The sequence below is a fragment of the Oncorhynchus masou genome, chromosome 5 (genome assembly GCF_036934945.1).
Source record: "Oncorhynchus masou masou isolate Uvic2021 chromosome 5, UVic_Omas_1.1, whole genome shotgun sequence".
Taxonomy (NCBI): Eukaryota; Metazoa; Chordata; class Actinopteri; order Salmoniformes; family Salmonidae; genus Oncorhynchus; species Oncorhynchus masou.
This window is the reverse complement of record NC_088216.1, coordinates 43,181,524-43,242,471: the sequence shown is the minus strand read 5'-3', so window position 1 is coordinate 43,242,471 and position 60,948 is coordinate 43,181,524. Positions and strand designations below refer to the sequence as shown.

The 60,948-nt window shown below is 41.1% G+C and overlaps 1 protein-coding gene across 1 annotated transcript; it reads right to left on the bottom strand.

The window, feature by feature from the left end:
- Positions 1-580: 580 nt before the first annotated feature.
- Positions 581-33,046, bottom strand: LOC135539620 (phosphatidate phosphatase LPIN2-like). Its single transcript, XM_064965611.1, is given in 20 exon segments — positions 581-2,974; positions 3,266-3,369; positions 4,759-5,026; positions 6,974-7,060; positions 11,627-11,775; positions 11,902-12,049; positions 12,241-12,332; positions 12,641-12,739; positions 14,311-14,380; positions 14,500-14,593; positions 16,685-16,872; positions 19,237-19,333; positions 19,557-20,562; positions 20,685-20,793; positions 24,896-25,006; positions 25,239-25,413; positions 25,416-25,494; positions 27,495-27,590; positions 29,609-29,809; positions 32,961-33,046. Coding segments are annotated over 20 exon segments (3,387 nt in total). The 5' UTR covers positions 33,027-33,046; the 3' UTR covers positions 581-2,826.
- Between the last annotated feature and the right edge of the window lie 27,902 nt (positions 33,047-60,948).

The window sequence follows — 60,948 nt, the reverse complement described above, 5'->3', positions numbered from 1 at the left end:
ATTATGACTTGTACAAAGGTATTCCTAATGTTTTGTACACCCGGTGTATGACATTTTATTTTGAATTGAATATATCTTACAGAGTTGTCGTCTATTTACTGCTCTGTAAATAGACAACTTGTCATGAAATAGACAACTTGTCAAATTTGTCATGTATTTGTAGGCTTTATTTGGACCCCAGGAAGAGTAGCTGCTGCATATGCAGTAGCTAATGGGGATCCTAATAAACGAAACAACTCGTCATTTACACGTTTGAGAATGTGCTTAGAACTACAGATTTATCTTTCACGTTCACAACTAATCAGTTACACACTTGCAAATGATGTTAACTACAAAACTATTCTGTACACTCAAATCATTGTCAATGATTTAACTTCATAAACAACTCAAACATACATTTCTTAGATTCTTCCCAGACATCAAAATAATAATAAAAAAAAATTTTTTTTGTGAGAAAAAATGTTGAGTGTACCCACTTCCAGGCACCACGACACCTCTGCTGCAGTAGGCCACTTTTTTAAAAACGGCAAAGCACAAGTTCCAACCCAACTCAGACAAAATAAGACAAAAAGAAACCTGGTGTGTTTTACAGTATTTACTTTATATTAAGATAATTTGATAAAAACTTACAGCAACGACAGGGCTTTTCGGGTCCAATGCAATTTCTCTAGTCTCCACACAGAGCCCATGGTATTACTTTGGATGACATTAAACAATATATTTAGAAATATCAATACATATAAAAAGCTTATGAATCATATAAACAAGAAGGCACCGTGTCAAACCAGACCATTTCAATTCCCCAACCGGTTCTATTTACTCAACCCTGGAATGTGTCCGATTCTGAGCCACCCGATTCACGTATGGCCTAGTATAAAACCGCATCGAAACCATATATAAATATCTATATGGCTCAGCTCGAAAACATGAAGTGTCGTAACCTTAAAGAGAGTGGTGTGATCCGAGCCTACTGTTAACTAGTAGCAACACATATTCTGCTAAGATCTCGCCCATAACGCACCTCTGCGTGACAAAAGCTAATGAGGGGCTATAGCTTTAACCCAGACTTTAGGATCAACCCCTAACCTACTATGCCATTGCACCTGTCCTGAAACAACCCCAAGCCCCTACTCCCTCGTCTCTTGTGTAAAGCTGAAACACTTTTTCCAGGGTGCAAGAAGCCTGATGCACCCCCCTGACCACTGCGGGGTCAGGGGCTAGGCATTGCTTCTGGTTGGGTCCCGTTTCTGGTTGGGGCCTGTGTGTATCCAACTGCTACCAAATCCTTGATGCAAGAGCTCCAAAATACATAGCGAAGTCAACTATAAACTAGATCAAAAAGCTAGCTTCCAGTCAAAAGCAGCAGTTCAAGTCATTTTGGTCTCAGACGGACGGGCTTACTCATCACGCTAGGCTACAACTCAGCACATTGTCTCCATTCCAATGACTGTATTTTCGAGCTACAATATACTCTTTGGGGTCAACATGCACGCACACTTCTATTGCTTTTTTAGAGTTTTTACACTAATCTCATTTTAGCACTGTAAAAATAAAATGGTTTTGTCCTTTACTCATCTAATATAAAATACAAAGTACGGTTACTTGGTCATGCTGACATTCAATGTTCCACCATCACATGGGAAGAGTGTACTGCAGTCTATCATAATAGTCTTTGGACTACTTTTAAAGTACAGAAAAAAGGAGGAATTTGGGTGAACTATCCCTTTAAAGCAGACTCCTGAGTCGTCACTGCAATGGACGACAGCGAGTACAGGCAAAGAGAAAGTTGAACAATTCCAGATCAGTCCCACTAGAACACAAAGCATAAATACTCACGTGGTGGGGCTTTGTTTTCAAATCAAGCTGAAGGCTTACTTACCTTTTCTACGCTAAAAAGCTGTTTTGCGCTCAATGGTACAATGAGCTAATAAATATGTTTTTCAAAACAATATATAGGATGGAATTGTATGCATACACCAAATGAAGTAGAAAGTTCAGGCAAAAAGTGATATAGCAAACTTAAAACTGAGAAGGGTATTTTTGTCCAGTTGCATCTGTACGTAGATGTTATAATTTGTATAGTATACTACTAGTATGCAGGTTTGCTAACTGTGTTTTAAAATGGCAAAGCTCTTTTTGGAACTCTTGAGACACACAAATGTACCTTGCTCCAGTATCGTTTGGATAATGGCAATATGGCACGGCCAGTGCAGTGACTTTTTGCAATCAATATTCCACAATATGAAGTATACAGTGTTGCGTAAAATGAACAGTCATCGATGCATATTTGGTCTCAATTTGGCTCTGTGCATGTCTGTGTGTGTGTGTCTCCCAGTAATTCTTTGAAATCCATACACTTTAGCTTTATCTTCTCTATTGCATTAGATTAATGACACAGGAGAATATAGAGCATATTAAATGAGAACATTTCACATCTAGAATATTCCAGGCAATGAACACTTAGTAAAGCCATTTATGAATTCAGAAACGGATCGACAGAGAGAGAGAGAAGGAAAAGGAGCAAAGGGGAGGAAAGAAAGTGTGTGCATGCGTGCTAGTGTCTTGTCCAGTTGTGTGTGTGTGTGTCTAGTCCAGAGAGGACTGGTCCAGTGGTGTGTGTGTGTGTCTAGTCCAGAGAGGACTGGTCCAGTGGTGTGTGTGTGTGTGTGTCTAGTCCAGAGAGGACTGGTCCAGTGGTGGGTGGGTGTGTGTGTGTGTGTGTGTGTGTGTGTGTGTGTCTAGTCCAGAGAGGACTGGTCCAGTGGTGGGTGTGTGTGTGTGTGTGTGTGTCTAGTCCAGAGAGGACTGGTCCAGTGGTGTGTGTTTCTAGTCCAGAGAGGACATGTCCAGTGGTGGTAGGGGCTCTCTCCAGTAGGAGAAGTGGCTGTACTCAGGGCAGTGGAAGGAGGATGAAGTCCCATCCTTGGAGATCTCAGGGAAGAAGTGCTCCACCAGCTCGCCGAGGTGTGTGTACCTGTGACACACACACACAGAGCATAATGTGCTGGAGCTATCGCAGCTCTATGGATTCAGTTTTACTTATGAGTCAACTGATACTTTATATTCAGCGAATTGGAACCGACATGACACAGCATGCTCTAAACCAAAACATGCAGTTATTATGAGCAATCATTTTTTTAAAGAATGTAATTAATTTGGGACTGGGAAAATTGTACTGCATGTGTCGAGTGTGCACTTATCCAAAGTGCACCTATGAGGAGTTGACTGACCACTGTCACTCTTCTCGGTTGGGTGGTACACTTACGATGACTTGTTCCCTTTGGTCTTCTCTTGAATGAGCTCTCCTTTGGGGTTCACAGTGAAGATCCTGGTGTCAGGGACTCCCACCTTCTTATAGGCAAAGGCATCCTGAAATAACAACACTCAAACTTTATTTAAAATATATTACAAACACCTCAATCCATCACTCAGAGAATGGATTTAGAAACACAGGTCAAACAAATAGAAAATGAGTCAGAGGTGTGTGTGTGTCCGACCTGACACACAGTAAGCAGCTAATATCAACCAGGGCTTGACATAAAAAAGTTAGTTTTTACTTGTCCAGAAAGATCAAGTCACTTTTCCAAAAATAGAAAATGGTCTGTAACACCATGGGCCAAAAAAAGTGACTGACAATTGTGTTGTATGTTGAAAGGAACCACTAAATAAAATTTAAAAAAATATTATTATTGCCATACAGAGAATCAGTCTCAAAATACAACACTGCCACTTTAAGACAAACCTTTCACAAATGCCTCTTAATTCGGGTTTTAGGGGAGATCATTGATAGCATGGGAGCCATTTGTCAATTAGGCTATTCTAAGAACATTCTATAACGTTGTCAAAATTACATGGCCAATATCGAATTGAGGGGAATCCATGTTTTCCAACGCTGTCAGATGTTTTTCTCAACTCCCGATATTGAGCACTTGAGAGACTGTTTTACAACCGAAGTAGGCTATGTTGCATTGGTTTTATGAACGCACCCGTTCAGCTGCATGTGCCATTTGCGGTTATTCACAGGTGCTTTTAGGGCATAGGACATAACAATGACATTAATACAAGCAAATAGCTGAACAGCCAACTACCCAAATACATTTGCCAGACAACACGATATGTTTTGAATTGGCCATCTAGTTCATCTGTTGTGTGTCATTATTTCATAGGCTAACTACTGCCGACATGTCCCCAGCTCTCCTCGAGCAACAGCCCCCTCGCACTGGCACACACGCAATACAATAATTATACTCCAATGCACTCTGCAGAGAATGGGAGAAGGGTGTTCAACTGATCGGAGTAATTGTTTGATATTGTATTTTATTTTTTATTTTTTTTACTTGTTGGACAAGCAGAATATAGATTTAAGTTGTCCGAATTTTTTATTTTCTTTTTAACTTGTCCTGGACAAGCGGTAATGTCGAGCCCTGTCAACATACTCGGCTCACCAATACTGACAACGCATGGTCTAACGTGCACGTTGTTTCCCGCCATTGGTTCATTTTGGTACAGCCCATCCCCTTATTTAACTATCAGCTGATTACCAGCTGTGGTCAAAGACACGTGGGTCTGGAAAGATGATTCTCTTCCTTAATAGTGAATTCGTACAAGACAAAAAGCCGAAATGAGTATGACATCCTGGCATTTAAAGCACACAGCATTTTCACAATTTGAAATACTATAAAACTCCCTAATTTCTCAGAGGACGCAAGTCGGGGAACGGGACTAGGCCTGTGTTAGTACTGTACGCGTGTGGCTTACATTGGTCCTGTTACCGAAGGCTGCGTAGAAGGGCTGCCTCTGGGGGTTGAACAGATCTCGGATGTCGGTAAGGCAGGCGACCTTAAACACCTCAGGCTTTTTCTCCACCACCTCTCTGTGCAGGGCAGAGAAGAAACTGCTGGGGGCCAGCAGCACGGGGCCCTTGGGGAGGACGGTGCCTTTGTCGTTCACCCACTGCAGGTAGCCCTTGGTGATATCGGCCATGCCGATGGCCCGCGCCGAACAGTACAGGAACTTGTAGCCGTTCCTAGGAGGGAGAGAGAAAGAGTAAGGGGAGAGAGTGTGCAGGAGAGAAATATAGAATAATCTTGTCAGTTACAGTGCCTTGCGAAAGTATTCGGCCCCCTTGAACTTTGCGACCTTTTGCCACATTTCAGGCTTCAAACATAAAGATATAGAACTGTATTTTTTTGTGAAGAATCAACAACAAGTGGGACGACATTTATTGGATATTTCAAACTTTTTTAACAAATCAAAAACTGAAAAATTGGGCGTGCAAAATTATTCAGCCCCCTTAAGTTAATACTTTGTAGCGCCACCTTTTGCTGCGATAACAGCTGTAAGTCGCTTGGGGTATGTCTCTATCAGTTTTGCACATCGAGAGACTGAAATTTTTTCCCATTCCTCCTTGCAAAACAGCTCGAGCTCAGTGAGGTTGGATGGAGAGCATTTGTGAACAGCAGTTTTCAGTTCTTTCCACAGATTCTCGATTGGATTCAGGTCTGGACTTTGACTTGGCCATTCTATCACCTAGATATGTTTATTTTTGAACCATTCCATTGTAGATTTTGCTTTATGTTTTGGATCATTGTCTTGTTGGAAGACAAATCTCCGTCCCAGTCTCAGGTCTTTTGCAGACTCCATCAGGTTTTCTTCCAGAATGGTCCTGTATTTGGCTCCATCCATCTTCCCATCAATTTTAACCATCTTCCCTGTCCCTGCTGAAGAAAAGCAGGCCCAAACCATGATGCTGCCACCACCATGTTTGACAGTGGGAATGGTGTGTTCAGGGTGATGAGCTGTGTTGCTTTTACGCCAAACATAACGTTTTGCATTGTTGCCAAAAAGTTCAATTTTGGTTTCATCTGACCAGAGCACCTCCTTCCACATGTTTGGTGTGTCTCCCAGGTGGCTTGTGGCAAACTTTAAACTACACTTTTTATGGATATCTTTAAGAAATGGCTTTCTTCTTGCCACTCTTCCATAAAGGCCAGATTTGTGCAATATACGACTGATTGTTGTCCTATGGACAGAGTCTCCCACCTCAGCTGTAGATCTCTGCAGTTCATCCAGAGTGATCATGGGCCTCTTGGCTGCATCTCTGATCAGTCTTCTCCTTGTATGAGCTGAAAGTTTAGAGGGACGACCAGGTCTTGGTAGATTTGCAGTGGTCTGATACTCCTTCCATTTCAATATTATCGCTTGCACAGTGCTCCTTGGGATGTTTAAAGCTTGGGAAATATTTTTGTATCCAAATCCGGCTTTAAACTTCTTCACAACAGTATCTCGGACCTGCCTGGAGTGTTCCTCGTTCTTCTTGATGCTCTCTGCGCTTTTAACGGACCTCTGAGACTATCACAGTGCAGGTGCATTTATACAGAGACTTGATAACACACAGGTGGATTGTATTGATCATCATTAGTCATTTAGGTCAACATTGGATCATTCAGAGATCCTCACTGAACTTCTGGAGAGAGTTTGCTGCACTGAAAGTAAAGGGGCTGAATAATTTTGCACGCCCAATTTTTCAGTTTTTGATTTGTTAAAAAAGTTTGAAATATCAAATAAATGTCATTCCACTTCATGATTGTGTCCCACTTGTTGTTGATTCCTCACAAAAAAATACAGTTTTATATCTTTATGTTTGAAGCCTGAAATGTGTCAAAAGGTCGCAAAGTTCAAGGGGGCCGAATACTTTCGCAAGGCACTGTATCAACAGGTTCTAATGAGAAGCTCAGCATTGCATATTCAGACCAGGATGTGTCACAATGTCACCCTTTTTGGGCACATACAAGTGTTTCGGCACCAATGCGTGCACAGTAAAAGTTAAATGGAGGGGATCATGAGGCTGCTTCATATTCATTATGTATCAAACAGAAGACATGTCCAATAAGAAATGCTCATTTTCATCTCAAAAGGTTTTGCTGCAGTGTGCCCTACTGAACATGACCCTGGTGTGAGCGTAGGCACTTACTGGTGGATTTTGTGGTACAGTCGGGCGATGCCCTGGTGCGTCCAGTCTTTCCCCAGCTGAGGTAGGATATGCCCAAGAGCATCAGACCTATGACGAGTAAGGAGAGAGTAAGTACATCACTGAACACACACATATACACGGGGGTTTGAAATTATTGACACCTTGATAAAGACGAGCAAAAATGACTATATAAAATAAATATATTGTATACTAAAAAAAAATAAAAAATTATAGTATTTTATACTAATCCAATTGCTCATGATTACGGATCATCCTGAATGAATTGTGAATAATTTACATGTTATATTTTTGTCATTTAGCAGACGCTCTTATCCAGAAGCAATTAGGGTTAAGTGCCTTGCTCAAGGGAATACAGATATTTCACCTCGTCGGCTTGGGGATTCAAACCAACAACCTTGCGATTACTGGCTTACTGGCCCAATGCTCTTAACCGCTAGGCCGATGCTAGTACGACCTTTAAACATGTTAACATTCACAAGGCTGCAGGACTAGTACGCTGAGCATGACCAGCTGTCAAGTGCCTTCACTTATATTTTCAACCTCTCTGACCCAGTCAGTAATACCTACAAGTTTCAAGCAGACCACCATAGTTGCTGTGCCCAAGAACGCCAAGGTAACCTGTCTAAATGACTATCGCCCAATAGCACTCACATCTGTAGCCATGAAATGCTTTGAAAGGCTGGTCATGTCTCACATCAACACCATCATCCCAGAAACCCTGGACCCACTCCAATTTGCAAATCGCCCAAACAGATCAATAGATGATGCAAACTCTATTGCATGCCACACTGCCCTTCCCCACCTGGAAAAAAGGAACACCTATGTGAGAATGCTGTTCATAGACTACAGCTCAGCGTTCACCACCATAGTGCACTCAAATCTCATGACTAAGCTAAGGACCCTGGGATAAAACACCTTCCTCTGCAACTGGATCCTGGACTTCCTGATGGGCCACCCCCAGGTGGTGTGGGAAGGGTAAACTTCCGCTACACTGACCTTCAATGCGGGTGCACCACAGGGGTGTGTGCTTAGTCGCCTCCTGTACTCCCTGTTCACCCACAACTGCGTGGCCGCACGTGACTCCAACACCATCATCAAGTTTACCAATGACACAATGGTGGTGGGCCTGATCACTAACGACGATGAGACGGCCTATAAGGAGGTGGTGGTCAGAGACCTGGCAGTGTGGTGCCAGGACAACAACCACTCAATGTGGGCAAGACAAAGAAGCTTAATGTGGACTACAGGATAGGGAGGGCCAAACACGCCCCTATTCACACTAATGGTGCTGTAGCGGAGCAGGTTGAGAGCTTCAAGTTCCTTGGTGTCCACAACGCTAAAGGACCCATCATGATCCAAACACACCAGCACAGTTGTGAATAGGGCACGACAACACCTCTTTCCCCTCAGGAGATATATATCTATCTATTTCATATATAGATATAGAAATACACACATACATATACACAAAAGTAAGTGGACACCCCTTAAAATGAGTGGATTTGGCTATTTCAGCCACACAGTTGCTGACGGGTGTATAAAAATCGAGCACACAGCCATGCAATCTCCATAGGCCATTCTACTACCAATGTCTGTTTGTCTAACTGAAGAGCTCAGTGACTTAACATGCCACCGTCATAATGATGCCACCTTTCCAACAAGTCAGTTTGTCAAATGTCTGCCCTGCTAGAGCTGCCTGTAAGTGCTGTTATTGTGAAGTGGAAACCACGGCTCAGCCACAAAGTGGTACGCCACACAAGCTCACAGAACGGGACCACCGAGTGCTGAAGTGCATAGCACATAAAACTCGCCTGTCCTCAGTTGTTACACTCACTATAAAGATCCAAACTGCCTTTGGAAGCAACATCAGCACAATAATTGTAATTTGGGAGCTTCATGAAATGGGTTTCCATGGCCGAGCAGCCGCACACAAGCCTAAGATTACCATGTGCAATGCCAAGCGTCGCCTGGAGTGGTGTAAAGCACAGTTCCCATCTGGCATCTACCTGTCCCAATGCATAGTGCCAACCATAAAGTTTGGTGGAGGAGGAATAATGGTCCGGGCTAGATTTCTTAGTTCCAATAAAAGGAAATCGTCACACTAGAGCATTTAATTCAATTTTAGACGATTCTGTGCTTCCAACTTTGTGGCAACAGTTTGGGAAAGGCCCTTTCCCTGTTTCAGCATGACAAAGCGAGGTCCATAAAGAAATGGTCTGTCAAGATCTGTGTGGAAGAACTTGACTGGCCTGCACAGAGCCCTGACCTCAACCCCACCGAACACCTTTGGGATGAATTGGAACACCGACTGTGAGCCAGGCATAATTGCCCAACATCAGTGCCCTCACTAACGCTTGTGGCTGAATGGAAGCAAGTCCCCACAACAATGTTCTACTTCTAACATCTAGTGGAAAGCCTTCCTAGAAGAGTGGAGGCTGTTATAGCAGCAAAGGGAGGGGGGGCAACTCCATATTAATGCCCATGATTTTGGAATGAGATGTTCGAGGAGCAGGTGTCCACATGCTTTTGGTCATGTGGTGTACTTATACTATAACACACAAACTCATCATCACATACGCTGCTGCTACAGTCTATTTATCCATCCTGTTGCCTAGTCACTTTACCCCTATGTCCACTACCGTTCAAAAGTTTGGGGTCACTTAGAAATGTCCTTGTTTTTGAAAGAAAAGCAAAAAAATTGTCCATTAAAATAACATGAAATTGATAATGTTGTAGCTGGAAATTTCTAAGTGAGCCCAAACCTTTGAACGGTTAGTGTACATACCTACCTCAACTTCGTCATACCCCTGCACATAGACTTGGTACCCCATGTATATATAGCAAATCTGTCCTTGTGTTACAATTGATTTCTTCCTATTATTACAATAAATTGTATTAGTTATTCTTTATTGTCGGGAAGGTAAGCATTTCACTGTTAGTCTAGACCTGTTGTTTACAAAGCATGTGACAAATACCATTTCATTTGATGAGTGAGAAAGTTTGAAGATCAAAGATCCTACCTCCAAGACATGCTAACTCCCACCATTACCAATAACAGGGGGGGATAGCATGTCTTGGGGGTAGGATCTTTAACTTTCTCACTCATCATTATTCACAATTTATTGAGGATTATCCGAAATCATGGCAGCATCCACAATGTATTAGTGTTTAGAAACATATTATATTCTTATTTACAATAACAGTGACTCCAAAATGACACAACTAATTAAATACCATTAATTTATATTGGGTACAAAATACTCCAAAACACAGCCAAAAGAAACTAGAAATGCATCCAACAAGTTTGTAGAGTCACAAGCTTGATGTGTTCATTGCGTGTTAGGAAAATGGACCAAATATTAAACTTTTGACTATTATTTTTTGAATTTTACTCCCTTTTTCTCCCCAATTGTCCCAATTTTGTGGTATCCAATTGTTAGTAGTTACTATCTTGTCTCATCACTACAACTCCCATACGGGCTCGGGAGAGACGAAGGTCGAAAGCCATGCGTCCTCCGAAACACAACCCAACCAAGCCGCACTGCTTCTTAACACAGCGCGCATCCAACCTGGAAGCCAGCTGCACCAATGTGTCGGAGGAAACACCAGACACCAAGCGACCTGGTCAGCGTGCACTGCACCCGGCCCGCCACAGGAGTCGCTAGTGCGGAATGAGACAAGGATATCCCAAATACTTTGGTTCCCTAAAATGGGGGCTATGTACAGAAAGTCCTGTAATTTCTAAACGGTTGACCTGATATGGATGAAAATACCCTCAAATTAAAGCTGACAGACAGCGCTTTGTATCATTTCAAATGTGCTGGAGTACAGAGGCAAAACAACAAGTTGTTTTTTTGGGGTATATGTACTTTTCCTCCACTACATTCCAAAAGAAAATATGTACTTTCTTACTCCCATACATTTTCCCTGACACCCAAAAGTACTTGTTACATTTCGAATGCTCAGGCAGGACAACAATATGGTCCAGTTCACACACCTATCAATATCACGTGTTGTTATCCCTACTGCCTCTGATCTGGCCAATCACTAAAACACAAATACTGCGTGTGTAAGTTATGTCAGTGCTGGAGTGTGCCCCTAGCTGTCCGCCGTAAAGAAAACATTTAAATGTGCTATCTGGTTTGCTTAATATAAAAATGGAATGTATAGCATTTACTTTTTAAGCATGACAATTCAATAATTTCCCCACCACTGTACTTGAGTGCATTTAAAACCAGATAATTTTAAACATTTACTCAAGTATTTTACTGGCTGACTTGAGTCATTTTACATTAAGTATAAATACTTTATCGGAATCTTTAAGAGTTTCAATATTTTTGACCGCTACCTTGCCTGAGAACAGTTTGTTTTAATTGTTAAAACAAAACCTCTTTCTCTAAGCAATTGATTAGAATAAAATACATTCCCCAATTCTTTTGGAGCATGCAATATAGCTCAGTATTAATTATTTATTTTATACAGTCATTACTGTTCATCTTTATCAAGGGTGTTAATAATTTCAGACCCCAATGTATTTGGGTACACACACACACACACATCATACTGTGCTCCGATCGTGATAAACCGCCCCTAAAGGCATTCAGTAGTACTTGGAGAAAGCATTCTGCTCACTTGGTGATGGTGCCGTCGATGTCTGAGATGACAACGCGGTCGTCCCAGTTCCACAGGTAGATGGCGGCCTCGCAGCGACAGGTGCCCTGGTACTGAGTGGTCACGCTGAACACAACCTTGTTGGCCCCTTCCCGCAGGTTCAACCGCTCCTGGCCACAACACAATTACGAGGTTAAGATGGCTTACTGAGGGGGCAGGGAAATTACCACATGGTCGGGATCATGAGGTAGTGGTCGTGTGTGTGTGTGTGTGTGTGTGTGTCAGTGGTGACGTACTATCTGATCGGAAGTGAGGCGTAGGGACTTCCGGTACATCTGGCTGAAACACTGGGCGGTGGTCATGGTCTCGGAGGTCTCTGATGATAGGCTGCCATCTCGGCCCAGGCCCGCCTCCTCGTCGCTTGTCAGGTCATCGAGAGTGGCCCTGGACAGTCACACACTATTTTAGCATGCGGTCTTATTTCTCACTATATGGTAGATAGCTAATGGAATAGACAAGCATTTCTGCTAAAAGAAACCACAAAAGGCCAAATTCTAATTTTTCATGGAACTCTTTTAGGCAAAACCTGCATTTGAGTTACGCATGGGGAACAATGTGCGCCCGTGATCACTCACAGTATCGTTGTTGAGTGACCGGAAACAGAGGTTGAGGCTTCTTCAGTCTCTGCTTGTGACTTCTCTTGATCCTGCTTGGAATTCTCTCCAGGCTGTAGTAAAAGAAAGACGGCGAAAAATATTGTCATAAATTAAAAGCGAAGCAGCGGTTTACCCATTATCCTTCAATAAGAAGGCATTCCAATCCAACTAAAAGGTCAAATTAATTGTGTGCTGGTGCTAGACTGGGACAAACTGTATGTGCGACGGCTGGGGGTCCCCAGAAGTCCTGGGTCGTGTTCATTAGGCCAAACCGGAGCATAACATTTTGCAACAGAAAACAATTTCAGATACTACCTCCCAGTTTTGTGTCTACTGAACACGGCCCAAGCCTGGATTGAAAAACACTGCGATAGGCTACCTGGTTTGGGTTAGTGTCCATGTCCTTCCTCCTCCAGGAGAACCACCAGCGGCCAGACTTTTTGGGCATCTTATCCTTCACCAGCTGGTCAATGGCACTCTACAGACAAACAGACAGCACAATGTTAAAGGTCATATATTACACCTGCCACCACCTTCCCTGCCTTCCAAATATCGTTCCTTATCCTTGGGTGCGTTCAGTATGACAGAACGGTGTGCAAAATTTAGTTCAATGGAAACGGTACTGTATTGAAGGACCAGTTGAAGAACCTTGTAATTATGGTGGTCTAGAGGACATTTGTGTACGGTGTGCCGCAGGAGTTTACTACATTTTACATTTGAATCATTTAGCAGACGCTCTTATCCAGAGCGACTTACAGTAGTGAGTGCATACATTTTCGTACTGGTCCCCCGTGGGAATCGAACCCTCAACCCTGGCATTGCAAGAGCCATGTACTACCAACTGAGTCACACGGGACTATTTCAAATGGTCACACACATATTGATCGTGCCACAACTTAGGGCCACCCCATGCCACACCCACCAAACGAGAGCAAATGTACCTCAGCTGTTGAAAACGCTGCACACCGTTTTGAGGAAACGTGTCATTCAGTACAAACCGTCACGCAAAAGTTGAATCAAACTGAACGCACCCTTGAAGTGTGCCCTGGCATACTACTCCCCATACTAGAGGTCGACTGATTCACTTATTTTAACTTAACATAATACATCAGAATCAACTTAGCCTCAAATAAATCAATGTTCAATTTGGTTTAAATAATGCAAAAACAAAAGTGTTGGAGAAGAAAGTAAAAGTGCAATATGTGCCATGTTTAAGTTCCTTGCTCAGAACATAAGAACATATGAAAGCTGGTGGTTCCTTTTAACATGAGTCTTCAATATTCCCAGTTAAGAAGTTTTAGGTTGTAGTTATTATAGGACTATTTCTCTCTATACCATTTGTATTTCATAGACCTTTGACGATTGGATGTTCTTATTGGCACTATAGTTTTGCCAGCCTAATCTCAGGAGTTGATAGGCTTGAAGTCATAAACAGCGCTGTGCTTCAAGCATTGCGAAAAGCTGCGGGCAAACGGAGGAAAGTGCGGTTTGAAAGAATGCTTACGAGCCTGCTGCTGCCTACCACCGCTCAGTCAGACTGCTCTATCAAATCATAGACTTTCTTACAATATAATAAAACACAGAACTACGAGCCTCAGGTCATTAATATGGTCAAATCCGTAAACTATCACTTCGAAAACAAAACGTTTATACTTTCAGTGAAATACGGAACCTTCCATGTTACGTCATAATTATGTACATTTCAGACAAATTAATTATAGTCTTTGTTAGGAAGAAATGGTCTTCACACAGTTTGCAACGAGTCAGGCGACCCAAACTGCTGCATATACTCTGACTCTGCTCACACTGAACGCAAGAAAAGTGACACAATTTCAGGCACTGCATTGATTATATGCAACACAGGACAAGCTAGTTAAACTAGTAATATCATCAACCATGTTAAGATTGATTGTTTTTTCATAAGATAAGCTACCGATTGTTATGAAAACTTGAAATCGGCCCTTCCGTTTAGTCGGTCGACCTCTACCTCATACATTCAAAAGTATAACAAAGGAGTAGGTATAGACTGGTGGGAGATCGGTAATATACCTTTGGTAGATTCTTTTGAAAGACTTGCATTGACAGGACCATAGGGGCAGCTACTGCCCAGTTATAGTACCTAAAAGAGCACCAAAAACACCTAATTAGTCAACTGACAGACCTATACAAATCATACAGTACCACAACAGAACCACAAGATCAGATGTATTGTATATCATTACCATATATGGAACTTACTTTGAGTTGATGCAGATAACCAGATTTGGATCTTCGATAAGTCCAGGGTTGCTCACCAAATCTTGGTAGTTCACAACTTGCTCCATAAACTTATCTGGAACAAAGGGAAATGGCAATAGAGAATGTCTCATCAATACAAATGATTAATAATAAGAAAATGACATAGGTTACTACATTATTCATGGGATGTACATTTCGTCACAACATTGTTTTGAGCGTTTGTTTTAGGACTGACGGCCAACTGAACATTCTATTCAATACATCTTTCAATAGGTGCTGGTAAAGATCTGGTCTAAAGTAAATTACTGTTGCTTGAAAACCTGACGCCATATCTAAAAGGTAAATTATTACTAGCAAAACCTTGTGGCATCACTGTCACCAGATAGAATTTAGTTGCAGTATAACATTTGGTTAGATGGAGACCAGACTTTAGCTAGCTAAAGTTAGTATATTTAGCTTTTTTTGACAAGCTTTGATGGCTAATGACAACATTGCCAACTGTCTAAAGTAAACTTGACGACATGATGGCAAAGCGGTTTCCTACAAAATATTTGCCTACTTTAGCAATGTCATTGTATTTCCAAACCATTAGTGTAATTTAGGCGAAACAGTCATAGCTCCCATTCAAAGTCATTAGCCCTCATTCTACTTTTTGATATCAAATGTGGCTGGAAGGTCTGTAGAACCTTGGTAACAATGACACGACTGAGTGACAGAGGTGAAACCCATGAGTACAATGGCATTGATGAATACTCGTTTTTTTTGTCTTGAAGGGCATTCTAGAGTATGCATTATTTCCCATTACAAACCAGATTGTTTAAATCCTGGATGCTGATTGGTTGATATGCAGGAGTCGTGGGACAACAACTTCCACAAAATACCATGACGTGTTAATGTCAGAATTCCACTGTCCCGCAGCCCAGGAAGGAAAATTCCCGAAACTTTATCGCCCTTGGGGAAAAAGCATCTACATATACATTTTCCCATGCTACTATTTGGTTTGAAACAGACCTACCTGCCTGGTTCTAAGTTAACTAGCTACAAGCATTTCGCGACACTCGCATTAACATCTGCTAACCATGTGTTTGTGACAAATAAAATTTGATATGCCAATGATTTGTTTAAAAATAGCAACGTCGAACCATGGACAGCTCTTCCACTCGTTTGCCATCAACGTAAACATCACTATTAACATCAACTAGCTTGGTTAGCTCGGACTCGCCAACTGTAATAGTTGATGCCTATGTAGGCCTATTCGATATTTATTAAAGCATTTATTGAAGTACTTGTAGCTCATCATCATTGAACCTCTGCTAGCTAGCTGCATGCCAATGATTTGTTTAGCATAGCAACGTCGAATGAATAGAATGAACAACTGGGTCAAAACAACAGAAAATAATTAACGGTCAGGCCGCTTGGGTAGCAACTTCAGAATGTAAAAATGAATCTACTCGTTAAAATGTTTGTAATTAAAATATTTTAGAATAATTTAAGCAATAAGGCCCTCAAACTCGGGGATTATCGTGTGATACCTCCCGACTAAGGGTTGTTCTTAGGCCCCGGGTTCTCAGGCCTTATTGCTTAAATAATGCATGGCAATATTCAATCGCTATGAAGCTCATTCTTTTGAAAGCAAAAGTCAAAATGAATATATTATTGGCATTGCTGAATTAGATTTTCATAGAAGCAAGCTAGCAGGACTGACGTTTTGGTGAGAGAAGCTAGCAAGTCTGTTTGGTTACAAAGGCAACTATTGTAGCTATCTAATAAACCTGCTCGCTACTTCAGTGGATGTTGAACACATTTCTACCGGCAAATTAACACATTTCTAGCAGCAAATGTGCCAAATTATAGCTGTGCAATAAGTGGGATAATCAATTCAGGGCCCTATGCCTTCTGTGGAAAATGCAATTCTGATAGTGCTTCGTGGCACACACTTTCATGTCATGCATTATTTTCCACGGGACACATAGCCCCTTATTGATTATCCCATACGTAGTATTTATTTAATCTAAAAAGGACTGTCTTCATTGTTTACTCACAAGCTTCAGAAAGACCATCATTAGGAGCAGCAAAGGGTGAAGGAAATGTGCCCTTCCATGAGACATGCACAGCTGTCTCATGGAAGGAAAATATACATACAGTACTTCCAATAACTCCCTCTCTCTCACACACACACACACACCTTTGTTGATTTGGCTGGTGTGGCCGGTGCGGCCGCAGAGGGACATGCTGACATCCATGTGGTCGGAGGTGGAGTCCGACAGGTACTCTGTTCCGCTGTCCATGGCCCCGCTGCCCACCGACTGGGGAGACTGGTTACCAGACCCAGACCCTTGCTCAGCACCCTGCCGTGAGCTCCCTTCTGTCTCACTAAATGGAGAGTAGAGGGAAAATCGTCTACCTCTATGCCTTTGAGTTTACTTTGCCTGAGTTAAAAATAGAAGTGACCCCAAAACCTGCTCCCAAATAATAATTCATAATCTAACGCTACCATTTCATAATTACAAATGGGTGAAAATACTTGTTCCAAGCTTTTGCATTTATCATGGGCCGTTTTCTTAAAGCTTCTCAGAGTAGGAGTGTTGATCAAGGATCGGGGTCCCCCTAGTTAATATATTTATTATGGATCCCCATTCTATCTGGGGTCCAGCTAAATGAAGGCAGTTTATACAATTTTTATAACATTACAATACATTCACAACACACTGTGTGCCCTCAGGCCCCTACCACATATCTACAGTACTAAATAAGTGTATGTATAGTGCTATGTTATCGTGTGTGTGTGCCAATGTTTCTTGCTTCACAGTCCCTGCTGTTCCATAAGGTCTTTTTAAAATCAAATTTTACTGATTGTGTCAGTTACTTAATGTGGAATAGAGTTCCATGTAGTACTGTGTGCCTCCCATAGTCTGTTCTGGACTTGGGGACTGTGAAGAGACCTCTTGTGGCATGTCTTGTGGGGTATGCATTGGTGTCCGAGCTGTGTGCCAGTAGTTTAGACAGAAAAACTCAGTGCATTCAACATGTCAATACCGCTCACAAATGCAAGCAGTGATGAAGTCAATCTCTCCTCCACTTTCAGCCTGGAGAGATTGACATGCATATTATTAATATTAGCTCTCTGTGTACATCCAAGGACCAGCCGTGCTGCCCTGCTCTGAGCCAAAATCCTTTTTTTGGTGGCACCTGACCACACGACTTAACAGTAGACAAGGTGCAACAAAACTAGGGCCTGTAGGACCTGCCTTGTTGAAGTGTTGTTAGCTACTACTGCATCTTAGCTATTACTGCATCAATATGTTTTGACCATGACAGTTTACAATCTAGGGTTACTCATCTCAACTTGCTCAATTTCCACATAATTTATTACAAGATTTAGTTGAGGTTTAGTGAGTGTTTTGTTCCAAATACAATGCTTTTAGTTTTAGACATATTTAGGGCTAACATTGCTTGCCACCAACTCTAAAACTAACTGCAGCTCTTTGTTAAGTGTTGCAGTCATTTCAGTCGCTGTAGTAGCTGTGTATAGTGTTGAGTCATGCGCATACATAGACACCCTGGCTTTACTCAAAGTCAGTGGCATGTCGTTAGTAACAATTTTTAAAAAGCAAGGGGCCTAAACACCTACCCTGGGGAATTCCTGGTTATCCACATAATAGCAGGGGATATAAAGCCATAACACAAGTTTTTCCATGTGATCTTGTTCATTATGATCAAAAAGTTCAAATGGCCCATAGATCAGCACTCCTACTTTATGAAAACAGTCCCAGGAATTGACTGTAAATAGAATGAGTGACAGATCCGATTGGTATTTAACAATGGGATCAATAAGACTTTGAGAGGTTCTGATTTCTTGACTTAAGAAATCATGAAATATACTTATTTATTTCATTAAGGGAGAAAGGGTAATGTATAACGTTTACATTATGTCAGGATATGTTATTGTTAGCCATCAGGGATCCTATGGGAGGAGAAGAGAAACAGTCGTACCAATCACAATGACCGCCTGAGTTGGGGAGGAGTGAGGAATTTGGGCAGCGGTCAGGTTAGATGAAGTGAGGAAGAATTTATATCACTAATCTTCTGGATAGCAACATTGGCTGTTCAGATGTGTAAGGAGGGTCTCAGCATAGGAGAAAGGGTTAAATATCAGGACTTTTATGAATATGTTCTTTGTCTGTTCAAACCTTTGGGGTGAATGAACTTGGTTGGAGCTTTTATAGAGTCAGTCAATTTCTTACTCTGATATTTAGAACTTTGAAAAACACTGATATCTTATGCAGAGTCCTTAGCAGTGTGACCTGCCTTGTGAGGACAAAGTCAAGCCTAAGATGAGATAAAATTTCTCATGATTAGTTTAGGGAATGCATCCTTCTACATTATCCACACAGAGTTCATCGATGTGTGTCGTCCTTGACACTGAGTAAGTGTGGATTGCGGAAGGCATGCCAACTAGGAACTTGGGTCAGAGTGGGGGAAAGGGGACATATTTTCGGCTGCATATTATGAAATCTATTGCCTGTTGACCTCCATTAATATTTAACCACGGGAGACACCAAAACTTAATGTAAAAATAAAATAAAAAGTGGTATGAAAAACTGTGGATTAAGAGCAATGTCCGTTCTAACTTTAGGTAGATCTATAGTGGAATCTGTGCTCTCACCTATCATGTATGAACACTGATTACATTGAGGGAGGGTGGAAAGAAAGAAATCAGAGCAGGGAGCCCTTTACCCTTTAGGCGGGAAGTAGAGAGCTGCCACCTCTGGGTCAAGGTTAGACAGGTCGTCCAGGTAGATGTCGGAGGGTCCTAGGTGCTGACTGCGTTTACCTGTGTTCACACAGCACAGCAGCACAGAGACTGAGCACAGAGAACCACCACACAATTCAAAGTCAGGTCAAAAACAACAAATCCTCTTGAATCTATTAACATAATGCTAATACCCGTCAAATCCCCGCAGATCTAAGGGATAAGTGCCTAGGGTTTAGGGAGTGAGACTAGGTGTTCTTTTGGAATTGAGTATGGGTAGATCTGTTTCTCCCAGAGTTCTTACCTTTCTTCTTGTCTCTGTGCTCTGCTTTGCCCATTGTGACTGCTGAGCCAGAATGCTCCTCCCCCAGAGCCTCAGTGGCTCCCATTTCTGTCACTTCAACACTCTCCGCAGCATGATTGGTCAGGGAGCCCTCTGTGGCTCTGTCCATCATAACAGATTTGATCTCCATCTCCTCCCCTCCCTCAGTGCAGGGCTTGATCCCACTGTTGCCCTCACTCACGATAACTCCTTCTGCAAACCCCTGTCCATTGGTTTCTGGTAAGGCACTGTGCTGGTCTGGGTGTTCGATCCTATCGAGAGACTCTGTGAAAATGTTGGGACCTGCTGCATTGGCTAAGCTAGCAGCGTCAGGTAAGCTAGCAGTGTTTGCTAAAGTATCTATCCTGTTGCTAGCTCGCCTGTCTGTGCTGGTTGTGCCAGCTTTGCTAGCCTTTTTGGGTGGGATGGGTGTGTCTATGCAGTCGTTTTCAATTTGGCTAACTGTGTTAGCTACACATTCAACATCGCCTATGCTTCCTGCGCTAGCTAGGCTATCAGCATTTCCTCCATTAGCAATGCTAACTATGTTAGCCAGGGAGGATCTTGCCTCTTTCAGCTCCAGGTTGGATGCAGACTCCTTGGCTCCCTCCTCCTCTGCCTGCAGGGTCTCTACTTGGGGCTGCTTTTTTGTATGCCCTGGAGCCTGGGAAGAGTCTATGCTAGCCATCGCTAATGATGCTAAAGTCAGTGGCTCTGCGGTGGGGTGATATGGGCTGCAGCTTCTCTTAGAGGTTCTCTCCAGGTCTATGGGGGAAGTCTCTGTGTGTGGGACCGCTGGTCCGGTCCTGGGCTTGGGCCTGACCACCACCGTTACGCTACTGTTCGCTCGGCCACAGCTGAACCCGGGCTCCTGGCCCATGTCGAAGGAGTCCTGCCACTGGATGGTGCGGAAGTGGGAGCTGTCCGAGCAGTGGATGCCAGGGGAGACGCGCTGCACCTCCACCGTCCCCCTCTCCGCCAAACACATCTAGAGGGAGCAGGGAAAACAAAGCAGTGTGGTTATGAATTTCTTCAGTACAAACTTTCTACATCAATTTATGACACCTGTACGCCCTGTTACGGCACCTGTACTACCCTGTTATATCCTACCTTTGGAAAGCCACCCCAGTTCCACTGCATCTGAGGCCCTGAGGACTCCGGAGGCTTCACCAGCAGCTCGGAGTCACTCTTGGGGGAGGAAGGACGACTGTAGAACACACTAGAGACACAGAGAGTCTTCATTAATAGAACGCAAGATTGAAACAGAAGAGACAAAAGAAAGTGTTCTTCAGAGAGAGAGCGAGAGAAAAACTAAAAGAGAGTGAGAGGGAGACAGAAGATAAAGAGCGAGAGAAAGAGAGCGAAGCTCTAAAAAGGCCATGCATACTAGAGGTCGACCGATTATGATTTTTCAACGTCGATACCGATAATCGGAGGACCAAAAAAGCCGATACCGATTCATAAAAATAATTTTTATTTATTTATTTGTAATAATGACAATTACAACAATACTGAATGAACACTTATTTTAACTTAATATAATACATCAATAAAATCAATTTAGCCTCAGATATATAATGAAACATTTTAAATTTGGTTTAAATAATGCAAAAACAAAGTGTTGGAGAAGAAAGTAAAAGTGCAATATGTGCCATGTAAAAAGCTAACGTTTAAGTTCCTTGCTCAGAACATGAGAACATATGAAAGCTGGTGGTTCCTTTTAACATGAGACTTCAACAGTCCGAGGTAAGAAGTTTTAGGTTGTAGTTATTATAGGAATTATAGGACTATTTCTCTCTATACCTTTGACAATTGGATGTTCTTATAGGCACTTTAGTATTGCCAGTGTAACAGTATAGCTTCCGTCCCTCTCCTCGCCCCTACCAGGGCTCGAACCAGGAACACATTGACAACAGCCACCCTCGAAGCATCGTTACCCATCGCTCCACAAAAGCCGCGGCCCTTGCAGAGCAAGTCTCAGAGCGAGTGACGTCACCGATTGACATGCTATTAGCGCGCACCCCGCTAACTAGCTAGCCATTTCACATCGGTTACACTAGCCTAATCTCGGGAGTTGATAGGTTTGATGTCATAAACAGCTCGATGCTTGAAGCATTGCGAAGAGCTGCTGGAAAAACACACGAAAGTGCTGTTTGAATGAATGCGTACGAGCCTGCTGCTGCCTACCATCGCTCAGTCAGACTGCTCTATCAAATATTTAGACTTTTTATACTACTTAGACTTTATAACATAATACACAGAAAAACGAGCCTTAGGTCATTAACATGATAGAACCTGGAAACTATAATTTTGAAAACCAAACATTTATTATTTCAGTGAAATACGGAACTGTTCCGTATTTTATCTAACGGGTGGCATCCATAAGTCTAAATATTTCTGTTACATTGCACAACCTTCAATGTGTCACAATTAAGTAAAACTCTGGCAAATTAGTTCGCAACGAGCCAGGCGGCCCAAACTGTTGCATATACCCTGACTGCGTGCAATGAACGCAAGAGAAGTGACAATTTCTCCTGGTTAATATTGCCTGCTAACTTGGATTTCTTTTAGCTAATTATGCAGGTTTAAAAATATGTACTTCTGTGTATTGATTTTAAGAAAGGCATTGATATTGCACAACTGAACCTAACCATAAACGATTGTGCTTTTTTCGCAAATGCGATTTTGTTAAATCATCCCGTTTGGCGAAGTTGGCCATCTTTGTTAGGAAGAAATATAGTCTTCAGTTCGCAACGAGCCAGGCAGCCCAAACTGCCGCATATACCCTAACTCTGTTGCAAGACAAGTGACAATTCTCCTTGTTAAAAGAAATTCATGTTAGCAGGCAATATTAACTAAATATGCAGGTTTAAAAATATATACTTGTGTATTGATTTTAAGAAAGGCATGGATGTTTATGGTTAGGTAGACGATGGAGCAACGACAATCCTTTTTCGCGAATGCGCACCGCATCGATTATATGCAACGCAGGACACTCTAGATAAACTACTAATATCATCCACCATGTGTAGTTAACTAGTGATTATGATTGATTGTTTTTTTATAAGTTATGTTTAATGCTAGCTAGCAACTTACCTTGGCTTCTACTGCATTCGCGTAACAGGCAGGCTCCTCGTGGAGTGCAATGAGAGGCAGGTGGTTAGAGTGTTGGAGTAGTTAACCGTAAGGTTGCAAGATTGAATCCCCGAGCTGACAAGGTAAAATCTGTTGTTCTGCCCCTGAACAGGCAGTTAACCCACCGTTCCTAGGCCGTCATTGAAAATAAGAATGTGTTCTTAACTGACTTGCCTAGTTAAATAAAGGTGTAAAAAAAAAAAAAAAAAAAAAAAAAAAAAAAAAAAAAAAAAAAAAAAAATCGGTGTCCAAAAATACAGATTTCCGATTGTTATGAAAACTTGAAAATCGGCCCGAATTAAAAAAAAATAAAAAAAGATTTGGCCATTCCGATTAAATCGGTCGACCTCTAATGCATACATAAGCTAAATAAACATAATTGACACTGGCAAGCGCAGTTCGCAGGTAAGTTTTTTCTATTGAATTATCATCATAGAATTCCCACGCACCTGCAACAAGTAACCTCGGATGTGTGCTTTTCCTATTTTAAGAGAGCAGAAGAAAGACAGTAGGGAAGAAAGTGACAAGAACAGAGAGAGTTCAACAACTTGAGAGAGAATGAGGGGGACAGACGCAGAGAGTGGGTGAAAGAGAAAGAAAATGTGCTTTCTTGGACACAGATGCCCAAATTAGAAATGTCAGAGAATACTGTATTTCTGACGTCTCAAACGCTAACTCCGGAGGTCGCACACAGCACTTGCCCGATAGTGGCTCCCCTCGAAGCAGCGCAGTGTAAAAATACTAATAGCAGAGCAATGTTCTTGAAACAGCTGAAATGTATTGGCATTTTTCATTATATTTGAGACTTGTTTATTGAGTTGCATTCTGAAATTGTTGCCGCATCTTTAACACTGGAACCGCTGGGCCTCAAGGGACCCCCTTTCCAGCTAATGAGCAGTCAGTCATTCTGACTGCAACATTCTCAGTGTAATTAATACATTTCATATATGCTAAAGTAATAATTTGGTTGTACTCATGGTGTTAACAGAACACTTTTATTTTCATTTAAAATGGCATTTTAGTTTGTCGCTATAGGCTATATTTAAAAACAAAAACATTCAACTGTTCAATCAATTCTTTGTTCAACTGTTCTTTGTCATGGTGACATCCTTGAGCAGTTACCTTCCTGTCCAGATGTGCAAAGATGGCATCAAGGCAAAGGGTGGCTACTTTGTAGAATCTCAAATATATTTTGATTAACACTTTTTTTGGTTACTACATGATTCCATATGTGTTATTTCATAGTGTTGATGTCTTCACTATTATTCTACAATGTAGGAATTAGTACAAATTAAGAAAAACCCTTGAATGAGTAGGTGTCCAAAGTACTGTATGTATGAGAGACATAGGAAGGTGTAGTGATAAAGAAATCATGTCAACCCCTATTGTTTTTGTATAACGATCCCTATTATTAGTGTTAATATTGTATAACGACAAAGTGAAACATTTCCTCACAAAAAGATTGCTTTCACAGTGTTATTTAACACTGTACAGGAAATGGTGGTTTCGAGTGGATTATTATTTTAATCTGTGTCCAGGAAACAGCCCCTTAGAGCAGTGGTTCCCAAGCAGTGGCTTCCAATCTTTTTTTAAACTATAGCACACCTCGGTAGAATAAAATAAAAAATAATGGGTCAGTCACACCTAAATTGTCCCTATTCGTTTATTTAGTGGTAATGACCTCCCATCTCATCCATTTTGCAACTAATACATTTTCTTTGACATATGTTTTTTTTTTTACAAATTATATCGGATTTATAGTTCCGGTTAGCATAGTTCCTTACTTATGACGATTAATTTGTGTGGACTCTTAAAAGTGTCCTGGGAAACTGAAAGAAAACAGTGCAGACCCCGCCCTCAGAAGCCCTGCCCTCCTCAAGCTGTAACACTGGGGATTGCATTATTTTCCTCAATTTAGTACCACTCTTCAAACGAGCCAAAATGTGTTATACCTCGGTAAAAAGGTTCAGTTTTGAACAGTTTGGCAGTCTGAGTGCACCGGACTGAAAACAACGATATAGACCTAACCATGTGCACCATTCAATGGATTATCTGAGAGGCACTGGTGCTCCCAAGTCAAAATTACATGTGCAATCCACAGGTCACGTTTCTAAGTGAGAGGTCAAAATAATAAATCACACCGGTGGAAAACCAATACATAAGGCTTAGAGGGTAAGTTGTCTGACCTGCTCTCTGAGGGGGACCACTCTCCCTCTGAGTGAGGGTGTACGTCCCTGGTCTGCACGGCCCCCAACTCTTCATACGGTTGCTCAGACAGCGAGAAGTACACCGACTTACTGTTAGGGAGACAAAAGAGCCAGCCACAGGATATATCAGAACATAAAATCCAATCGTTCAAAGCCATATACCGAATGCTATATCTAACAATAGGTCATGGGTTAAATGTATTTGTCTTTTTCACCTAACACTTGTGGTGTGTTTGATTTAGTTTGGCCAGCACTATGAATCCAATAGAATAGTCATTCTTAACCAATAGAATTCATGTTTTCAACAGGAGTTGACATTGACCTGGCGAGCATGGATGTGGTGAGCTCTTCTTTGGAAGGGCTCTCCTGTTCAGTCTGCTCCCGCTCCCTCTCCCTCTCCCTCTCCTCGGACGAGGAGCTGCAGTCATCTCTTAGGTGGGAGTCGGAGCGTATGCGTTTGCGCCGCCGCTTTTTCCTGCGTGTGCTACCGGAAGTGGGGGGCCTTCGAAGGTCTCCTCGGCCCCCTCCGGGAGCTCGATGAGGATGGGTGACGTACAGAGGTGGGCTGGCACTCTGGACTGGGGGTGAAGTGGAGAAAATTAAGGCACAACTGAAATACTAATTAGTTGTGTTAATGTACTGGGCTACACATGAGTTAGTGTGTCTAAACTTTTGACTGGTACTTCATACGCCCCCCTCCCCCCCGATCGGTATTACAAAATATACCATTTATACCGTATACCGGGGTATCGCCCAAGCCTAGTTGGAATGCCCATCTGGGAATTGAACACCGGTCCCCTGCATGACAGGCGGGGAACAACTCCAACAAACAGACCTTCTCTCCCCATCTCAGGCAACCCTGATGCCGTCGGACACTGTTTTGTCTATTAAAATAGAGGGCCTTCTCCAGTTACGCCAATCTTCCTAAGAAGTCACCGACAGAGTTCAGATTCTTGTACACTGACACCGGTCACACAAACTGGTCCGAGTCAAGGCAGCCGGAGCGTTTCCACCCCAGGCAAACAAGACAGCACTTGTGAGTATCTTGAATTTCCATTGTGAAACCACATGCCCTAGGGCATGGTCGGACGTTCAACTCTGTCTGGTTAGCCTTTTTGAGCTCTGGCCAACTTATTCAAGCAAGGAAACATTAGCTAAACAAACAAAGCAGAAAGTTGTTAGTTTTTGTGTTTGCTTAAAGTAAATACCAAGACATCTAGGGGACGAGTACTCTCTCCCCACTAACAGACAACTAAGTCGGAGCCAAATCTAGTAGTCCGTGTGTTTGCAATGTTAGTAAATTGAAGAAATGAATGCAAGCCCCGGCATTACAGGCAGGCAGGCGGGGCTTCCCAGGGCTGGCCCTGAATTCATTGGCCCTTTGGGTGTGTTTATAAAAAAAATTATTCAGGTGAATTTGATTGGTTGTTGACTCCCCATAGTATGTTATGCCGAGTGACTGACTGAAAGGGAAGAAATCAGACATTGAATCTCTCTTTAAGCATGGTCAAGTTAATCATTTGACCGTGACACAAAGATACAGTCGTCCTACTGAACTGAAGGACAGGAAGGAAACTGCTCAGGGATGTCACCATGAGCCCATTGGTGACTTCAGTTCAATGGATATGATGGGACATTACTGTGACTCCACAAGAAAATGATATAATAATAATAATAAAATACAGAATACAAATATTCCAAAACATACATCCTGTATTTAACAAGGCACTAATGTAATAATATTTTAAATCATTTTGAGCCTTATGTTTAGGGCAAATCCAACTCAACACTTCACTGAGTAACTTCCTCCTTTTCAAGCATGGTGGTATCTGCATCATGGTATGGGTATGCTTGACATTGGCAAAGACCGGGGAGTTTTTCAGGATAAAATAAATGGGATGGAACTAAGCACAAGCAAAATTCTTGAAGAAAACCTTCCCCAGCCTGCTTTACACCAGACACTGGGAGAGGAATTCACCTTTCAGCAGGACAATAACCTACAACACAAGGCCAAATCTACACTGGGAGTGATTTACCAAGAAGACAGGGAATGTTCTTGAGCGGCCTACTTCCAGTTTCGACTTTAAAATCGTCTTGAAAATCTATGGCAAGACTTGAAAACTGCTCTAACGATGATCATAACAATTAACCTAATAAGACAAACAGCTGTAATTGCTGCCAAAGGTGTTTCTAACAAGTGTTCACCCCCATAGTCAATACATATCTAATCAAGGTATATTAGTGTTGTATTTTTCATTCCTCTTTAACAAATGTTAGATAATTATTCTTCCACAATGACATTACAGTATTTGGTGTAGACCATTGACCAAATATGACAAGTAAATACATTATAATCCCACTTTGTGACAATAAAATGTGAAGAGTTCCAAGGGGGGAGGGGGGGGGGGGTGAATGCTTATGATTGGCTTATTGACAATGTACAATGCCTAAGAATAAACATAACAGGCTACATCACCTATCCGATTAGCATAACATGTCTCCAAAAAGAGGTTAACCTCCACTAATGAACAGACCTTTAGGATCAAATATATATGTATTTTTTTTAAATGGGACAAACCTCAAAGTCCTCATTTTCCTCCACAAAAAAAGCTTCTCCGTTGTCCCCCAGCTTCATTTGCAGGTAAACTGGCTCCCCGTTGATCTCAATGTCCACCTGCAACACAGTCACAGACAATGTGTGTGTGTGTGTTTAAGAGAGAGCGTGAAAAAGGGTATGTCAATCATCTGTATGTGTATTTATCCGCTTATATACAGTGCCTTCAGAAAGTATTTATACCCCTTGACGAGCTTCACATTTAGTTGTGTTATAGCCTGAATTCAACATTTATTCAAATGTATTTGTTTTCTCACCCATCTACACATACCGTCGGCATAATGACAAAGTGAAAACATGTTTTTAGAAATGGTAGAAAATGTATTGAAAATGAAATCTCATTTACATAAGTGTTCACACACCCGAGTCAACACGTTATATATTTAAAAAAAAAGGTTTTATATTTTATCACCTTTGGCAGCGATTACAGCTGTGAGTCTTTCTGGTTAAGTCTCTAAGGGCTTGGCACACCTGGATTGTACAATATTTGCACATTATTAGTTTTAATACATTCTTCAAGCTCTGTGAAGTTGATTGTTGATCATTGCTAGACAGCCATTTTCAAGTCTTGCCATAGATTTTCAAGCCGATTTAAGTCCAAACTGTAACTAGGCCTCTCAGGAACATTCAATGTCATCTTGGTAAGCAACTCCAGTGTATATTAGACCTTGTGTTCCAGGTTCTTGTCCTGTTTGAGGGTGAATTTGCCTCCCAGTGTCTGTTGGAAAGCAGACAACCAGATTTTCCTCTAGGATTTTGCCTGTGCTTGGCTCGATTCTGTTTATTTTTATCCCCCCCAAAAAACTCCCTAGTCCTTGCCGATGACAAGCATACCCATAACATGATGTAGTCATGGATTTGCCCCAAACATAAAGCTTTGTATTCAGGCCAAAGTCCATTCTTTGCCACAGTTTTGCAGTTTTACTTTAGTGCCTTATTACAAACATGTTTTGGAATATTTGTATTCTTCTGCACAGGCTTCCATATTTTCACTCTGTCATTTAGGTTAATATTGTGGAGTAACTACAATGTTGTTGATCCATCCTCAGTTCTCTCCGGTCACAGCCATTAACTCTAAGTCAGTCACTATTGGCCGCATGGTGAAACTCCTGAGGGGTTTCCTTCCACTCCGGCAACTGAGTTAGGAAGGACACCTGTATCTTTGTACTGACTGGGTGTATTGACACACCATCCAAAGTGTAATTAATAACTTCAACATGCTTAAAGGGATATTCAACATCCAACAGTCCCCACTGTTCCATAAGGTGTATTTTTACCTGCTATTTTAATCTGAGTCTACTGCTTGCATCAGTTACCTGATGTGGAATAGAGTTCCATGTAGTCATGGCTCTATGTAGTACTGTGTGCCTCCCATTGTCTGTTCTGGACTTGGGGACTGTGAAGAGACCTCTGGTGGCATGTCTTGTGGGGTATGCATGGGTGTCCGAGCTGTGTGCTAGTATTTTAAACAGACAGCTCGGTACCTTCAGCTTGTCAACACCTCTTACAAAAACAAGTAATGAGGAAGTCAATCCCTCTTCCACTTTGTGCCATGAGAGACTGACATGCATGTCATTAATGTTCTCTCTTTTAAGGGCCAGCCGTGCTGCCCTGTTCTGAGCCAACAGCAATTTGGCTCAGAGTCCCTCTTTGTGGCACCTGCTCAACTGAAGGACCTTACAGATAGTGTGTATTGTATGTGTCATTCAAAAAAATACGATAAACACTATTATTGCACAGTCCATGTAACTTATGTGACTTGTTAAGCACATTTTTTCCCTCCTGAACTGATTTAGGCTTGCCATAAAAAAGGGATTGAAAATAAATTAAAATCTGTCAAGTTCATTTGTAAAAGTGTCTAAAAACATGATTCCACTTTGACATTATGGGGGTATTGTGTGTAGGCTACTGACAAAACACACCAATTTAATCCATTTTGAATTCAGGCTGTAACACAAGAAAATGTGGAAAAAGTCAAGGGGTGCGAACACTTTCTGAAGGCACTGTACATACACCCATCAGGTGTAGGCTACACCACACACTCCAGTCTTCTCCTTTTCCCTACTCTCCATACTCACCACTTTTTCTTTGGAGCGCAGCACCCCCAGCTTGCCGAAGCGCACGTGGAATGGGGAGCACTGGAGGCTGCCGTCGGGCTGGCGCACCACGATGACATCGATGCCCCCCGTGAGCGTGGCTGGGTTCAGGCCCCGGTACAGCTCCTTCACCGTCACAAACACCGACTCTGCCAGCTGCCCCACGTAGTTCATGGTCTGGGACTGGAGGTGGAGGGAGAGATAGAGCAGGAGAGAGAGAGAGAGAGGAGTGTGGGTGGGGGAGAAAATGGGTCAAGGGGCAATTCTTGTCCAACGTTTACGCAATTCTCTACCAATCAATGTTCTTGAATTGAGAATACATATGAGGCCTAATCCAGGCTCCGACTGCAAATTGTGTAACATGTTTTGAGACCTCATGAAAGGCAAAACAATATAAATGCAATTTGTCGTCATTCAATAACGAGGTAGGCTATACTCTTCTCTCTTCCTCCCTATAAGCTAAACTCCCATGGGCTACTGCCATATTGCTTTCACCTGATGTTTCTTCCCATGTGCTTTTACCTGGTTAAATCAAAACACAATTATCGAGCTGGACTACCATACAATCAACTTTTTACAATACCTAGGATAATATAGCCTAGTAGGCTATCCAAGTTTGTTGGCAGAATACAACATACATTTACCTTACCAGGATCATGTCCACTCTAAAATCTTGTCACGCTAAACCGAGATGCTAAGCAGCTAGCCTAAGTGTTTTAAACAAGCTTTCTTGACCCTTGGAATATGCGAGAGTGTTGATTAATTATTATAGGTTAAAGATCCACTGCTCTGAGAAAGAGCAAGGTCCATCATTACACACCCAACAAAACAATCTGGTGATGTCATTTCCTTTAACTACTCATGATGATACATTGACCCACCTTATATGGAGTTCCTATTTATGGGGTTACAAAATTCTTTCTATGCTGTTTTGTCACATAGATAGGTCTGAGGTTGTAACAGCGTAATAGGCTCTAGGCCTACAGAAAACAAATCAATATTGAGAGATGTTTTGGTACTCCTGATAGGCTACTTGCCTGAAATTCCCTGTAAAACAGCTTACCTAGGCCTAATTAGAAAAGATGGGATCAATTATTTCTGACAACATGTAATCAGACTTAGTGACTTCAGAAAGTATTCTTACCCCTTGACTTATTCCACATTTTGTTGTGTTACAGCCTGAATTCAGTATTATATATATATATATATATATATGTATATATATACATTTATCTCACCCATCTACACTCAATACCCCATAATGACAAAGTGAAAACATGTTTAGCCATTTTTGCAAATTTATTGAAAATGAATACAGAAATGTAATTTACGTAAGTATTCACACCAATGAGTCAATATGTTGTAGGAGCACCTTTGGGAGCGATTACAGTCTTTCTGGGTCAGTCTCTAAGAGCTTTCCACACCTGGATTGTGCAACATTTGCCCATTATTCTTCAAGCTCTGTCAAATTGGTTGTTGATCATTGCTCGACAACCATTTTCAGGTCTTGCCATAGACTTTCAAGTAGATTTAAGTCAAAGCTGTAAGTAGGCCACTCAAGAACATTCAGTCTTCTTGGTAAGCAACTCAAGTGTAGATTTGGCTTTGTGTTTTAGGTTATTGTCCTGCTGAAAGGTTAATTTAATCTCCCAGTGTCTGGTGGAAAGCAGACTAAAGCAGGTTTTCATCTAGGCTTTTGCCTGTGCTTAGCACCATTTATTTTCTTTTTTTATCCTGAAAAACTCCCCAGACCTTAACGATTAACAAGCATACCAATAGCATGATGCAGCCACCACTATGCTTGAGAATATGGAGAGGGGTACTCAGTAATGTGTTATATTGGATTGCCCCAAACATATCACTTTGTATTCAGGACAAAAAAAGTAAATAGTTTTGTCACATTTCTTGCAGTATTCTTGCAAACAGGATGCATGTTTCGGAATATATTTACTCTGTACCAGCTTCCTTTTTTTCCACTGTCATTAGGTTAGTTTTGTGGAGTAACTAAAATGTTGATCCTTCCTCAGTTCTCCTATTACAGCCAACAAACTAAGTAACCATTGGCATCATGGTGAAATCCCTGAGCGTTTTCCTTCCTCTCTGGCAACCATTTAAGAAGGTCGCCTGCATCTTTGTACTGACTGGGTGTTTTTAATACACCATCCAAAGTATAATAACTTCACCATGATCAAAGGGATTTTCAATGTCTGTCTATTTCTTTTACCCATCTACCAATAGGTGCCCTTTGTGAGGCATTGGAAAAACTCCCTTGTGATTGTGGTTGAATCGGTGTTTGAAATTCACTGCTCAACTGAGGGACCTTGGAGATAATGTTTTTTGTGTATTGTATGTCATAAAAAAAAGATAAACACTATATTATTGCACACAGAGTGAGTCTATGCAACTTATTATCTGACTTGTTAAGCACATTGTTAGTCCTAAACTTATTTAGGCTTGCCATAACAAAGGGGTTGAATGCTTATTGACAAGCAAGTTCAGCTTTTCATTTTTTATGAATTTGTAAAAATGTCAAACATATTTCCACTTTTATATTACGGGGGTATTGTGTGTAATCCAGTGACACAAAAATCTACATTTCATCCATTTTGAATTCAGGCTGTAACACAACAAAATGTGGAAAAAGTCAAGGGGTGTGAATACTTTCTGAAGGCACTGTAGCTTAGGCTACATTTTGAGTTGTGTCCAAAAGTGTCCTTTAGTCAAATCCATACTGGCAAACTGATTAGTAACATTGTAGAGAAAGGCACGAGGTCCAAAAAAAGCATGTTCAGCATACACGCATTGACAAACCACAACATGATCATTAAATGTAGAGTCTATGATTCACAGTTAAACAAATCCCATAGCCTAGGCCCAAGGCTAATAAAATGTTAGCTTCTGCATTCTGTAGTAACCTCTATTGGAAGCGACCACATATTTAACAAGACTGAATTATGATCAAGCTACTACTTTTGAATGAAAACCACATATAAGATGTGAAGACTCTCCACAAAAACTAGGCACTATAACAAAACTAGGCCCAAATAACAAACAAACAAAACAGGAGAACCGAGCATTAATCGAGGCAAATTGGGCTGTTCTACTTTTATTCTGATGGGCCAGTGATGACAATAGGACTTCGAAAGGTGAAGGAGTAGCCTATCAGAATGTAGAAGACCAATAAAACAGGCTAATCATGGAGTCAGTGTATTGTCACAACAAAATGTTGAATGTGGATTAAAGTGACTTAAGAGGAAAGACAACAAGACCAAAAGTAAAATCTTGAGAAACATAGCCTCCCCAAAAGGATATAGCTAACAGTTTCAGGCCTTACCAACAGAGAGAAGTGAAGTTGTACTTTCCCCACAAGGCCTTGTTCCCTGGACCCCCCGTCCGCCATCAGTCACCCAAACTTCCTTCATCCCCCAGAATTCTTTATGCTCCCCAGAATCGGTCCACTGGCCCTCCAGTTAGCCCTACACTAGGCTACATTTTGGACACTTAGGCTAGAAGACTCCAAAGCTACCTTAGTAGAACCGCGGATACTTTGAAAAGAAAAAGTCATTTTCAGCCCCTACAAAGTCCCGTCCCGAGGAGGGTTTTCTAATTGGCATATACTAGCCTAGCGTTAATAGTCTCTAGGCCCATGTGTTCTGAGCTGGAATGCAATATAGAAGTCTATGTGAGAGACCCAGTATATTCACGCACATCACCGCTCCCTCGATCACGAACACACACTCACACACACATTAAGGCACGTATACACAATTCACACTTCCCCTCTCACTGCACATGACAGCCAGGCCAGCAGTTTCTGAAAAGCTTGGCTGATCTATTCACGAACACTCCGCTCTGCCCAACACACAGTGACCAGTCACCCGGCGCACTCTGGGATTGACAGCTACTCTCTGGCCATTCTGAAAAGAGACTCTAGCAACCATGACGCGCAACATCAACACTAGAATAAACGCTACCATTTATCAACAACAATTTCTTTCGGGGACTTGAAAGCGGTACTTTTGGGAACTTGAAGGGATATCCTTACATGAATAGAAAACAAAAAAGGGTGAGTTGGTGCACAACGCACAAGGGGGTGAGGGAGGAAGTACAGTGTGGGTAGAGGTACACACAGTGTAATTGACCAAATAGCCTAACCATGCTGGTTCTAGAAGAGACAAGTAGAGCAGGGCCGCTGGAAAGCTCCTGGGCTAGAGCGATGATGGTGTGATTGTTTTCTTCTCTTTGCTCTGTCAGGCAATTCAAGTTGTGGTTGATATGATTTATTTTTAGCGATACATTACTTTGTAATAGAATCTGCGAGGTCAGCAGTAATGGAGGCTGGACATAAAGCCCACAACGGACAATTGTGTGTGGAGACAAAATGGAGGGAGTGCAAACTGAGTACAGTGGTGAGGGAAAACTCCTGGCATTCGATATATTTCTGGAAAGCCAAGAGTAGGCCAATTATTTCATTGATATGTCTAAACATGATTAAGCTAGATGAACTGTAGTAACACTGCAATTAAGTTACTCAGATGTCTACGAAAAATGGCCAGTATGCGAATGACTTGTGACTTTGGTGCTGATCCTTTTAAGCATTGGACAAAGCTTGCTATTACTACTTTTCCTGAAGTGTCAGACTACAACTTTCATTATGATAGACATGCATTGTAGCCAAGGAGAACCATTCCCTCAAAGTGGTAGAGATCATTTTAAAGGCAAACATGGCCAAAGACAAAGAGACTCATCCCATCTGTTAGAAGCAAAAGATACATCATTGGTTAGAAGCCACCTAATTAATCACTACTTGTTTTTGTAAGAAGTGTTGACAAGCTTGTAAGTCGCTCTGGATAAGAGCGTCTGCCAAATGACTTAAATGTAAGCTGAATGTACCGAGCTGTCTGTTTAAACTACTAGCACACAGCTCAGACACCCATGCATACCCCACAATACATGCCACCAGAGGTCTCTTCACAGTTCCCAAGTCCAGAACAGACTATGGGAGGCTCACAGTACTACATAGAGCCATGACTACATGGAACTCTATTCCACAGCAGTAGAAGTATATATAAATAAAACTGGTACAAATGCACCTTATGGAACAGCTGAGCCTGTGAAGAGACACACAAAAAGGTAGACACACATACAAGCTCACGTACTCCACACACATCTACATTGTAATATTGTTGTATGGTGGTATTATACAATTTGTATTGTAAATATGTAGTGGTGTAATAATGTTGTCTCTTTTGTTTCATATGTAAGTGCCTTAATGTGTTTGGACCACAGGAAGAGTAGCTGATGCCTCAGCAGCAGCTAATGGGTGTCCCTAATAAATACATTGTGTACCTCCGATGTATTTTTTTTATTTCACCTTTATTTAACCAGGTAGGCCAGTTGAGAACAAGTTCTCATTTACAACTGCGAGCTGGCCAAGATAAAGCAAAACAGTGCGACAAAAAAAACAATGAGTTACACATGGGATAAATAATCATACAGTCAATAACACAATTGAAAAATCTGTATACAGTGTGTGCAAATGAAGTAAGGAATAATAAATAATATGCCATAAATAGGCCATAGTGACAAAGTAATTACAATTTGGCAAATAACACTGGAGTTATAGATGTACAGATGATGATGTGCAAGTAGAGATACTGGTGTGCAAAAGAGCAGAAAAACAAACAAATATGGGATGAGGTTGGTAGTTAGATGGGCTATTTACAGATGGGCTGTGTACAGCTGCAGCGATCGGTAAGCTGCTCTGACAGCTGATGCCTAAATTTAGTGAGGGGGGTATAAGTCTCGAACTTCAGTGATTTTTGCAATTTGTTCCAGTCATTGGTAGCAGAGAACTGGAAGGAAAGGCGGCCAAAGTAAGTGTTGGCTTTGGGGATGACCAGTGAAATATACCTGCTGGAGCGCGTGCTACGGGTGGTGTCAGAATGGTGTCGTCTGCGTAGAGGTGGATCAAAGAATATATACAGAGAAAAGAGTCAGCCTGAGAATTGAACCCTGTGCCATAGAGGCTGCCAGAGGTACAGACAACAGGCCATCCAATTTGATACACTGAACTCTGAGAAGTAGTTAGTGAACCAGGCGAGGCAGTCATTAGAGAAACCAAGGATGTTGAGTCTGCCGATAAGAATACGGTGATTGACAGAGTGAAAAGCCTTGGCCAGGTCGATGAAGACGGCTGGTGGTTATGATATTGTTTAGGACCTTGAGCATGGCTGAGGTGCACCCGTGACCAGCTCGGAAACCAGATTGCATAGCGGAGAAGGTACGGTGGAATTTGAAATGGTCGGTGATCAGTTTGTTCACTTGGCTTTCCAAGACTTTAGAAAAGCAGGATGGATATAGGTCTGTAACAGTTTGGGTTTAGAGCGTTTTTGAAAGGGGCATGCTTATTTAAGATGGTGAGGAAAGCACTTTTAAAGAACAACCAGGCATCCTCTACTGACGGGAGGTCAATATCCTTCCAGGACACCCGGGCCAGGTCGATTAGAAAGGCCTGCTTGCCTTTGTGCTACATCATTGGTTAGAAGCCACCTACTCACAGTGTGTACCTCTGACGTATGTGCTAAGGGCATGCATCTGACGTGGACTTAGAAGATAAAGACCATCATGCATGACCTGTAAAAAAGGTGGAGGTGGCATTTGCCAGGATAAAAGTACGAAAACGTATACACTCACTACGGTAAGTTGCTCTGGATAAGGGAGTCTGCTAAATGACTATGTACATTTGATTCCAATATCCTAGCAAGAATGACTTTGCGATAGTTTATTACATTTAGAGATGGGCCAACATTCAAACAAACCATTGGTTGGATCAAACAAACGACTAAAATGGGCATATTCAGTATTTTGATGAGATTCATTCGTCTCCAGGGTTTTTTTAATAGAAGTTATCCTTGAAAGCACTACGCAATTTACTTTGGACACTGCTCCAATAAGACGCTACTTCGAATGTTGAACCATTTCAAGTCAGATAGGCTGAACACTGACGCATGTTATGATGACCAAAACCCTTTGTTCAAAATAGCGTCCTATAGTTTTCAAACCAAGTGCGTAGCTAAAAGCAGTTGCTGGTGGGTTAGCAGCTAGCCAGCAATCATAGTTGTCAGGGAATTAATATTCTGGACATCAACAACACGATCAACCAAACTCTCCCGTTCCTTGCGACGTGGCTGGCTGACATGGCTACTATTAGGTTCGCTTCACAAAAATAAACTATTTAAAATAAAAATACGATTATTTCGAACATCATCTTTCTATCCATTTACATGTAATGTTTAATTAACGATACAGTAACGATTGTTTATTTGATCTTACCTAAAAACGGAGTTTCCACAAAATGATGCTTCTTACTCCAGGCGCGTGCGCACACTATTCTCTATGGAACAACATGCAAGTCAGCGTTTGAGTGGTACGCTGAAAGTAGCCGGAAGTCGACAAAATAAACTCGAGGTTAGAGGAGGTACGTATGCACCAGGAGTCGGAAGTTGGCCAAATTGCCAACAGCCTGCCAAATTTGATGGTGGCGGGAAAGATCGCGGAAACTCAAGCGGATTGTGAATCTAATGGCGGTAGAATTAAGGACAATTAGTGTATTGTCCAAAATTCTTCTTGAAGAATCAATTTGAGCTATCCAAACTGGTGGAGAAAGTGTTGGGTAACGTGAAGGTTGTGATTAAAACGAGAGGTGGGCTTGATTTGTTTTGTTGTACTTCTGCGGATCAGAAGGAACTTGTGTTGCTATATATATATATATATATATATATATATATATATATATATATATATATATATATATATATATATATATATATATATATATATATATATATATATATATATATATTATATATATATATATTTATTTATTAACAACAAATCAATACAGGAAGTACATGTGGGAACACAAGTATATATGAATTAATATACAATGGACAATTGGGCTAGAGCGTTCAATATCACATTACACAAGGACTTTAAGGGACATACATACACGTATAATTCTAACAGCTTTTTTTGTTAGTAGAGTATTTAATTGTCTTAAAATACAGTTCAATTTATTTTTGTAAGGTAAGAAAATTTGATTTTTTTGTTTGTAAATTTACATTTGTGAATATGAAATTTGGCCAAAAGAATAATGAAATTAATTACATAAAAATGTTTCAGCTTATTTATATCGTAGGTAAAGAATCCAAGCAGTACATCTCTCCACAATAGTGTAAGATCTTCATAAATGTGTTCAATTATAAATCTACTGATGTCTTGCCACAGTTTTCTTACATGAATACAATGCCAAAAAAGATGATACACTGTTTCTGGTTGGACATTACAAAAGGAGCAGTTTTAGTTGATGTTTTCCTTAAACTTATTCATATAGTGGTTGGCAGGATAATATTTATGAATGATTTTAAAGGAGACTTCCTTAATTTTGTTAACAAGTAGGTACAGTGGGGAAAAAAGGTATTTAGTCAGCCACCAATTGTGCAAGTTCTCCCACTTAAAAAGATGAGAGAGGCCTGTAATTTTCATCATAGGTACACTTCAACTATGACAGACAAAATGAGAAAAAAATCCAGAAAATCACATAGGTAGGCTCTGAGGGTCAGGTCTTGACACGTTCCTGAATAATAAAGCAACACCTGAGGGAATGGCATCTAAAACAATTGCAAAATCTTTAGGTGTTACAGGGACCTTGTAAAGTGATAAGAATTCCTTATAACTGAGTAAAAGACCCTTTGCATTTACAAGTTGGCACACCAATAGGATATCATTTCGGAACCAATATTCTAAAAAACAAAGAAGTATTTTTATACAATATATCCCGATTATTCCATAAATAATATCTGTGTGGAGAAAAAATATTATTATAAATTAAGGACCATATCAAGAAAACCTGCCGATGAAAAGCAGAAAGTTTCACTGGAACTTTGTCAATATTATAATTGCAAACCATTGTGAAGTTAAGGCCACCAAAAGTAGAGAATACATGATGAGGAATAAAATTCCACTTAGAAGTGGGTCTTCTTAGGAATTGTTTTATCCAATTGATCTTAAAAGTATTATTTAAGGTAGTAAAGTCCAGAAAATTCAGCCCACCATTCTCATACGTTTTCATTACAACAGTTTTCCTAATGTAATGGGTACGGTTTCTCCGCAGAAAGTTGAAAAGCATCATGTCTATCTTCTTGCTTATTTTACTGTCAAGATATCAAGATAGAGCGCCATATGTTGACAAGGTACAAATCGATCGTTCTGCCCCTGAACAGGCGGTTAACCCACTATTCCTTGGGTCGTCATTGAAATTAAGAATTTGTTCTTAACTGACTTGCCTAGTAAAATAAAGGTAAAATTAAACAGATTAAATGTTAGTCTAGAGATACCTTGAGCCTTGGTTATTAGGACTCTTCATTTTAAAGATAAGGACCTCTGTAGCCATTGATTTAGCTTCTTCTGGGGTTTTTTAATAAGAGGGTTAAAATTTAGTAAGCCTCTAGACTTCTGATCCTTTGTAATTGTTATGCCTAAATATGTAAGTTCTTCTTTTACTGGAATACCATAATATGAAGGTGTCACACAATCTTTGACAGCCATTAATGTTAAGATATAGACCAGATGCTTTGGAAAAGGATTGTGTCATATTGATCGATATGGGAATTTGGTTAGCATTTTTCAGAAAAACTGTAGTATCGTCCTCCAGCTGGCTTATAATAATTTCTTTACCAGCTATGGAAATACCTTGTACAGGACTATTATTTAAAGAATTTGTAAGATGTTGGGTGATTAATAAAAACAGGTACGGAGAGATAGGACAGCCTTGCCTAATAAGGAACTTGTGTTGCTTCTCACCCAATTTGATACGTTTGACGTGGTGTGTGTGTGTGTCTCTTCGGAACAGGCAGTGGTGGAAAAAGTACCCAATCGTCATACTTGAGTAAAAGTAAAGATACCTTAATAGAGGACGATACAAGTAAAAGTCACCCTGTAAAATTCTACTTGAGTAAAAGTATTTTGTTTCAAATATACTTACGTATCAAAAGTAAATGTAATTTCTAAACTATACTTAAGTATCAAAAGTTAAAGTATAAATACTTTTTTTATTCCTTATATTAAGCTAACCAGACGGCACCATTTTTTTAATTAAAAAAAAATATATTTACGAATAGCCAGAGGCACACCAACATAATTTACAAACGAAGCATGTGTGTTTAGTGAGTAAGCCAGATCAGAAGCAGTATGGATGACATGGGATGTTCTGTTGATAAGTGTGTGAATGGGACCACTTTCCTGTCCTGCTTAGCATTCGAAATGTAACGAGTACTTTTGGATGTCGAGGAAAATGTATGGAGTAAAAAATACATTATTGTCTTTAGGAATGTAGTAAATTAAAAGTTGTCAAAAATATAAATAGTAAAGTACAGATACCCCCCAAAAAACTTCAGTATAAATACTTTAAAGTACTACTTAAGTACTGGGAACTGGGCACCCCTCAAGGGGGTAATATGGCGTCTAGTGGGAAGTCGATGTTGAAGAGATTACAAATATTCCTGGAGTGATTGATGCACATCAGATGAATTGTGTGGTGAATTATGAAAAAGTGAAGAGTTCATCTGTTCTTTTGTTTTTTGATATGGAGTCTCTCCCTATTCAAGTGCAGTTGAGGTATATAAACTACAGAGTCAGAGCATGCAGTGTGATCACTGTAAAGCTTTTGGTCATGTTTCAAGTGTTGGCAGAAGGGAGAAACCAATATGTCCAAGTTGTGGAAAAGATTATATCATGTGTTATGAAAATGTGACATGCTGCAATTGTGGTGGGAACCAGGAAGCCACATCTTTTGAATGCCTGACAAGGGTGAAAGAAAATGAGGTGGCCAAAGTCAGGCAGCAGATGTTAATAGGGGTTGAGGGTTTGAATGGTGCTCTTAAAGAGTTCATGGTGGTAGATGGGCCTTCGCTGCAGGCTGCAGGGGTTGCCTTTCACCAGCAGGACCCAGCAGGATATTTTAAAGGTTAAGAAGGTGGACTTTATAGCTATGGTGATTAATGGCACTGCCGAAGTGGAGAGACGGTCCAGGAAAATAGATGTTATTGTGGATGAGGCGGAGCGGTTCCTGGGACTGAAAGATTTCTCTGCCGAGGAGTTACATGGAATGTTTTGTTGTTGTCAATTTACAATTATATTTGGCTGGATTAAGTTAGTTTCACAATCAAATCAAATTGTATTTGTCCCATGCGCTGAATACAACAGGTGAAATGCTTACTTACAAGCCCTTAACCAACAATACAGTTGTAAGACAGAAGTGTTAAGTATTTACTAAAATAAACTGAAGTAAAAAATATATACAATAAGAGCAAAAATAACAAATAAACAAGGAGCAACAATAAAATAACAGTAGCGAGGCTATATACAGTCGGTACCGGTACAGAGTCAATGTGCGGGGGCACCGGTTAGTTGAGGTAATTCTTAAATGAAGGTAGGGGTAAAGAGACTATGCATAGATAATAAACAGAGTTGCAGCAGCGTAAAAATGGGGGATGGTGTGGGGACAATGCAAATAGTTCTGGTAGCCATTTGAGTAACTGTTCAAGAGTCTTATGGCTTGGGGGTAGAAGCTGTTAAGAAGCATTTTTGACCTAGACTTGGCGCTCCGGGACCGCTTGCTGTGCGTTAGTAGAGAGAACAGTCTATGACTAGGGTGGCTGAAGTCCTTGGTAATTTTTAGGGCCTTCCACTGAAACTGCCTGGTATAGAGGTCCTGGATTGCAGGAAGCTTTGCCCCAGTGACGTACAGGGCCGTACACACTACCCTCTGTAGTGCCTTGCGGTCGGAGGCTGAGCAGTTGCCATACCAGGCGGTGATGCAACCAGTCAGATGCTCTCGATGGTGCAGCTGTATAACTTTTTGAGGATCTGGGGACCCATGCCAAATCTTTTCAGTCTCCTGAGGGGGAATAGGCGTTGTTGTGCCCTCTTCACAACTGTCTTGGTGTGTTTGGACCATGATAGTTTGTTGGTGATGTGGACACTAGGGAACTTGAAGCTCTCAACCTGCTCCACTACTGCCCCGTCGATGAGAATGGGGGCGTGCTCGGTCCTCCTTTTTCTGTAGTCCACAATCATCTCATTTGTCTTGATCACATTGTTGTCCAGCCACCACACTGCCTGGTCTCTGACCTCCTCCCTATAGGCTGTTTCATCGTTGTCAGTGATCAGACCTACCACGATTGTGTCGTCGGAAAACTTAATGATGGTGTTGGAGTCGTGCTTGGCCACGCAGTCATGGGTGAACAGGGAGTACAGGAGGGGACAAAGCACGCACCCCTGAGGGTCACTTGTGTTGAGGATCCAGTGTGGCAGATGTGTTGTTACCTACCCTTACCACCTGAGGGCGACCCGTCATGAAGTCCAGGATCCAGTTGCAGAGGGAGGTGTTTTGTCCCAGGGTCCTTAGCTTGGTGATTTGCTTTGAGGGCACAATGGTGTTGAAAACTGAGCTGTAGTCAATGAATAGCGTTCTCACGTAGGTGTTCCTTTTGCCCAGGTGGGTAAGGACAGTGTGGAGTGCAATAGAGATTGCATCATCTGTGGATCTGTTGGGGTGGTATGTAAATTGGAGTGGGTCTAGCGTTTCTAGGATAATGGTGTTGCTGTGAGCCATGACCAGCCTTTTCAAAGCACTTCATGGCTACAGATGTGAGTGCTACGGGTCGGTAGTCATTTAGGCAGGTTACCTTGGTGTTCTTGGGCACAGGGACTATGGTGGTCTGCTTGAAACATGTTGGTATTACAGACTCTCAGGGACGGGTTGAAAATGTCAGTGAAGACAGTTGGTCAGCGCATGCTTGCAGTACACATCCTGGTAATCCGTCAGCCCCTATGGCCTTGTGAATGTTGACCTGTTTAAGGTCTTACTCACATTGGCTACAGAGAGCGTGATCACACAATCATATGGAACAGCTGATGCTCTCATGCATGCTTCAGTGTTGCTTGCCTCGACGTGATCGTAGAAGTTATTTCGCTCATCTGGTAGGGTTGTGTCACTGGGCAGCTTGCGGCTGTGCTTCCCTTTGTAGTCTGCAATAGTTTGCAAGCCCTGCCACATCTGACGAGTGTCGGAGCCGGTGTAGTACAATTCAGTCTTAGTCTTGTATAGACGCTTTGCTTGTTTGATGGTTCGTCAGAGTGCATAGCGGGATTTCTTGTAAGTGTCCGGGTTAGAATCCCGCTCCTTGAAAGCGGCAGCTCTACCCTTTTGCTCAGTGCGGATGTTGCCTGTAATCCATGGCTTCTGGTTGGGGTATGTACGTACGGTCACTGTGGGGATGATGTCATCAATGCACTTATTGATGAAGCCAGTGACTGATGTGGTGTACTCCTCAATGCCATTGGAAGAATCTCGGAACATATTCCACTCTGTGCTAGAAAAAACAGCCCTGTAGCTTAGCATCTGCGTCATCTGACTACTTCCTTATTGAGCGAGTCACTGATACATTCTGCTTTAGTTTTTGCTTGTAAACAGGAATTAGGAGGATAGTATTATGGTCATATTTTCCAAATGAAGGGCGAGGGAGAGCTTTGTACGTGTCTCTGTGTGTGGCGTAAAAGTGGTCTTGAGTTTATTTATTTATTATATATTTTTTCTCTCTCTCTTTCCCCCTCTCTGGTTGCACATTTAACATGCTGGTAGAACGGATTTAAGTTTCCCTGCATTTAAGTCCTGGCCACTAGGAGCGCACCTGGATGAGCATGTTCTTGTTTGCTTATGGCTTTATACAGTTTGTTTACTATCTTAGTGCCAGCATCAGTTTGTGGTGGTAAATAGACAGTGCCGAAAAATATAGATGAAAACTCTCTTGGTAAGTAGTGTGGTTTACAGCTTATCATGAGATAATCTACTTCAGGCAAGCAAAACCTTCAGACATCCTTAATATTAGATTTCGTGCACCAGCTGTTATTTACAAATAGACACAGACCGCCAACTCTTGTCTCACAACTCTGTGAAACATAAGATATTACAGTTTTTAATGTCCCGTTGGTAGGATAGCCTTGATCAGAGCTCATCCATTTTGTTATCCAATGATTGCACGTTGGCTAATAGGACTGATGATAGTGGGGGATTACAAACTCGCCGTTGGATCCTTACAAGCCACCCCGACCCACGTCCTGATATCCAGAAGTTTGTTTCTGTCATATGAGACGGTGGCAGAAACGTTATATACAAAATAAGTTACAAATAACCTGAAAAAAACATAGACAATAGCACAATTAGATAAGTGCCCGTAAAATGGCAGCCATCTCTTCCGATGCCACTCATTCATATCACGTATGGATTAGATTTTTTACATAAATAATTTTTGTTCGGTTGGTGGCGACAATACAGCATTGTGGGTTGTAGTCCGCCATAAAACCCAGAGAAGAAGAGGTACGTACGCACCAGGGTTGCCATATCTGCGGTTTTCCTCAATTGGGCTAGCACAATGGGGCTACTTTGAAAACGATGTCACGGGTGAAAATGATTTGGTCGCGGGTAGCAGGTTTTTGCGCTACCCCTAAATTGTACTGCGACCGCCAAGGCATTTCTCTTAAAAAAACATATATACAGTACCAGTCAAAAAAATTGGACATACCTAATCATTTGTAGAATGTTGTAGAATAATAGTGAATACATCAATATGATGAAATAACACATATGGAATCATGTAGTAAGCAAAAAAGTGTTAAATAAAGTAGCCAACCTTTGCTTTGATGACAGTTTTGCACACTATTCTTTCAACCAGCTTGAGGAGGTAGTCACCTGGAATGCATTTCAATTAGCATGTGTGCCTTGTTAAAAGTTAATTTGTGGAATTTCTTTCCTTAATGCATTTGAGCCAATCAGGTGTGTTGTGACAAGGTAGGGTGGTATACGCTACTGTTATTTGGGAAAAGACCCAAGTCCATATTATGGAACTGCTCAATTAAGCAAAGAGAAACGACAGTCCATCATTACCTTAAGGCACGAAGGTCAGTCAATCTGGGAAATTTTAACGTTTCTTCAAGTGCAGTTGCAGAAACCATGAAGCTCTATGATGAAACTGGCTCTCTCACGAGGACCACCACTGGAAAGGAAGACCCAGAGTTACCTCTGCTGCAGAGGATAAGGTCATTAGATTTACCAGCCTCAGAAATTGCAGCCCAAATAAATGCTTCACAAAGTTAAAATAACAGACACATCTCAACATCAACTGTTCGGAGGAGACTGCGTGAATCAGGCCTTCATTTTTGAATTGCTGCAAAGACACCACTACTAAAGGACACCAATAAGCAGACTTGCTTGGGTCAATGTAACGGATGTGAAACGGCTAGCTTAGTTAGCAGTGCGCGCTAAATAGCGTTTCAATCGGTGACGTCACTTGCTCTGAGACCTTGAAATAGTGGCCGCAGCTTTTGTGGAGCGATGGGTAACGATGCTTCGTGGTTGACTGTTGTTGATGTGTGCAGAGGGTCCCTGGTTCGCACCCGGGTATGGGCGAGGGGACGGTCTAAAGTTATACTGTTACACCAAGAAACACGAGCAATGGACATTAGACCGGTGGAAATCTGTCCTTTGGTCTAATGAGTCCAAATTTGCAATTTTTGGTTCCAACCACTGTGTCTTTGTGAGATGCAGAGTAGGTGAATGGATGATCTCCGCATGTGTGGATCCCAGCATGAAGCATGGAGGTGGTGTGATGGTGCTTTGCCAGTGACACTGTCTGTGATTTATTTAGAATTCAAGGCACACTTACCCAGCATGGCTACCACCACATTCTGCAGCGACCATCCCATCTCGTTCACGCTTATTGGGACTATCATTTGTTTTTCAACATGACAATGACCCAACACACATCCAGGCTGTATAAGTGCTATTTGACCACGAAGGAGAGTGATGGAGTGCAGCATCAGATAATCTGGCCTCCTCAATCATCTGAACACAACCCAATTGAGATGGTTTGGGATAAGTTGAACTGCAGAGTGATGGAAAAGCAGCTAACAAGTGCTCAGCATATGTGGGAAGTCCTTCAAGACTTTTGGAAAAGCATTCCAGGTAAAGCTGGTTGAGAGAATGCCAAGAGTGTGCAAAGTTCTCATCAAAGCAATGGGTGGCTACTTGAAGAATCCATGTGTTATTTCATAGTTTTGATTTATTCACTCTTATTCTACAAGTTAGAAAATAGTCCAAATAAACAAAAACCTTTGAATGAGTCAGTGTATAGCATATAGTTAATATTGCAGGAGGTTGGTGCCACCTTCATTGGGGAAGATGGGCTCGTGGTAATGGCTGATGAGGAATGAGTTGAATGGTATCAAATACATTAAAAAACATGGTTTCCATGTGTTTTGATGCCATTCGCTTCCTTTCCAGCCATTATTATATATTTATTTTACTGTGACCTGATGCCTATCATGTGAATGATTGAGGAGTGTGTGTTGAGAGCACTGGTTGAGTCACAGATATGGAATGTACACGTCATGAAAACTTTTTACCAGTTGTAGGTAGGCTGTTTAGATTGTCATTATGGAGAGACCTATTTCCAACCCTTTTTCCATATAACATAGTCATGCTCTAGAACTGATATAACTGTGACAAAGCACTGGAAAATGACTTTAGGTGCACTAGAGCGCTTTAGATAAAGTCGTTCAGAGGTGGTTTAAGGTAAACTGCATTCTCATGTTGACTTTTCTTATGGCAGGGTTTCCCAAACTTGGTCCTTGGCACCCCAAGGGGTGCACATTTGTTTTTTTGCCCTAGTACTACACAGCTGATTCAAATATGCTAATCAACTAATCATCAAGCTTTGATCATTTGAGTCGTGTTATAGCAAAAACCAAAACGTGCACCTCTTGCATCTTGAGGACCGAGTTTGGGAAACACTTGCTGTGTTCGAATTCCCATACTAAAATACTGTTTACTATATACAATTAATTCCTTTTAGTATATTGTAAACAAACATTATCCTTTCAGTTGAGTGTTCTTTCGATTTGCCTGTCTATCGGAAGTTGATGCTGTTGCTATGCAACTTCTTGCTAGCATAACAAGTTACTAGCTCGACATCTTATAACTTCATTAACAATGTCCATTGGGACCCACAACGGCTTTACCACTTACATAAGCTAAGAGTGACGTGAATAATCAAGTCGATACACATTGGGTAGTTAGCATATAGTTAATATTGCAGGAGGTTGGTGCCACCTTCATTGGGGAAGATGGGCTCGTGGTAATGGCTGATGAGGAATGAGTTGAATGGTATCAAATACATTAAAAAACATGGTTTCCATGTGTTTTGATGCCATTCGCTTCCTTTCCAGCCATTATTATGAGCCGTCCTCCCCTCAGCAGCTTCCACTGGTTAATATACTGTGTGTGTTATTAGCCAACTAACGTTAGCTATCTAGCTAATATACTGGTCCATACAAGCAACTGCTGTAATGATATGCGGTTCATAAGGTTAGTGTAGCTAACAAATTGTCAGCCAACATAACGTGTTATGTAATTTAAAAGTCATTACTTTATTACATTTCCAAACATTTTCTTAACATTTGCCATAATTTGTGAAAGCAAGGGATTTATATCTGCTCTCATCGGACGTATATTTTCCTCTAGTCTGAAAATGTTGTCATGTCATGCCCATTTTCTGAAGAATTGCATTATAGGCCCTAAAACCAACTGACATTAAATGTGAAGAATGATACATTTGCAGCTGTTGGCCATCAAGTATGCTATTAATTTATATGCCATTGTTAGCTACTGTAACCTACCATTTGATACAATATGTTGAAATAAGTCATTGCAAATCCATTTCTGCCACTTATTTATTTTTGATTTCAACTTTATTTATCCAGGTAGGCTAGTTGAGAACAAGTTCTCATTTGCAACTGCGACCTGGCCAAGATAAAGAATAGCAGTGTGAACAGACAACAACACAGTTACACATGGAGTAAACAATAAACAAGTCAATAACATAGAAAAAAATAATCTATAAACATTGTGTGCAAAAGGCATGAGGAGGTAGGCAATAAATAGGCCATATGAGTGAATAATTACAATTTAGCACATTAACACTGGAGTGATAAATGATCAGATGAGCATGTGCAGGTAGAGATACTGATGTGCAAAAGAGCAGAAAAGTAAATAAAATAAAAACAGTATGGGGATGAGGTAGGTAAATTGGTTGGGTTTTATACCGATGGACTATGTACAGCTGCAGCGATCAGTTAGCTGCTCAGATAGCAGATGTTTAAAGTTGGTGAGGGAGATAAAAGTCTCCAACTTCAGAGATTTTTGCAATTCATTCCAGTCGCAGGCAGCAGAGAACTGGAAGGAAAGGCGGCCAAATGAGGTTTTGGCTTTAGGGATGATCAGTGCGATACACCTGCTGGAGCGCGTGCTACGGGTGGGTGTTGCCATCGTGACCAGTGAACTGAGATAAGGCGGAGCTTTACCTAGCATAGACTTGTAGATGACCTGGAGCCAGTGGGTCTGGCGACGAACATGTAGCGAGGACCAGCCGACTAGAGCATACAGGTCGCAGTAGTGGGTGGTATAAGGTGCTTTAGTAACAAAACGGATGGCACTGTGATAAACTGCATCCAGTTTGCTGAGTAGAGTATTGGAAACTATTTTGTAGTTGACATCGCCGAGGATCGGTAGGATAGTCAGTTTTACTAGGGTAAGTTTTGTGGCGTGAGTGAAGGAGGCTTTGTTGCGAAATAGAAAGCCAACTCTAGATTTGATTTTGGATTGGAGATGTTTGGTATGAGTCTGGAAGGAGAGTTTACAGTCTAGCCAGACACCTAGGTACTTATAGATGTCCACACATTCTAGGTCGGAACCATCCAGGGTGGTGATGCTAGTCGGGCGTGCGGGTGCAGGCAGAGAACAGTTGAAAAGCATGCAAAAACGTATCACTAGCCACTTTAAACAATGCCACTTAATACTGTATAATGTTTACATACCCTACATTACTCATCTCATTGTTAGGTTAGATTACTCGTTGGTTATTACTGCATTGTCGGAACTACAGCGCCTTGCGAAAGTATTCGGCCCCCTTGAACTTTGCGACCTTTTGCCACATTTCAGGCTTCAAACATAAAGATATAAAATTGTATTTTTTTGTGAAGAATCAACAACAAGTGGGACACAATCATGAAGTGGAACGACATTTATTGGATATTTCACACTTTTTTAACAAATCAAAAACTGAAAAATTGGGCGTGCAAAATTATTCAGCCCCCTTATGTTAATACTTTGTAGCGCCACCTTTTGCTGCGATTACAGCTGTAAGTCACTTGGGGTATGTCTCTATCAGTTTTGCACATCGAGAGACTGAATTTTTTTCCCATTCCTCCTTGCAAAACAGCTCCAGCTCAGTGAGGTTGGATGGAGAGCATTTGTGAACAGCAGTTTTCAGTTCTTTCCACAGATTCTCGATTGGATTCAGGTCTGGACTTTGACTTGGCCATTCTAACACCTGGATATGTTTATTTTTTAACCATTCCATTGTAGATTTTGCTTTATGTTTTGGATCATTGTCTTGTTGGAAGACAAATCTCCGTCCCAGTCTCAGGTCTTTTGCAGACTCCATCAGGTTTTCTTCCAGAATGGTCCTGTATTTGGCTCCATCCATCTTCCCATCAATTTTAACCATCTTCCCTGTCCCTGCTGAAGAAAAGCAGGCCCAAACCATGATTCTGCCACCACCGTGTTTGACAGTGGGTATGGTGTGTTCAGGGTGATGAGCTGTGTTGCTTTTACGCCAAACATAACGTTTTGCATTGTTGCCAAAAAGTTCCATTTTGGTTTCATCTGACCAGAGCACCTTCTTCCACATGTTTGGTGTGTCTCCCAGGTGGCTTGTGGCAAACTTTAAACGACACTTTTTATGGATATCTTTAAGAAATGGCTTTCTTCTTGCCACTCTTCTATAAAGGCCAGATTTGTGCAATATACGACTGATTGTTGTCATATGGACAGAGTCTCCCACCTCAGCTGTAGATCTCTGCAGTTCATCCAGAGTGATCATGGGCCTCTTGGCTGCATCTCTGATCAGTCTTCTCCTTGTATGAGCTGAAAGTTTAGAGGGACAGCCAGGTCTTAGTTGATTTGCAGTGGTCTGATACTCCTTCCATTTCAATATTATCGCTTGCACAGTGATCCTTGGGATGTTTAAAGATTGGGAAATCTTTTTGTATCAAAATCCAGCTTTAAACTTCTTCACAACAGTATCTCGGACCTGCCTGTTGTGTTCCTTGTTCTTCATGATGCTCTCTGCGCTTTTAACGGACCTCTGAGACTCTCACAGTGCAGGTGCATTTATACGGAGACTTGATTACACACAGGTGGATTGTATTTATCATCATTAGTCATTTAGGTCAACATTGGATCATTCAGAGATCCTCACTGAACTTCTGGAGAGAGTTTGCTGCACTGAAAGTAAAGGGGCTGAATAAATTTGCACGCCCAATTTTTCAGTTTTTGATTTGTTAAAAAAGTTTGAAAAATCCAATAAATGTCGTTCCACTTCATGATTGTGTCCCACTTGTTGTTGATTCTTCCCAAAAAAATACAGTTTTATATCTTTATTTTTTGAAGCCTGAAATGTCGCAAAGTTCAAGGGGGCCGAATACTTTCGCAAGGCACTGTAGAAGTACAAGAATTTCGCTACACTTGCATTAACATCTGCTAACCATGTGTATGTGACAAATAAGATTCGATTTTGATTTCAATTCAATCACATGAAGGACAAACCCTTCATTGTACAGAAAAGGATTAGACTATACATGTACATCAGTTCACAAAAGTTACTTGTTAAACAATATGAAAGGACTAGACTACATGTACATCAGTTCACATAAGTTACTTGGTAAACAATATGCAATGTGCCAATCAGCCAAATGCACTTGGTATTGATCCCACAACGGGTGTCTGGGGTGCTTTCTCATTAAGGGTCGGTTTTCCGGGCACAGATTAAGCCTCTGAAATTGCCAGTGTAGAAATCCCCTACAATAAACAATGTGTAGCCTATAATTATGTATTCAGTTTTATTCACACTTAATAGACAATCAACACATTTTTACTGGTTTGGAGACAACTATATTACAGACGAGACAAATTGTAGGCTATAACATGGGACACATTACAGTAACATCTAGATAAATACATTAACTCGGAAGTATTGGGACTCATTGAATTTTCACCTTTTGTTAGGTTACAGCCTTGTTCTAAAATTGATTAAATCTTTTTTTCCTCATCAATCTATACACAATATCCCATAATGACAAAGAAAAAACACGATTTTGAAATTTTTGCTAATGTATTAAATATTTTAAAAAGTGAAATATCACATTTACATAGTGTTCAGATCCTTTACTAAGTACTTTGTTGAAGGATCTTCGGCAGCGATTACAGCCTACAAGCTTGGCACACCTGTATTTGGGGAGTTTCTCCTATTCTTCTCTGCGGATCCTCTCAATCTCTCTCAGGTTGTATGGGGAGCGTTGCTACACAGCTATTTTCAGGTCCCTCCAGAGATGTTTGATCCGGTTCAAGTCCCTGCTCTGGCTGGGCCACTCAAGGACATTCAGAGACTTGTTCCAAAGCCACTCCTGCGTTGTCTTGGCAGAGTACTTAGGGTCATTGTCCTGTTGTAAGGTGAACATTCGCCCCAGTCTGAGGTCCTGAGCGGTCTAGAGCAGGTTTCTACAATGAACTCTCTGTACTTTGTTCTGTTCGTCTTTGACTAGTCTACCAGTCCATGCTGCTGAAAAACATTCCCACAGCATGATGCTGCCACCACAATGCTTCACAGTAGGGGTGGTGTCAGGTTTCCTCTAGAAGTGACACATGGCATTCAGGCCAAAGAGTTCAATCTTGGTTTCATTAGACCAGAGAATCTTGTTTCTCATGGTCTGAGAGTCTTTAAGTGCCAATTTGCAAACTCCAAGTGGGCTTTCATGTGCTTTTTTAGTGAAGAGTGGCTTCTGTCTGGCAACTCTACCATAAAGGCCTGATTGGTTGAGTGTAACTCTTACATAGGGACACTCAAAGTCAATCTTAAATGAATCACTCCTTATTGTCAGCAAGCTGGAAATGTCACCATTTTTATTTTATTTTTATTTCACCTTTATTTAACCATGAAGGCCAGTTGAGAACAAGTTATAATTTATAACTGTGACCTGCCAAGATAAAGCAAAGCAGTGCGACAAAAAACAACAACACATGGGAATAAACAAACGTACATTCAATAACACAATAGAAAAATGTATATACAGTGTGTGCAAATGTAGTAAGATTAGGGAGGTAAGGCAATAAATAGGCCATAGTGGCGAAATAATTACAATTTAACATTAACACTGGAGTGATAGATGTGCAGATGATGATGTGCAAGTAAAGATACTTTGGTGCAAAAAATAAATAACATTATGGGGATGAGGGAGTTGGGTGGGCTATTTACAGGTGGGCTGTGTACAGGTGCAATGATCGGAAAGCTGCTCTGACAGCTGATGCTTAAAGATAGTGGGGGAGATATAAGTCTCCAGCTTCAGTGATTTTTGCAATTAGTTCCAGTCATTGGCAGCAGAGAACTGAAAGGAAAGGCTGCCAAAGCATGAGTTTGCTTTTGGGGATGACCAGTGAAATGCACCTGCTGGAGCGTGTGCTAGGTGTGGGTGTTGCTATGGTGACCAGTGAGCTGAGATAAGGCGGTACCTAGCAAAGACTTATAGATGACCTGGAGCCAGTGGGTTTGTCGACAAATATGAAGCGAGGGCCAGCCAATGAGAGCATATAGGTCGCAGTTGTGGGTAGTATATGAGGCTTTGGTGACAAAACAGATGGCACTGTGATAGACTACATCCAGTTTGCTGAGTAGTGTTGGAGGCTATTTTGTAAATGACATCGCCGAAGTCGAGGATCGGTAGGATAGTTTTACGAGGGTATGTTTGGCAGCGTGAGTGAAGGAGGCTTTGTTTTGCGAAATAGGAAGCCGATTCTAGATGACATTTTTGATTGGAGATGCTTAATGTGAGTCTGGAATGAGAGTTTGCAGTCTAACCAGACAGGTATTTGTAGTTGTCCACATATTCTAAGTCAGAACCATCCAGGGTAGTGATGCTAGTCGGGCTGACAGATGCGGGCAGTGATTGGTTGAAGAGCATGCATTTAGTTTTACTAGCATTTAAGAGCAGTTGGAGGCCACGGAAGGAGTGTTGACTGGCATTGAAGCTCGTCTGGAGGTTTGTTAACACAGTGTCCAAAGAAGGGCCAGATGTATACAGAACGGTGTCGTCTGCGTAGAGGTTGATCAGAGACTCACCCGCGGCAAGAGCGGCATCATTGATATATGCAGAGAAAAGAGTCGGCCTGAGAATTGAACCCTGTGGCACCCCCATAGAGACTGCCAGAGGTCCGGGCAACCGGCCCTCAGATTTGACACACTGAACTCTATCTGAGAAGTAGTCGGTGAACCAGGCGAGGCAGTCATTTTAGAAACCAAGGCTGTAGTGTCTGCAGATAAGAATGTGGTGATTGACAGAGTCGAAAGCCTTGGCCAGGTCGATGAAGAAGGCTGCACAGTACTGTCTTTTATCGATGGCGATTATGATATCGTTTAGGTCCTTGAGTGTGGCAGACGTGCACCCATGACCAGCTCAGAAACCAGATTGCATAACGGAGAAGGTACGGTGGGATTCGAAATGGTCGGTGATCTGTCTGTTAACTTGGCTTTCGAAGACTTTAGAAAGGCAGGGCAGGGTAGATATAGGTTTGTAACAGTTTGGGTCTAGAGTGTCTCCCCCTTTGAAGAGGGGGATGACCGGGGCAGCTTTCCAATCATTAGGGATCTTAGATGATACGAAAGAGAGGTTGAAGAGGCTAGCAATAGGGCTAGCAACAATTGTGGGGGGGGGCTTGGGCAAGTTGTTGCAAGGGGTACAAAGCAGTTGGCTGGGGTTGGGGTAGCCAGGTGGAAAGCATGGCCAGCTGTAGAGAGATGCTTATTAAAATGTTCGATTATCGTAGATTTATCGGTGGTGACGGTGTTTCCTAGCCTCAGTGCTACAGGATGCATATTTCTGTTTGAAAAAGCTAGCCTTTGCTTTCCTAACTGACTCTGTATATTGAAAAAGTTGCATATCACATTGGCTATTTGATGCAAATGCAGTACACCACAGGATGTTTTTGTGCTGGTCAAGAGCAGTCAGGTCTGGAGTGAACCAAGGGCTATATCTCCAGTCAAACGTAGATGCATAAGTACTGGTCTGAAGTGAGTTCTAAAAGGGTGTTCCTTACATAGTCTTATATACTGCTATCTAAACCAACATCAACATGATTCCTTGGATCGGTTCCTACATGTGACTGGCTCCGTCTCGTATCCAAACTTAAAGTACATATTGTGGGATTTCTGCCAGATGTGTGCCTTTCCAAATAATGTCCTATCAATTGAATTTACCACAGGTGGACTCCAAAAAAGTTGTAGAAACATCTCAAGGATGATCAATGGAAACAGGATGCACCTGAGCTCAATTTCGAGTCTCATAGCAAAGGGTCTGAATACTTATGTAACGAAGGTATTTCTGTTTTTAAATATTTTTCATTAATGTGCAAAAAAATCTAAAAACCTGTGGGAAAAGTCAAGGGGTGTGAATGCTTTATGAAGGCACTGTATGTTGTCGCAAGTAGGATATTTAACTTACTTATGTCAGCAATTTGCACATGTAGGTCTATGTCATTTGATACAGCTGTTTTTCATTTTTAAATAGTCATCCACCCAAAACAGTAAACATGCAGTTAAAACAACCAATGATAGGTGGCGACATCAACCATTTCTGAGCATGTAGTGCTTTTTGCTTCTAAAATAAACAGAAGGTGGTCTCCCACAATGCTTTAGCTCCGACTTGAAGTTGCAGTTGGTGAGGAGCAACTGCAGAAATTTCCTGTCGAAAGTTCATAACCTTTGATCACATGGTTGTAAAGGTCATGCAGCTGACATGTAGGCGGTGGGTCGTAGCTAGCCCTTGATCATGACTCGGTGCCATTACATTACACGCTAGAGTCATTGCACTAAGGCGTCTTCTGTGCGTGGGAGTTTTGTTGATAGCCCTGATGCTTGGTCTGAACATCACTTGTGGTATGGTTTTGGAAGCATAAGGACCTTTTATTTTTGATGTCAGCGAGCAAAAAAAAAAAAGTTAAATTGATACACAACTTCATAGGGTTAGTGTTCCCACACAGCCATATCGCCATGGTACAGTGTGTGTTTACGGAAGACAGACGGAAGACAAAGGGACCAGCTGTGCTAATTGGCTATCTAGTATGCTCCGAACACCTGAAGAACAAGAAGGCCGCCAGAAATCTGTTGTACCTGAAAAATACTGTAGGCTGCAACTGTGCCAAAGCCAGTTAAAACAGTGTACAGTAAGTGTATATTTTGGATTTGTGAAATTATTTTGATGATGTATGAAAGTAAAAGCCTTTAGGTTTCTAGAACTTATTTTTCGTAATTGAGAGAGATCAGAGAGAGAGAGACACAGCTAAATGTGAGCTCCTGCATTTATCATCATGTTTTTACAAAAATATAAAAATCTATCTGCTTTAAGTTTTCAAGATGATCTATCTCTGCCAAGGGAAGAGCTGGTTTTTACATACTTTGTATATTTATTTATTCTGAACACATTTCCTTTTGTTGCCAATGTCAATTCTTGCAATTTTTTTCTAAACACTTTTATGTTTCGCTAGCTAGACAGGAAAACGCCTCGGTAAGTACTAAATTGTAAACAAATCAAAACTCATGTACTATCTATCCATCGCACTATCTCTGCTGATCATGTCTGTGAATCCCTTTATCCATATCTAATGTGGTAGATGGATAGCAATAGAGGGTTGGAGGAGGTGAGATGATGTGAAAGCGTAAGTATGGCGCAGTGAAGAGCGCTCTGAGGTTGAGCCAGTCCAAGATGAAGAGGGACTACTTGCAGCGGCAGGTGTAGTGGAGACTTCCAATGTTTGCCCTGAGAATCCTACCAGAAAGGATTTGAGACTGGTAGGAGTGAGATTTTCTGGATTCCTGCTTTTTGGCCGACCCATACATTGTGTCAGGCTGGGTAAAGGACAAACTGGCAATGGTTACATCTGTGAACATTTCGAGAAGTGGAATTGCTTCAATTTGTTTGAGTATCCGCCTCCCAGAAGAAGCAGGTGCTTTGAGTCACGTGGCTCGGGGCTCAACCTATGGTAGTGCTTTGCTCTCCGGAGCAGGACGGTGCTGAAAGTGGTGATCAGTGTTGTAGCGTTGAGTTTGTATGGGGGATACAAGCATTCCAACTCTGCAAATTTTGCTGGGAAGAAACAGAATCATTAGACCATTTTTTGGGGTATTTAGCTTGTTATCAGTCGCAGGTTTAAGAATGCAAATGTTCGAACTCTGCAAATAGCACTGTGGGTGATTTAAAAAAAGTCATAGTCAATTTCTCAATAATATCAATTTTGGACTCATCAGACCAAAGGAGAGATTTCCACTGGTCTAATGTCTATTGCTCCTGTTTCTTGGCCCAAGCAAGTATCTTATTATTATTATTGGTGTCCTTCAGTAGTGGTTTCTTAACATCAATTCCACCACAAATGCCTGATTCACGCAGTCTCCTCTGAACAGTTGATGTTGAGATGTGTCTGTTACTTGAACTCTGTGAAGCATTTATTTGGGCTGCAATCCGAGGTGCAGTTAATTGCCGGTTTCTGAGGCTGGTACCTCTAATGAACTTATCCTCTGCAGCAGAGGTAACTCTGGGTCTTTCTTTCCTGTGGCAGTCCTCATGAGAGCCAGTTTCATCATAACACTTCATGTTTTTTGCGACTGCACTTGAAGAAACTTTCAAAGTTCTTGAAATGTTCCAATTGTCTGACCTTCATGTCTGAAAGTAATGATGGACTGTCATTTCTCTTTGCTTATTTCAGCTGTATTTCTATATACCACCCATACCTTGTCACAACACACCTGATTAGCTCAAACGCATTAAGAAGAAAATAACTTCCACAAATTAACTTTCAACAAGGCACACCTGTTAATTCAAATGCATTCCAGGTGACTACCTCATGGATCTAGTTGAGAGAATGCCAAAAATGTGTGAAGCTGTTATCATCTGTCCTTTGGTCTGATGAGTCCAAAATTGATATTATTGATAAATTGGCTACTTTGAAGAACCTCAGATATAAATATACTTATATTTAACACATTTTTTGGTTACTACATGATTCCATATGTGTTATTTTATAGTGTTGATGTCTTAACTATTATTCTACAATGTAGAAAATAGTAAAAATAAAGAAAAACCATGGAATGAGTAGGTGTGTCCAAACTTGTGACTGGTACTGTATATGTTTTTTGCAATTCGTATGATATGTTACGAATCCAATTTGTACTATATGCAAACAAATGTGTTGTGCTTAAGATCCTGGAGTGCATCTTGAAGTACCAGTACTTTAGTTTACACCACTGCTGATAGCATCCCAACCCACCATATTTCAGCCTGCACAAGCCCTGTGATATGTGTTAGCCAACTGAAAACCGATCTCCTCATTGGCACAACTCTGCTTAGATCGCCATTTTTTCATTTACTTGTTTAGCGAGCTGGTTAATGCTGTCACTACTGGCAAGTACTGAGCTAGCTTAGCTAGCTAGCAATATTTAGCTATTAATGTTAATTATAAACTGTGTGGTTCAAGCACTGAATGCTGATTGGCTGACAGCTGTGGTATATTATACTGTATACTGGTATGACAACTTTTATTTTTACTGCTCTTTTTACATTGGTAACCAGTTTATAATAGCAATAAGCCACCTCAGGGGTTTGTGGTATATTGTCAATATACCACGACTAAGTGCTGTGTCCAGGCACTCCACGTTGTGTCGTGCCCATATACCACACCCCCTCGGGCCTTATTGTTTAACCTGGCTTCCAAAAGCACCCGACCTCAACCCAATTGAGATGGTTTGGGATGAGTTGGACCGCAGACTGAAGGATAAGCAGCCAACAAGTGCTCAGCATATGTGGGAACTCCTTCAAGACTGTTGGAAAAAGCATTCCAGGTGAAGCTTGTTGAGAAAATGCCAAGAGTGTGCAAAGCTGTCAAAGCAAAGGGTGGCTACTTTGAAGAATCTAACATATATTTTGATTTGTTTAATACTTTTTTTCCTAGTTGTGATGTCTTCACTATTATTCTACAATCTAGAAAATTGTACAAATAAAGAAAAACCCTTGATTGAGTAGGTGTGTCCAAACTTTTGACTGGTACTGTATACTGAACAAAAATATAAATGCAACCACTGTTGGACCCATGTTTCATGAGCTGAAATAAAATAAAACATCCCATATACACAAAAAAAAGCTTATTTCTCTCAAATTTGTTTACATACCTGTTAGTGAGAATTTCTCCTTTGCCAAGATTATCCACCCACCTGACAGGTGTGGCATATCAAGAAGCTGAATAAACAACATGATCATTACACAGGTGCACCTTGTGCTGGGGACAATAAAAGGCCACTCTAAAATGTGCAGTTTTGTCAAACAACACAATGCCATAGATATCTCAAGTTTTGAAGGAGCGTGCAATTGGCATGCTGACTGCAGAATATCCACCAGAGCTGTTGCCAGATAATGTAATGTTTATTTTTCTACCAAATCCTCTGTCGTTTTAGAGGATTTGGCAGTACGTCCAACCGGCCTCACAAGTGCAAACCACGTGTAACCATGCCAGCCCAGCAGTTTAATGAAGTAGCCTACAAGTTGCTGCAGTTCCTTCTCACCAACTACACCATGCAGCCATCGCCTGTTTTTGGTTTACCCATGCACACGTGACCAAATACATGACTGAAACAGGAACCAACTTTTGCCTTTATTCTAAAAGCTACAGGTGAGACACATGAAAGTGATCTTTAACAAATGAATTGTACACCTGTTATGTTTTAAGTTTGAGTGTGTGATTTATAGATTTAATTTATTTTGACATTTAAAAAAAAAAACTTTTATGAACATTAGCAGGTATGTTGACACTGCCATGTTGGTCTGAGCCTATGACTGTATATATGAAAGAACAAAGCCATCGATCACGTGACACTGTTCGTTACACTGTGGAAAAAGTACGCAATTGTCACTCTTGAGTAAAAGTAAAGATACTTTAATAGAAAATGACTCAAGTAACGGTGAAAGTCATCCAGTAAACTACTACTTGAGTAAAAGTATTTGGTTTTAAATATACTTAAGTACCAAAAGTAAATATATAAATAATTTCTAATATAAAGCAAACCAGACGGCATCATTTATTTAATTTTTTTAAGGATAGCCGGGGGCATGCTCTAACACTCAGACATCATTTACAAACGAAGCATGTGTTTAATGAGTCTGCCAGATCAGAGGCAGTAGGGATGAGCCATTGATGTTCTCTTGATAAGTGTGTGAATTAGACAATTGTCCTGTTGTGCTAAACAGTCAAAATGTAACGAGTACTTTGGGGTGTCAGGGAAAATGTATGGAGTAAAAAGTACATAATTTCTTCAGGAATTAAGTGAAGTAAAAGTTGTCAAAAAACATACCCCAAAAAACGACTTAAGTAGTACTTTCAAGTATTTTTACTTACACACGTTAAACCACTGAAGAATCAAAAGTGCATTGAAGCCAAATTAAGTTAGTTAACCTCTATGGGATCAGTCCCCCCACAGGACATATATCTGATATCGTCAGAAAGCTTGAATTCTTGTTAATCTAACTGCGCCTTCCAATTTACAGTAGCCATTACAGTGAAAGAATACCATGCTATTGTTTGAGAAGAGTGCAGAATTATGAACATGAAAGTGTATTAATAAACCAATTAGGCACATTTGGACAGTATTGATACAACATTTTGAACATATATGCAATGGTTCATTGGATCAGTCTAAAACTTTGCACATACACTGCTGCAATCTTGTGGCCAAAATCTAAATTGTGCCTGGGCTGGAATAATACATTATGGCATTTCTCTTGCATTTCAAAGATGACAGTAAACATAGGATTTTTTCTTTGTATTATCTTTTACCCGATCTAATGTGTTAAATTCTCTTACATTTCCAAACTTTTAAGTGTTTCCTTTCAAATGTTATCAAGAATATGCATATCCTTGCTTCAGGTTCTGAGCTACAGGCAGTTAGATTTGGATATGTCATTTTAGGCTAAAATGGAGAGAAAAAAATACAAATAAAAAAAGGGTCAAATAGTTCTTAATATGGTGTGTCATGGAGACGTAACATGTGCATTTTGAGCTACTCCAGGAAGTGACATTGCAGGCTATCTCATTGAGTAACTAAATTGAAGGCCGATCGGGGTACTGCAGGCTGCCATTAGCAACTAAACAATCCTAAAAACCTCTTCTGTGTGCAATAAAAAAAACACAAAGGTTCAATGACATACATCTGGTGTATTCGAATACACTATTGGTACCATGATTGTCTTCTAAAGATGTTTGTATTTACATGAAGATTGACCACAAAGATTACAATATTTCCATTCACTTTAATGGATGGGGGATCCTGTTTTCGGCGAACGATGCTTGCAGTACCGCAGTCGTTCTCCTCTGGGTTGTTGTTGTCATTCACCAAAAATTGAGACCTCTGCAAAAACGTCAAAATTAATTACAAATGTGTTTTCTTGATGTTTTTTCGATGAATTCAGACTATTTTGAGGAGGTGTATACTAGCTATTTTGTTGCCACGTGCCGCAAGATGGACAAACAGTAATGTTGCCTAGTATGCGGGCGGGCGCTTTTAACCTAACTACTCGAACACACCCAATGCGTGCAGTGTGCACCCATCCATGAAAATCGAGATAAGAGTAATTATCTCGGGCAAATGTATTTAGCATGCAGTAGTAGTTTAATCAGATTTATTGGAGATTGTCAAGGGTCTTTATTTAAACTAATTTCTTACATGGGATAGATTAATTGATCAAATGAAAAACAATATATTGCAGAAATCAGAATACATAAAGTTGAAAGCGTAATTATAGCACTGTAATGTTATAAATCAGAAAACTAGAATTATTACTGTAGTTTACGAAGTTTATCATACAAAAAGCCCTTTAATAACTTACTCTGGCCACCAGAGGGAAACCTTTGCTTGTATACAGCCCATGAAATGGCACAATGGGGCTCCAGTTTGCTCCTCACAGTAGTAGTATAAAGCAAGGTATACGTTTTCATTAGTGTCATTCCATGCCGACATTTATACCCATTGGGTGTAAAATAAATGGGATAACTTTGG